Below are 72089 nucleotides of genomic sequence, written 5' to 3' on the forward strand. Positions count from 1 at the left end.
CTGCTAGTGCAACAGGAATGGGTAATTGCAGGTGCATCAACAGCAGACAGACAGCCACAAGACTCTGCAAAGCAGGAAGAGTCCTGCTGGCTTGTGCATTCCCAAACTGTTATTAGCCAAAGAGGAAAGCCGTGAAGAGATCTACAGGAACTATAATGCTAAAAAGGAAGAGGGTTAGCAAACTGCATCAACACCTAAAGGGTATTTGTGGAAGTCAGATAAAATAGCCTAATATTTTAACATTTCAGGGAGAAAAAGTAATAATGAGGAACATATCTCTTCACAATGATTCACATCATAAAGACAATTCATAGATTAACAAAAAATCTGAGCAGACAGAAGATTGTCATTTCCTTTGACGTTAGCACTACCCAGCAAATTTGAAGATCCAGAGATATCTGTGTGCCCCACTCCTACTGATATCCATGTGCTTGTCTCTTTAAACAAGAAAGTTAGATATCGAATTCTCTCTGTAGATCTGAGCCTCGTGTTCTCCCACAGTAGGTGCTGTGTAAAAAGAAGATTGAAGAACTTAACTGAGCTGGCTAATCAAAGCTGCCTTTAGTCCCCGGGGATAGAGGCACCTCCAGCAGCAAACAACTCAAGCGTGTACTCTTGAGGCACTCAAGGTGCCTCAATCTGAAAGGGAAAATGCAATTTCATCAGATGACCAAAGTGCCTGAATTCCTTCCTCCTCCTTTAAAGAGATTTCATTGTTGTTGCTGTTGTTGTCTTTCATATGAAGATAGGGAGGGCATGTCCAGTCACTGCCATAAGGTTGCAGGGGTCCTGCAGTTTTCTCTCCTCCATTGAGTATCTCTTTCTTCAGAGAGTGAGAACATTCATGGTAGAATTGGTCTGGAATAAACAAAAGTGTAAAATATGTGGCACAGTGGCTTAGTAGGAAATAAAACCTGATGCTGCTACGAAGCTGGTGAGGAAAACTCTAGCGTTTTTACTGAGCTGTATTTCTTTTCAAAATACTCTTCCCATCCTGGAGCTGAGATAAACCTTTCCAGATAAAAGTTCTCAAAACATATCTAGATTCCTTAATGGCTTTAATTAATCAACATTTTCTTACCATATTTTTTTCTGAAAATCTCTTGTCCAGCTCTGAGCCCCACTAGTGTAGTATGCAGCACTGCGTTTTCTGTGGATCAGTTACCCACTTACAGTCTATTTAAAAACAGTCCTTAGGCTTTGCATATACATTGAGTAAAGGTTTTTATTTACTGTCTGTCGATACACAAGGGACAACAGCAGCATTTACAACCTGGTAACCATTAATATGTTAGGGAAATGTGACAACTGATATTTTTATTCCAGTAATTCATGAACTCTATTATGCATATCCCTAAGCAGAGAAGGAGAAGTTTTATTTGAATGGAATCTCAGAGAAAAACAGATACATACAGAAAATAGGTTTGTCTCCATATCAAGCCTGTTCTTTAGAGTCTTTGTAGAGGAAAACAGACAGTGATATGAATATCTTGTTGACTTTTTTAAATGGATGAAGCAGACAGTGAACCCCTTGGAGCAAAACTGCTGTGAAGGTACTTAGAAAACAGTTGTCTCTTATTTTGTTCTACTAAATATAGTAGCTGTTTAAATAGTCATTGCATTAAGATCAAATTAATGCCTTCTCTATTTTTACCTCAAATTGCCTGGTGCTAAAAATAATTTGGAGATGACACATTGCATGCACCTTATTTCTTTCAAAGAAAGAATTGGGAAACATGAAACTCCATAAACCAGTATCAAATACACCCAACAGTAGACAGTCAGACTCTCAGGACACTCACTGTCCTGGCTGGGAACAGACACCTTGTTTGTCCACCTGAGAGGAAAGGCTTCTTCCAGAAGAAGATTAAGCAGATTACCTAGGCAAGAAGCAGGCTAGGAGGGGGGTGCTTGAAACACAAGCTTAACTTTATAATTGTAACAATTTAAAAACAAAGTAGTACTGTTAGGAGCAATCATCTTGAAGGGGTCAGACTATGGTCACCTCAGTGCTTCACACTGATTCTCACAGTGTTTTTCTGTAAGCGTTTCCTTTGTTCTGACCGCAAAACCACCTTCCAGATAAATTTCCACTTAATATCATTCTGCTGTCACTGAAAACTAGGAATCTCCTTTTCCGTTCCTAATTAACCACTGACTCTGCTAGAAGCAATCAAGTGGCCTGAGTTTTCCAGTGGTCTATGTTCATTTTTAAGAACCTTTGTTTTGGGAGCATCTGCCTTCAATTGCCTGAATGTGTGCTTTTACATGCTGAGATCTTTTAACATGTACATAAAATATCATCTAAAAATGGAGGTAATTAGACATGCAACCAAAGCCATTGCTGAAGCATGCTCTCCACTTTCTCTCACCCTCACAATTTTTGCTTTTGCCAAGAATGGTAGCACTACAGAATTGTATTTCAACCTCAAAAGAATGCTGTGAATTAACCACATCTCCAGAGGAAGATGACTGGGGTGCACTCTGCCCATCAATGGCCGTTTGTCCCAGGTGGATCATACTAATAAATTTACCTCCTTTCACACTTTATTGTACAGTAACCCACACCTGGAGAAACCATTTTTATAGCACGCCCAGCACACATTTTATATCCCCAGATTAATAAGCTCATACAGAATGTGATATTCAAATGTCTTATAATCATTGAATCATTACTCCATGGCCAGCTCCATGATATGGATAGAGCTGAGGCAAAACTAATTCTAAAAATCCCTAAAATTTAGTAGAACTTCTCCTTCATCCCTTGGTCCCTTGGGATTCACATGAAGAGTTAAAAACCCTCAAACTTTTAGTAGCTCAGAATGATGCATTTCTCTCATTGATGCTATTTGGTGTGATATCAACAACAAGAGTAAATTTGGCATAAAAAGCTTCAGTTAAAGCTTAATGAAACAATTATTCCTCTGAATTTGCTTTGATTGCAGGACGAAGGTTCATTCACTACTTCCTCAGGCTTTCATCTGTTAAAGGTCACTGACTGACCACAATGACCAGGATAGGCAAATGAGTTAGTCTTTTGGAAAACACTATTAATAGCAGTAGTGCTCGGAAACAGTGAACATGGCAGAAAATAGGTACTACCCTAGAGGCAGGAGGAAGAATAGATGCAAAAACTGAGGTGTACCTGCTGGTGTATTCTTAAAATTGTCCTTTCCTGAGATCCAAGAAGCTCTCAGTTTGTACATCCTAGAAAAGCGTACTCAAGAGCGCACAGAGAATTTGTGATATACATGAATTTGAGAAGGATCCAGGAATGTGAAAAGGCTTTTGTTTGAAACAGCTGAACTTGGAACTTCTATCCACAGGAAAATCAGTTATTAGTTTTATAGTTCAAGACTAGATTAAATGAACTCCTGTAGTGTGGGATGAGGGGGAAATAGGAGAAAAGACCAAGCTTCCTGCTCTGAACAGCACCAGGTCTTTCATTTGGGTGCCACCATCTTGCAAAAAGATCCAAAACTTGTTTACTGAGTGCAGCATGCATGTCACTATTACAAATGGGTTTATTATGGAGGTTTCATTTTGCCTTTGAATATTTTACTTATGCACTGAATTAATTTTACACAAGATAATTATGAATTGATACAAATTACTCCTCATAAATATGAATTATGTTCTATTTTCTGAACTGGAGAACTCAGAGATACAAATGAATTCAATAGATTTTACTTTATTTTTTTTTTTTTAATTCCAAAGTCTTGCATTTTGTGCCTGCTGCTTGTTCCTGGTGAAACCTATGTGGCATATGAAATTATTTGTCACAGCTTTGCTTCTGAGACTGATTTTTCCAGTGGAAGAACCTTGTATGTTTGTATTCATATAATAGTTATGGTTGGAAAGGACCTTAAGATCATCCAGTTCCAACCCCCCTGCCATAGGCAGGGACACCTCACACTAGACTATGTCACGCAAGGCTCTGTCCAACCTGACCTTGAACACCACCAGGGATGGAGCATTCACAGCCTCCCTGGGCAACCCATTCCAGTGCCTCACCACCCTAACAGGAAAGAATTTCCTCCTTATATCCAATCTAAACTTCCCCTGTTTAAGTTTTAACCCGTTACCCCTTGTCCTATCACTACAGTCCCTAACGAAGAGTCCCTCTCCAGCATCCCTATAGGCCCCCTTCAGATACCGGAAGGCTGCTATGAGGTCTCCACACAGCCTTCACTTCTCCAGGCTGAACAACCCCAACTTCCTCAGCCTGTCTTCATACGGGAGGTGCTCCAGTCCCCTGATCATCCTCGTGGCCCTCCTCTAGACTTGTTCCAACAGTTCCATGTCCTTTTTATGTTGAGGACACCAGAACTGCACACAATACTCCAGGTGAGGTCTCATGAGAGCAGAGTGAAGGGGCAGGATCACCTCCTTTGACCTGCTGGTCACGCTCTTTGATGCAGCCCGGGATATGGTTGGCTTTCTGGGCTGCAGGAGAAAGGCTATTCCTAAGCCTTGTTTCAGCTGAGTGACAAGGACTCTTACCCACATGGTGAATTTGCCTAACCATAGCTATGCAACCTCCAAAAGGAAATATACCATAATACAGGCAAATCTTTAATTCCCTTACAGGCAAATCATCCATGAACAAGGGCATACCATGTTTTGTTTTCATCTATGGTGCAGATGGGTCTCTGGTCCTACCCAGCATAGGAAAGCAGAAAATGTCTGATCTTCTGGGAACTTGGCAGCGATCTGATATAGCCCTCAAGAATTGATTCACACATTTTCTGTGACTTTTTTCCATCTCCCAATTTCTTTAAAATGGGATGAAAATCATCTCCAGACTAAATGTCCTGAAATAACCTTCAGTTCCAGTGAAGTGCCATGAGAATTGCAAAGGGCCAAACATGTATAAAACTGATAAAGCTGAACAATCTAACTTGGAAATCAACAGTGATATTTGCTGAGAGCCAGAAAACAGACTGGAAAAGCAAAGAAAGAGAAGCAGGATGATTTTTCTTTAGGTAGGAAAACAAAGATCAGTTTCAAATACAACTTAAACTTTAAGCATGTAAAATGAAAAGTCTACCTTTGATACTAGTTGATCATTTTATTTTCACTGGCAGACATTCAAAACAGATGGCTGCCCCAGCCTTTTGTTCCTAAGCACCAGCCTGAAGATTTGAAATAAGCAGTGGTAGAAGTGAATTGAATAATTGAATGCAACCTGGTTCTGCCTATCCCCTCTCTCTATCAAAGCTGACTTCCAACAGGGGTCTTAAAGCTCATGTCTGCTTTGGCCTTCAGTCCACAATTTCCTTCTACATAATTATTTCACACCTCTCTGTCTCCAGAATTTGATCAGGTGGCATTTCTCAGTCACACCTGTCTACTGACAGAAATAATGGCTTTTGAGAAAAGAATATTTCAGTGGGAGTGCCCAGGTTTTATGGGAAATTTCACTATTTAAAAAGAAAGCACGCACAATCACTTCTGCATACGTAAAAAATGAGATTTCTCCACTTTTCCCTGAAAATAAGTGACATACTTCCTTTTGGGTATTGTGCTGCAATGAATCGTGGGAGTTTTGGTTCAATTCTATAGATCTCTGTCCTGCTTTATAGGTCACCTTCTAAAGACAGACCTACTTTTAGAAATCCTTCTTTTAACCTAAACAGAGATAAAGACAAAAAAAAAAAGCCAAAAACCTAAACATCTACAAAGAAAATAAAGGATATTAAAGCCTTAAAGGGGCTTAATATATATAAAAAAAAAGTTCTCTAGCATAAGGCTTTATCTTAAATAAACAGAAACATAAAATGTATGGATCAGTAGCTAATCCTTCTCAACAGCTTCTATCCAGCGCCTTAATTATGGCATAAGGTTGCATTATACATGGGCATACCAAATGACCCCAATTCTCCTCCATGCAGAATCTGCCACATTACATTATCTCGCTTCCTGTCATACAGCCTGCAAAAGGCCTTGGCCTCCATTTATGAAATCGCCCCCGAGTTGAACACTGGCTGATCAAGCATCTGAGTGGATTTGTTATTTCTCACAATAAGAGTGCAGTTCATTGAGCCACACTACTCATCATTGCCTGGATTAGACCCCACAAAGCCAGCTGAAGTTTTCCTATGGCCTCATAAGGCAAGATCCACTATGCTAAAATGGGACCACTGCAGGCACTTTCAGTGCATATAGAATTTGATCCATAAAAAAGGAGAAGGAATGCTTCTTGTAGAAAGCAAGTCTGCAGACTTTTGAACACTGTGCTTACCTCTAAAATCACCTTCTTGGAAATTAGACACTTAGCAAAGGCAGTTGACAGTTAATTCCTTATCATTTATTTATTCTCGGAATAACTAATCATATTGATTAAAATATCCCTAGATCTGTTACTTGGTTCACCAGATTAAAGCTCCTCTGATTATATCTGTGAGTTTTCAGAGAGGTTGCAAGATTCATCTTTAAACAAAATAAAGGCTGAATTCCAGAATGGCTGTTATTGCTACAGCATGATACAATACCCTTAAAAGAGATAAATAATAAAGTGACTGAAAGAAATAATTCAATAAGATACAAACAATGCTCCATATATCTATTGGCTTTATTGTTATTCTTAAATTTCTCCAAATAAACTTAGGAATTATATTTATGTAACAGATTTTCCTGATTCGAAACACACAGATAATGCAGGCATACTTCTAAAAATGCTCTAAAAGCCACAAAGGAGATTTGAAAGCCATACAAAGGCTAAGAAAGAAGTCCAAAATTAAACACTGGCAGTGAAAAATGATGAATCTGTTAGAATGAACGTGTTTGTATGCCAGTCTGGAGTTCCAAGGTGAAAAAAAACACCACTACTTCAAAAAATTTCACATAAAGTAATATTTTCTTTCTGCACTGTTTGATGTTACATACACAAGCAAACACACATTTGGGTTATGCATACACAAATCCTTTGACTTCAACAGCTAGATTTCAACTCTTGACTTTATGGGATTTCCAGCTCAGAATTTTTATTTACAGATGTGAATACTTGGGGTAAGCATAGACTTTCAGTACTTTATTAGTATTTGGGGAAAAAGAAAAAAAAAAAATCCATCAAAAGTCTTCATGTCTTTGCATTTTGACGACTGCTGAAGTTGCTAGAAAAAACAAGGTACAAAGGTGTTGTATGAAAACAGAGGTAGCCATCTGAGAATCTGTAAACCCAGTCTAAAAGAAGTAAGCCCCTGAATATATGTCTCCTTTTTCCAAATCAGAACCACAGCATTCTTTTTACCACTTTTATTCAACCTAACATTCATATTCCCCATGTAATTATTTATTTACTTTTACAAACTGCATGTTTCCCCCTTACACAATCAAAATCTCTTCAGAGCTGACCCCACTTGCAGTGCTGCAGCAACAAAGGCTTCAGGGAACGAAAGAATCAGAGAGTAAAGACGGGCAATACTGTAATTCCTTGCCAGCCCTTGGCATTCAAACTTCATCACATCTCCAAAAGCTCATTAAAACAGAAATTGGACTTGATTGGTCGAGTGGGCAGCCAGACAGAGTCAACATGCGTGAGGGAAAGTGAAGAATTTTTGAAACTGATCATCAAGCAGCCCCAGCAATCAGATTTATAAACCAGGGACTTACCGCATAAGGCACAGATGAGATTGATGCTGTTGAAGAGGACCTGCAATTATCTAAATTAATGAAATCAGGAAGCCACACCTGCTCCACATCACTGACTCATTTCCCTGGCTCTGGCCCAAGCTTGGAAAAGTGGATTTAGCACTTGATGGGTTTAACATGGGATGAGCATGGTAAGTTATATGCATCCCACAAGCTCTTTCAAAGTGTTGTGAGAAGCACAGCATGGGTGAGAGATCATGGCAGTTAATTACTTCCCTGCCTTGGCAGAAAAGCACCACACATCCCTGGAGGGAGTCCTTACATTTCAAACAAAAAGGCCTTTTCTACAGGGAGAGAAGTTTTGCGAGCATAAGTTAGTTAATGTAGCTGGATGATCAGAGCCACTTCTACCTTTGAAGGCACTGTCAGTCTTTGCAAGGCATTATGGGATAACTCCTCATTCTTCCACCTAGTAAATGTTTTTTGAGAAAGATCCAAACTCAAAGCTATAGTGGCTGTAACATACACTCTTCAATAGAAGATAAGTCATATGCAAAGTCACCTCTAGCCATAGGAATACACCAAGGCTGATAGAAACAACCTTTGTTTTGTTGCCTCCCATTCAGCTCTGGAAAGGTAGTGCCTCTAAGGGGAAGATTCATGGAATGTAGGAGACAGTAGAATAGCAAGCATGTGTCCTTTAGTGGGTTTACTGTCACTGTCTCATATCTGCACATTCCCCTCTCTTTTATTGAGCAGGGCCTCATCCTGTGCCTGCGGTGCACACTTCTGTGATTCCCACTGCCCTGGTAAGAGAAAGTTCTTGGGGTTTCACCTCACCTCAAGAGATAGCAAGAGTTTTGGCAGCAAGACATATATGCATGGAGACGTGTAAGGCTAGTGGCAGGGAGACAGCTTCTCCAGTTCCATTCACATGGAGATACTGCCCAGTGCCAACAATGGCAATTCTCACTATTAGAAGAATGCAGCAAACACTCAAATTTGAGGCTGAATAGTGACAGAAAGGCTAAAACACAAAGTAAAAGGCACTGAAACCCAAGCAGGTTGACTTCAGAAAGAGGTTTTACGTTTGCATGTTTCATAAGGCATGTCTACAAGCTTCGCAAGTCTAATTGCAATTCATTTACAAGAACCGCAAAACCACTAAAGCTCATGGAGGGGTGAGATTCTATGTAAACTGGCCATAATTTTATGTTTTAGATCTCTGATGTCTGATTTGGCAGACCCAAACAGGATAATTCTCTCTCTAACAAAGGCCACAGCAGAATTATGCTGATAAAGAAATACTTATTTAAAAAAAAAACAAACCACAACAATATCTCTTTCTACCCTCAGTGCTTTAGAATGTTACCAATATTCTGAAATTCAAGTTGCCTTAAGAAAATATAACAAAGATGAAGACAAATACAAATACATAGAAATATACTGACAGCAAAGAAGAATGCTTATTAGCATTACGGTAATCCCCAACCAAGCCGGGGTCCTGCACCACTATATCAAAAAAAAAAAAAAAAAAAAGAAATGATTGCTTGTTTGTTTCTTTTTTTTCCAGTAGAAGCTTAGAAATAACTGAGCAGAAAGGGAAAGGGAAAACAAAAAAGTCACAAAAACAATGCAAGATCCTAAAAAAGAAAAAGGATCAAATTTCCAGAGTGAAGTCTCCTCTTTCTTTCCTTAATTAGCTTGAGATGATGCAGATGGGTGGGTGAAAATTACTCCTCTAAGGGTTAGGAGTCACTCAACTGACTAGGTTTGCTAATGTACAGTGTCTAAACTTTTTTTCCCCCTACCATCATTGTCCTTCAGTTTATATAGTTCTTCTTCCTCCCTCATGTTTAATCCTCTCTTATGCACTTATTTAGAATAATCCTATCTCCTCTCAGACTTCAATTTGCAGGCTAAGCCATCTAAGCTCTTTTCATCTTCTGAAAACATACACTCCGTTCTTTGGTAGTCTTTCTTTGCCCTTCTCCCCATTTCAGCTTCTTGAACTTCAGTGACAGAATTATAGAGTACATTCACGTAGCCTTGGACAACAGCTAATTACCTTATATGTGCTGGTAACCTCTCCCCAGTACATCGCTGGAGTTACATTTCTCTTGTTTCATTCAGCTGCCCAGCAGTGGCTTCAAGTTCATCTAGAGACTTTCTCCTTTGCTTCCAGAGGATGTGTACTCTGATTAAAGTAACAACTCCTGCATTAATCTGTAATGAATGACTTCACATTATTGAGATTAAACTGCTGGTGGGCCATGTTCTCATCTCAAATGCAGAGCAAATCTTGACTCATTTCATTAACCAAAATGAAGTGACCTCAGATTTCCAGCCATGTAAGATTCATCTTTAAACAGACTTTTGGATGAGCTATCTACAGCTACTCTGGATGCCATTAAAAAGTAGTGTTTATAACATATTGTGTTGTGCATAATGTTCTACAAAGAGAGGTTGCTTTTGCCATGACATATGGTGTACAATGTAAATGAACTCCAGTGTAACAAATTAAAAAGCTTTTACAGCAACCTCTAAATACTATTTATGACTCCCAAGTGCTACCTAGGCTGGCCACCAGTCAAATAATTATAGCCTCTACACCAAGTGCCAGAGTGCATTTTGTTGACTAACTGCTTCTACAGAGAGCTATGCAATCTATTTCCATAAGATATACTATCCATAAGCTTCCATCCATTTTGACAGCAAAATTGCAAAAGCACAATGTGTTACCAGGTGTCATTCAAAGAATGGATGCTGTAATGAAGTAGCCATTTAAAAAAAAAAAAAGTCTCTGATGATCTTTCCTAACTATCAGCTTTCGTTACAGCAAAAGAAACTCGCCATGACATAAGGCCTATCCAAAGCTTGCCAAAGTCTCCCACTGGCCCAGGAGCACTCTCCTGCTTATGCATGATGGAAAAACTGGTGAGTAGGGCTGGTTGAAATACAACAACTGAAAACACTTCTAATGAAAAAAGGGGTCCAGTTCTATAGGGAGGTAGAATCTGGCAGAAAATACCCAATTCCCTGAAACCTGATTTTTGTTTCAGAGAAAATTCTATTTATTTGCATAAAAAAAAAAATAATCTTTTCAGAAACAAAACAAAACCAACACAAATCAGCAGCAGCTTCCACTTCTGTTTCTGGGAGCTTATGAAAAATATAAGATAGCCTATTCTTATCAGTTAATGAGATTTATCTGTTAAATCATCTAAGGGCTGGGTTTTTTTCTGTGTTGTTCAGGTTTGTCTGTTTATCAAATTAATGCAATAGGGTACCTAGTAAAATCTTTTTTTGTTCCACCTGAGTGCAGCAAAAGGTAAGACGAGCAATAAGCATTCCACAACTCTGAAAGGACTTCATTTATGTCAGGAAAATTGCTTCTTGTTTTTCTGCTGTATGTATATTTAAATACAGCTAAACTAGTATTGCTACATATCTCCATGCTGATTCCAAAGTGGAAAGCAAGCAACAAGCATAGCCTGTTATTTGAGATATTGTCCTGTTTTGGGGCACATCTCCTAGAATGATGACTACATTGCTTTATTACTGGACTATCCCCTTTAAGCTGTGTACAAGCCTGGTTTAAACCTGCACAGCAGCTTTCCACAGTCAAAGGTTTTCTTACAACTGAGCCACACTGGTTTGTGACAAAATTGCCATGACATTATGACTTGACTTTAAGAGGCACCGGCAATGCATTCATCAATCATGGATACTATATTTAAGCTGGAAAGCACTTGTCCCATTGTCTGACTTAGAAGAGAGTAACAGCATTAAATACCTACATAGCAAGTGAGAGTATATGTTTGTAGTCTTTTGTTTACAGAAGTTTTGAAAGCAGTCATTTTTAGATACAGACTAGTGAGAGAATGCATAAAGAACTTAAAGCAAGGAAGAAGATGAACAGCAAAGAACAAGGGGTTCTGGACATTTTCTGCATTCTGTATTTATTAACCATTTTATGACTTTGTGAAAGAGATAGATTTAGAAACATCTGTTCCCAGGACACCCAGGACACAAAGCATTCTGCAATAATTTAGGAAATGCTCTTCACTCACATATTCACATCCTTTTCTTGCAGATGTCCTAAAAAAAAAAAAAAACAAACTGAAATGGTAGTATCAGAAATGTTTTATAAAGAACAAAGGAGATAGCAGATTTCCAAAACCTCATTCCAGAACTCTAGCTCGAAGGGAATTAAAAAGGCAGTAGTTTTACCCTGTTGTTTGCGATTAGCAGGTTTCTGTCAAAACCAATTGATGCTCTAGGCCAATTTCGCCTGTAGTTAGGGCCATGTCTATCACTTAGAGCAAAATACTGTTTACAAAGGGGAAAGGTTCCCACAAATCACAGTCCAGACACACTAGATTTTGCAAATGTCTAGACAAATAGGACCATCCCTGTGCCAATGTTAATAAACCTTCACACATTCCAGTAAACACATGGTAGTTCCCTATCTCAAGTCAATCATTTTCAGTACCTAATGAGAATGCTCTTAACTGTTAATATTTGACTGTTAACACCAATTGCCTTAACTCAATGTCCCTTTGTCAAGCAAAAGCTTCAGTCTGGCTTTTATGCATGGTAGAAATCAGCATTTTCCATTATCAGTGACTGCACATATATATTTGAAGTACTAAAGGATTAAAAAACTTAAGGAGAAAATATTCTTGGTAGCTGACTTAACAAAGAAAAGTATTAACCCTGGCTATCAGAGACTGAGTTGCAACTAAGGTAATGAAACTAAAATTTCTAAGAACACAAGTGTAACAGAGTTAAGTCCACACCACTTCAGATATTAACATGTTGGCACATACAAAGTAACTATATAAAAGAGGAGACTCACACCAGGGGTTTTAATTCTTCTAATATGTTGCTAATGACAGTGATTGTGTCTCTAAATATCAGTGATGTTGTTATCTGAGAAATTACAGTTGTGCATTCAGATAGTTTCATAAAGTAATACTGGTACAATGAATCTGTTATATGCCTTCTCTCTAAAAATGAGGTTATGCTTTTAGATAAAATTAGATAATACAATATTTAATAATTCCCCAATTGTTTATTTGGTTTTAAATATGATGACTTTTACTCTGATTAAGCAACTATGAACAATTTTTCTGTTATTTTCACCAGTCTGTTAGCAATCTAATTGGGATACTGAGGGTAGTACATAAAATAACAACTAAAGCTATTTCAGCTCAATAGCTGGTATACAGCAGCAGATTACCAATTACATTCAGAAGACAAATTACCAGTAGATTTCATCTCCCTTAAATAAATACCAATTTAAGTCAATAAGGTCTGAAAAATCACTGCATGCTGAGAGGTAGTTATACGGCTACCTTTAATGAAAAATTAGCTGTGGGCTAAAAGATCCATAAAGCAGCTGAGGACATTCTGTTTTCACTGGATTAGGGCACAGTTTCTTCAAGTTTAGCACAAGTATTCTGAAAGGAGCAGAGACAATCTGTAGCAGGAGTCCAAAATCTTCTGTACTGCCACTGAAAACAGGACTTTAGTTAACATTCACATCCATTGTCAAAGTCCCTAAAAATTAAGGGCATAACAATGAAACGGTAATGCATTAAAATTACATTTTATCGGTATACAGAATCATAGAATAGTTAGGGTTGGAAAAGACCTTAAGATCATCTACTTCCAGCCCCCCTGCCATGGGCAGGGATTCTTCACACTAGACCATGTCACCCTAGGCTGTGCCCAGCCCAGTCTTTAAATATATTAAAGTCTTCATAAAAAGTTACATATAAAACTGTTCATACAGAGAATAACTGTTGCCTGTTTAATAGCAGGAATATTTATTTTAAGTTGCACCTTGTTATAGGTTAAATAGCTGGTTTGTATTTAACTTCATGATTTAAGTGCAATTATGTAATAGACTCAGTTATAAGAAACATATAATTACTGTATGGGCTGGGAAGCTGGATTAACATTGCCATCTAAATGAAAGAGCCTTTACTACTCCCGATATTAACACTGAGAAAATATTTAAATTGCTGACAAATATTTACTTTTTCTTTGGTTATGATCTCAGTGGCTTGTGGACTTTAGTATGGAAATGAAGATTTCATGTCACCGAAGTGTAAATAGCCAAGTAGTGGAAATGCATTGGCACCAGGCTCATCACATAAATTCAGCTTGTAGAATGAACCCATACCTGCTCTCCAGCTTCCAGATCACTGCTCATACCTTTCTCTTCACAAAACTATGGGTACCTCCCCATTCTCTCTCCTAGTAATCTAAGCCTGGTAAGATTTGGTGGTTACTGGCATCTAGGTGGACTAGAATTTGCTGCTGGTCCCTGCTGGCACTAAGGTTAATACTGCATCAAGGTAGAGCAGCCACTTCCTCAAAACACCTTCCTGCTCCAACTTAAAATACTCGTGAAGACAAAGACTGAAGATTCTGAGCTGAATACCCACATCCCTGTTCCTCCTCTGGAATGCCAGCTCCTACACCCGTGAACCTTGTTCTCCAGTGTAACAGCCCATTAAGCCTCAATCACTAGTTATTTAAGTGAACACAACTGGGCTGTGAATAGTACTAACTAAAATAACATAATCACCTGTAAGGGATTAATTAAATTAATCTCCCATTTATTTCATGATTGCCCATTGACATTGACAAAATAAAACTGGATGTAGCAAGCTCACTTCAGCTCCCCTGTAGCAAAGTCTGGTTGCCTTGATTAAATTAGCAATCTTGTTTATCACAAAAATAAAGATGATATCCCTTGAACATAACTGAAATTGCTGGGTTCAGATAGAAGAAAACATCAACCATATCTAGTCCACTGGCAAAACCAAAAATCCAGGAGCAGAACATTAGGTTTTATTCTTGGAACAAGTGTAAGAAATGTAAATTGTGATAAAAATGTATATGTGAGAACAAATAAAGTATCATTAGTTTTGAAAAAAAGTGTTTTGTCTTCTCCTAGCTACTGTAAGCTAATTTATAACTGAGTTTCTGCAACCACATCCCTTGGGTTTTCTGATCTCAATAGCTTAGGACATCAGAGCATAAAAGTTTTGTGGGGGGAGAAAAACAGAAAAGCAGCCCAACAACAACAAAAAAAAAACACCAAAAAAAAAAAAAATCAAACATTTTTTGCATTGTTTAGACTTTGGAAGGGAAGGAGTAGGCTTACATATCATACCTGGAAATAAATAGCAGTCAAAATCTGAAAACACCTTAACATATATTTAGGGTAAACAATGACTGTAGCAAATATTTGCAATTCAAATCTCTGCAATTTTCTTCTCTTCTTATGAAAAGTCCTTCCAGCACTTTAGAAAGGATTAGTTATATATTAAGAAAAGAGACTTTCTCTACTGGGGTAAACTGTCTTTCAAATATTTCTGACTCAAACATAAATCCATTTACCTTTCACAGGTTGTTTTATAGTTCTTTTTGTGGTGCTCATTAATTAATAAACAAAATCTACTGCATTTAATACAGCCTGTTTTTCATTCAGCCTTATATTTCATTTGTTGCACTGACACTTCCCCAAGAGTAGTTTACGCAAAATGGTACAAAAAGAGTTCCGAAAGAAGAGTCATCAGTAAAGCCAAGATGTTGAGAAGTTCATGAAAAACTCCAGGTAGCCCAAATGATGTCAGTTTAGAAACATCAGTTTGGTCTTGTCCCATGCTGGGGCAGTCGTCTTTCAAATTCTTTGAAATGTTTCCATGAGAGTTTATTATGTCGCAAATACCCATTTTCTTGCTGAAAAGCACAAAAATTTTTTGCAATTGGAAAAATCTTGATAGACAAAAGTCAGCACCAATCTCTTGGACTCCTTAATCCTTTTGACAAAAACCTCAGTCATGAACCCACAGCAACAGGGCTATAAGATTCAGCTTAAGCAGCGTGTTCTTGAAATTTCAAGATTCAGGATTCAAAATCAAATCACATTAGCTTTCATATTTCTGGCTGCTTTTGGTAACAACCTCAAAAAAAGAGGATGTCAAATTTTAAAACAAATACCTGTTCCAATTACTTTGATCTCATTCACTTGCATAAACAACATTATATGTGGAAATGATGAATTTCTAGCATTTTAAGTGTTAAAAAAATCCAAAGAGACAAAAATTAAAAAAAAAAAAAATTATGAGCAAAGCTCAGGAAAAGCCTTTGCTTTTTAATTCTAATTTCTGTCTGTGTCTCCCATGAACAGCATTTCCAAAAAAGGAATACAGCTTACTGGCTAAATTAGACCAGGTAGTGATATGTCAGACCTATAGCCTTGCCAAAATCCTATCTGTTGATTTAAGCATGCTGACTGATACCAGATTATTAATTGTTCCCTGCTATAAGCACTGTGGATCTGTGAGTGACACAGAAAGGTTAATCCAGTTTCTCAAATGTTATCTTGCATTTGGCCAGGAAAGTCAGAATTAGTACTGCTTTATGAACTATCCATGCATTCAAATCTTCATTCCAGCATGGAAAATTTTGCTGTTATAGGGAAAATAAAAAGCTGTTAATGAGAACCAGTATGGCTGCCAGGATTGCTTTTGTACCTATGCTTCAGGAAAAAAAATGAAGTAGGTGTAGTGAGTACTATAGAGAATTACAGGTACCTCAAGCAGTGGTGAGAAGACGTAGTAGAAACAGTAATTCCCCTTAATAAAGCTCAAAGAAAGCTGGAACTATTTGGTGAATAAGACTGTTGTTAATACCTGCTGCCTTTTTCTGAGCAGAGCTGTGGATATCCTCTGAGCTGATAATGACTTCGGTACTCTCATAGCTTCTTCCTTCTCAGTTATTCAAGTTCCATTTTCATCAATTTCAGAAGTGATCTGGAAGTTCATCGGTGAGGAATGACTTGATTAGTCAGACCTGTTGGTGACACATGCTAAATAAATGTATCTTATTAAAAAAAACAAACACCTGAAAGTCCAATAAAAAATATATTACTTTCATTGGGAATTAGCTCTATCAAATATAAGTATATATCAATTACTGGATAATAGGAATTATGCATACACAAAGTGCAAGAAAAAACTAAGCATTTTGCCAATTAATTGTACTTTTTACAGAACATACCATAATATAAATACATATACACTTTGCAATTATTTTTCTGTGACAAGAAAAGCTACCTATTGTTTTCTTCTTGACTAAAATTGCAGTCTTGAGTTTAAAAAGAATAATTGGTCTGCTATCTAGAATATCAGTAAAGGGCTGTTTATTCCTAATACATTCCATGGTTAAAACAGAGCTCTGTTCACTACAGTAGCTTTGGTAAGAACATGGTGGCTCTTGAAACATCATAAACCCAGGAAACACCAAAATGAAAAAATGGAATCCTTCCACCTGATAATCGGTTTATCAAAGTCATACAGATTTTAAAAGTTTCCTATTCTCTGTGAAATGACAGCAACAGTTCTGAGGAAGGAAAATCAGCCTTTGACACAAGAGATTTCTTGCAGGCACAATCCGACTAAAATCATAGGATAATTAGGGTTGGAAAGGACCTCAAGATCATGCAGGTCCAACCCCCCTGCCATGGGCAGGGACACCTCACACTAAACCATGTCACCCAAGGCTCTGTCCAACCTGGCCTTGAGCACTGCCAGGGATGGAGCATTCACAACTTCTGTGGGCAACCCATTCCAGTGCCTCACCACCCTCACAGTAAAGAACTTCAATCCTTATATCTAACCTGAACTTCTCCTATCTAAGTTCAAATCTATTACCCCTTGTCCTATCACTACAGTCCTTATTGAAGAGTCCTTCTCCAGCATCCTTGTAGGCTCCCTTCCCTTACTGGAAAGCTGCTATGGGGTCTCCACGCAGCCTACCCTTCTCCAGGCTGAACAGCCTCAACTTTCTCAGCCTGTCTTCATACTCAAGCCCCTGATCGTCCTCGTGGTCTCCTCTGGGTTTGCTCCACAGTTCCATGTCTTTTTTTATGCTGAGGACACCAGAACTGCACACAATACTCCAAGTGAGGTCTCACGAGAGCAGAGCAGAGAGTCCGGATCACCTCCTTCGACCTGCTGGTCACACTTCTTTTGATGCAGTATATGGTTGGCTTTCTGGCCTGGGAGTGCACACTCATAAATGTCTATGGAGAATTGGGTGAAGGATCAAACAGCATTCTGAAAAAAATTCCCAGCACATTATTCTCCTCAAAATACCTGTTTTCCTTGAGGAGACATCAACAGAGTTTACTTTCAAAAAAAGTGATTTGGATGCTAAAGATTTCTGCATATCATCACTTTTTTTATCATTCCATGTGGTGATGAACTGAGCTGAAAGCCACTATGAATAAGGAGAATGCAAGTCTCTGCATTACCCCAGAAAAAGAGCAAGGAAGGAATTGTCAAACTGATTCCACAGATGCATCCAGTCATGTAATATTGACATTATTACCTGGTCCTGAAGCAGACTTTCTACCTCTTGCACACCTCACCAGCTCCTGGGACTGCAGGAAGGGGTTACAGATTTTGCTCTTTCTCCACCTTGTCTCAAGGGGGAGCAAGTAGAAGTTAATTACCTTCTTGATTCCCCAAAATCACAGTTGAGGTGGAAAGACTAAACCCCCTTTATTCCACCACTCAACATTACATCAGCTATGATGATGTCTCCATCTTTTTTAGATTGCCTATGCCATGCATACAACCCAAATAAGAACCAGAGGGTGAAGTCTACTAGGAACAGATCAGAGTGGAGCTGTCAGCTAAAAATGCATCTGCATGGGGAGAAGTACTGTGTGTCAAAGTCCTCCATACAGAAGAGGAAAAAAAAAAGATATTTTGCCAAAATAAAAATGGATTTGCCTTGTTTATACAGCACTTCTCAATAACCAAGATTGAATACTGTGCAGTGGTTTAGACTAATTCATTTTATAGCTGAATCCTGGTGTTCATAACTCAGTTCTATTTTCTCCTCAGCCACCACACAACATTGATCCTGTGAGGATTTTGCACCTGCAAAGTAATTTCTAAGTGACATACTGAGTCATTTCTGGATGGACTGCAGCCTTTGGCCTATTTGGTTTCCAGAATCATTTAAAAGAGCTCTTATCAAGTATTAACTACTGAGTAGAAACATTTAATTCTTGGACCTTAGGCAAAAAGTCCTGGTGTGCAAAAAAAACAACACAAGAGCAATAGGTTTCACAAATCCATAGTAAATTTTGTTCATTGTCTGATAGGGGTACCAAAGGAGCCATAGCTCAGAACATATCCCCCCCTCCACCCAAAGACAGTAAGGTGCTGTTTCCTAAAGACAGCAGCTCTGCATCGCTCCACTGCAGCTGGAGTCAAACAATTATGTCCACCTAGAGTCTGTCTCTGTTGTACATAAGGGTATTCCCAGAGTGATAAATAACATATGCAAGCCTGCAAAGACAACATATGCCAAAGGCATGAAGGATGGCTCAAAGGCAAAATGAAGATCACTGCAAAGATTTTTGGGAGCTCTACAAACTGAATTTTACAATCTCTAGTGAATATCTTAAAAGCAAGGGAAACAGTGACAGGAGAGGGTCCTGGCTTTTAGTTCGATGGTAAGAGCAGGAAGGTCACATTCTGTAGGACGAAAAGGCAGAAAAACAATCAAGAAATCTTTCCCACCAGCAGAAGCTGTTTTTGCTTGCATCAACTCCCTGTTCAGAAAAAATAAATAAAAAAAAAGAAAGACTTTTCTTTAGAAAAGCAAAGCAACTAAGTCCTGCTGTGGTTCCCCGCACTGCTCTGTGTCAGAGCATTTCAAGGAAAACACTTTTCTTTGCTCTTCTAATCAATGCAGCGAAACACAAAAAAACAAAACAACCCAGAAACAATATTCTCAGTGTTGGTCAAACATTCTGGGAGGTAGGAAACACCTCTAAACCATGTGCAATTCTCAGCCTTTGGAAAGTAAATATTATTTTGAAATAAAAAAGCAGTGTTTCCCTAGGAAAATCCTCCCTTTCTCTTTAGCTTCCTTATAATTTTTCTTTTTAAGCAGGACAAAGGGAAAAATTAGAAACATTTTGAAAAATTGTTTCCACCCCAACCTATCCCACCCTAGTCTGAAAAACAGAGTACTTTACAGTCATTTTCTCCAGCCAATCTTCCCCCACCATAATATGCCATTTTATACTTTGTTGCGGTTTAAACCCAGTCAGGTAATTCGTTCGCTCACTTCCCCCCCTTTCTTGACCTCCCCCTGCTCCCGGAGGGACAGAGAGGAGAATCGAAAAGAATGCAACTCCCACAGGTTGAGATAAGAACAGTTTAGTAACTAAGGTATAATACAAATCACTACTGCTACCACCAATAATAACAACGATAAAGGGAATAACAAGGGAAGAGAATACAATACCTCAGCACCAGCCGACCGATAACTCGCCCCCCAAGCCCGACCAAGCACCAACCGATACCTCCTCCAGCCCTGCAGTCTCCCAGCCCTTCCAGCTAACTCCCAGTTACATCCTGGGCATGACATGCTGTGTGGTATGGAATACCTCTTTAGTCAGTTTGGGTCAGGTGTCCTGTCTCTGCTTCCTCCTGGCTTCCCCTCCTCCCTGGCAGAGCATGAGGCTCACAAAGTCCTTGGCCAAACCAAAACATTGCTATCAGCGCTGTTCCCAGGCCGAAAGTCAAAACACTGCACTGCACCAGCTACCAAGAAGGAGAAAAATGACTGCTACTGCTGAACCCAGGACATTATCCACCCCTTATTCCATACCATTCACGTCATGCTCAGATCCCACATTTTCAATATACTCTTATCTTAGTGCATGGACCAGTCCCTATAAAGCTGCTGCGTCCATCTGGTCCATGATGCCAGGCTCCATCTCTTGTAACAGTCAGAGCAGGAGAGGCTGTGTGCAGTGTTCACACTCGTGAATAACCTGGGCAATAGTGTCCATTGCTAAGTCCACCCCTCGATCATGAGTCCATCTCTATGTTGCATCTCTGCTCTGATGGCCTGAAGTGCCATGGGCCCACCAGGCTTAAAATAATTCACTGTCCCCTTCAGCAGTTTCTGCAGCTTGTTGCTGGGGACTCCATACAGCTGCCTTCCATCTCCGATGCTTCCAAAGCACTGGAGGGGCCCAGTGGACTAGATACTTGCCCATACTGTCCCACACACCCTGCCACTCATGACTGTCCAGCTTTGGGGAAAACCTCTTGGTCCCCCTATATTGTCGTCTAACCCCAGACAAGACCCAAACCTGACTCTGCTTAACTTTTGAGATCAGACAAAATGGTTGTGGGTAGAACACACTCTGTATGTGTGCCAACATGCTGATCCCCATCACAATCAGCACGCAGGTCCCAAGGGTACCCAAAGGCCATTCAAAACCTTCAGAACTCTCAAACGATGCTGCTGTACTTGTCACTGGGGCTTGTGTAGCTGCTGTGCTTGCCGGCTCTCCCACCGCCAGCTTCTCTTTTCCTGAGCCCAGCTCTTCCTTCTCTGCCTTGCTGGGAAATGCTGCGTGGTCTCCTGCGTCCTCCTGGGGCTCGGCGGGCGGCTTCCGGGAAATGCTCTCGGCCGTCGCAGGTCTGGGCTCGGCCGCGGGACTCGGCTCCCGCTGCTCAGCAGCCGCCTCCTTCCGCTCCTCGACCGCCCCGACCTCCCCCACCGGCAGCCGTCCCCTCGCGGCCTCCGGCCCCGCTCCCGCGGCCGCTTGGTCCCCGGGGCCGCTCTCCCGGGCCGGTTCGGCTGCCGCCGGCTCCCGGGGCCGCTCCCCCTCGGCTCCCCGCAGCCTCACGAAGATGGAGAGTAGGGTGAGGGCCAGGACGGTGAAGAGCAGCCGGACGGCCAGGTACAAGTCCACGGCCACGTCCGTCCCGCCCTGCTGCTGGAGCCCGCCCGTATTACAAGCCATTGCCATAAAGCACAGTGAGACAAGAACCTTAGCCCAAGCCCCACACTTGATAAACACTAACACAGCAAATACCGGCTCTAAGTAATGTACTGCATTCTGAAGCTGTGAGATCAAGAGAAACAACTCTGAGAGCCAATAAATCACCATTGTGACGAGTGACTATTAATCCGGTCAGATCTGTCGTTATCTCAACCCTTCGTGCCCCACGTTGGGCGCCAAAAAGAACTGTCGTGGTTTAAACCCAGTCAGGTAATTCGTTCGCTCACTTCCCCCCCTTTCTTGCCCTCATGACGTGCTGTGGTATGGAATACCTCTTTGGTCAGTTTGGGACAGGTGTCCTGTCTCTGCTTCCTCCTGGCTTCCCCTCCTCCCTGGCAGAGCATGAGGCTCACAAAGTCCTTGGCCAAACCAAAACATCCTTGTTATCAGCTCTGTTCCCAGGCCGAAAGTCAAAACACTGCACTGCACCAGCTACCAAGAAGGAGAAAAATGACTGCTACTGCTGAACCCAGGACATACTTACATAGGCCAACTACCACAAATGCCGAAATTGATTTTGATCTCTGCAGTCAGCTTTTGAAGTCAGAATTAAATGTTTTTGCAATGAAGGAGATAAGTCACTGACAACTCAGTGGAAAAAATACACAGTGGATTTTGATAAGCATAGAAATGACCTTTGGTAAAGGCTCCCAGCACAAGTAACAGACCAAACCCAAACTGAGCAAATCACCCAACAAAAAGTTATTTTACCAGTTAAATATGACTGGAAATAACTGCTATAAGAAGATCCAAAATAGATAAATTTAACAACTAGTTGTTAGGAAAAAAATATATATATTAAATCCATTGAAAGGTTCCAGACATTTCAAGGGGACAATACTAGAATAGATTCAGATACCTTCTCTTTACCATGCAGAAAACATGCAATCTGTCTGTAACAACTGACATGGTATCATTGAAGAATACATAAACTCACAGGTAGTGGCAAGTCCTACCTTTTTTATTTTGTCTGCTGAAGATCTAAACAGAAAATTTTGCATGTTTGTGGGCGGCAGGGAGCACAACAGATTTGAAAGAATGTTATTGCACAAAAAAATCTATTCATTATAAAGACAAGCCTAATGAAATGAGAACATTTAGTTGCTGTGCATGGGGGTGGAAGGGGGATGACAACACAAAAAAACAAAACTGTAAAGCACATCATTACGTTGCAAAAGACTAAGATTCCTACACTTTTTGACACAAACCTGTTCACATCTGTGAGCTTGAGGTGACCAGAGAAATCCCCACTAAGGACTAATGCACAAGGGCAGGAATGCACAATTGTCCTTCAATATTTAAATAATTCAAAGCATTAGGAAAAAGAGTTTATTCAGAAGACAGGTTTAGTGTTGCAGCTTGTTAAGTAGAGCAAACCCTTTAAGAGACTTCTATGGTAGGAAGGGTGAAGCCATGGCTAACTCCTGACCTCTCTGGGTCAGCCCCATGCCTGTATCAGACAGCTCTACCACCAGCTAACACAAGCACTTGCTTTCTTTCCTCCACATCCTCAGTCGCCAGAACTCATGAAAGGTCTGATGTTCAGCCCCATCCTGTCATGCTGTCTGACATGGGGAGCTGAAACATGGCCACAATCATGTCACTAGACATCATGCACAGGAAGACAGCACCAAAGGCAGCTAAACTGGTACTTCAGGCATGATCAGAGACATGTACTTGTCAGTAGGATAAAAATACTGCTGAAAGATAATGGACTCCTGCTGTTACTTAACATTCTGGAGCCTTTATATTCAAAGCAAAAAGCGCAGATCCCATGACAGAGCTTTTGTTCCCAGAATTTGGTAGGAGTTTATACTTAATAAACAGTATGAAATTAACTATGTAACAAGTTGTCCATCTATACAAACTTGCCCAAACCAGGCTGAAGGAGTCCTCCTTTCAAGTCTAAAGCTTTACCTCAAGTAAATGAAACCTTAGTCACTTTTCAAGAACTTATTCGTGACTTGACTAAAATCTGTCACCTCTGAAGAGTGACCTAAACATCAAACTTTCATGTTGAGGCAGAGCTTTTTTTTTTCATTTTTAAGGACACTGTTGTTCATTTTCATTCTGCATCTAACAGGAATATCTGAAACCTCTGTGTTTTCCATGGAGTTCAGTCGGCATTTTTGATCCACTTCTAATCCAGTCCCGATTTTCATTCCTTTCCAACATAACAATGATTTCTTTTCTTTACTCTTACTTAACCAGAGGAGTGGAACTTATTTAGAAATAGTAGAAAACATACTTCTCTGTCAGCTAAAATATGGAGCACATTTATGCTTCCAGTAAATAGACACAATCCATTTTGCTTCAATATTAAAAGGAATGTTCTTTTCACTGGAAGGAAGGTTCTGATAATTGGCCTAGTATATTTCCTTCAGGCATCTGTTAAGCTAATTACTCCTTAAACTTACAGTCCTGCATAATTTTTAGCTTCCCTACTTTGTGAGGGGTGCAGGAGAAAAAGGCAGCTAAAGAGAACTTCTTTGTTTGTTTTAACACAATGTTGGTCATGACACACTCTTAATTGTTTGATTATTTTCTGATCAGACTATCCACAGAATTAGGATTGTTGAATTTTAGTTTTTCAGCAGCTTATAAGCGAATGAAAATTTTAATTGGCTGCTTGGTGGTTTAAAGCAATAGATTAATCTTTGTGAATCATCCTAACTGGCAGGTTTTAGTGATCCAAGTAATTTACTTACATAATTTAGTTCTTTGTCTTTGAAGGAAAAGTCCATAAAAATGCCATTATGTGAAATTTCCATGTAGCACAATAATTGCAGGCAAAGTTATGCTTTCAGAAATTGATCTCTAGGAGATTTGGGATCAGCAACAGAATACTTCTTAAAAGTCTTTATTTCTTTCCTCTTCAATAAAATTGACTAACTTAGAGCACAGTATTTAAAACCGTACAAGCTGACTATTGAACACAACAGGAATTTTTATCTGAAGAAAAAAATATTAGATCTGAGGCCAGAGTTTAGTCAGCTCTGAAGTCAGAGAATCAGGGAACTGTTAGGGCTAGAAGGGTTCTCTGGAGAACCTAACCCTAACCCTCAACGTAAATAATTTCTTCCTCAGGTTGAGGTGGAACCTCTTGTGTTTTAGTTTATGACCATTGCTCCTTGTCCTGTTGTTGGGCACCACTTAAAAGAGTCCAGCACCATCCTCTTTGCACCTGCCTTTGAGATACTTATATGCATTCATGAGATCCCCTCTCAGTCTCCTCTTCTCTAGACTAAACAGACCCAGCTCCCACCATTTCTCTTCATAAAACAGATGCTCCAGATCCCTAGTCCTCTTTCTTCAGCCTGTTTTACAAGACACCATACTTTTGCAGGGTGCAGCCATTGCACTTTGATTGCACAGCACAGACCCTCCAGCCCCCAGACTTAACCTGGTTGAAAGACTAGGCTAAGATCAGCAAAGCATTTCCAACCCTGTAGTACAGGCACACCAAGCACATAATCAAAGATTGCCATAACTATGAATAGCCACTGTGGGAACAGTACTCTGCCTCTGTTTTTTACCACCCCTCCCAGTCTCAAAGGCAATGAAAAGCTCATGAACTCAAATGTCAGAAATGCTTAGCTGATTATTTTATCGGCAGTGTAGTGCAATTACCTCTCCTCTCTCTCCTTAGGTCTTCAGTGTAAGAGCTTTCAAAGTGCATTGCAAACCCTTGTTAAAAGGGGAGTCAGGATAGATGGCTTTTCTACTGACTCAAGCGACTGAGAAGGAAACCACATATGACAAATGCTGATCTGGCTACGATGAATCCTTTACTACATAAATCAACTTCATGTTGTTTATGCAGTGTCCTGGGTTCAGCAGTCAGTATAAAAATTCACTTACAGATTTTATTTATTTAACTGCACATTTTATTCTGCTTAGTGAATAGCAGTCTGCCTGACCTTACATGTACTCTGCAAATGCAAGCCAGGGAGTAGTCTTGTTAACAGGACAGAAAAGAACATCTTTCTTCCTTCAGTCCTTGAAAACATTCACTAGAGCATCCCCATCACTCATGGATTTCATTATTGCTGGGGAGGGTATATTAACTGCTGTTACACCTCTGCACCTCACTTTAGGAATCAGTTTTCCAGATCTTAGATCCAGAAACCCAGAATTTGAAAAACTGACATAGTCAAAACAGATTTTCAAAGCTGAAAAATTTAGTCAAACTATTCCAAATACTAAAGCATAATTTTTTTAATTGTATCCCAGTCCTGGAGATGAATTATACAGGAAGTAGCTGATTTCAGTTATTTTCTCAGTACTGCTTAGCCTTCTTTTTATGCGAGTATTTAAAAATGTTTCATCTTTCAAAACAAGGTGCTCAGGAATATTTTTTGTTACACGGAAAAAGCAACATTCATGCTGTGACTTTATTTCTGAGCTTTCTGCACTAGTTTAAGCCTCACTATCACTGACATAAGTAACAAACAGAGAGTATGGAGAGTAAAAAAGAAATCCCACAGCCCTTGGGAGGTAGAAGTGAAGAAACAGTTCTCAGATTACATCAGAGCAGATTTTGAAATGTCCAGCAGCCACCAGCTCTCAGCATTTGTAAAGGCAACATCCGGTCACCTATTTCCAGAGCTAATTGGGGGTTACTTGAGGTACTGAGGTCGATATTTGGTCTGTATTTCTGCTTGGAAATAGCTATGTTGGCTTGCAAAGTTAGTATTTGCATATTTAGTATATGCAAATATATTTCCAAATATGAAAAAAAGCGGAATATTACTCTTTTCAGTTCATCTTGCAGAGTCCTAGAGACAAATTCTATGTGAATCCTAAAAACTGTGTTTTCTGCCAGTGGTTACAAGGCAGGAGGCTGTCACAGCAGTTTATACCACATCTAATCAATGCTCAGGGAAGAATTAAAGTGGTTATAGTTAGCTATTAAAAAGACATGGTTAGCTAGATAACTTTGATCTGGGAGTCTGCTTAGTCCTGGCAAGGAATGTCATTAAAACCACCCCGCTTTGTAATTTCAAACCATATTTTTTAAAAAATAAAACTGCAATCACCTCCCCCCCAATGAGAAAAGCAAGAACCAAAAGCACTGTCAAGCACTGGAGATAAAAGATCATTGTTTCCTAGCAAAGCTTGCAGCTGCGAAAGGAAAATTTTGTGGGATAGCTTCATTTAAACAAGTTTCAAACCAATTGCATAACTCAAAGCAACAGCACCACAGCAGGTAATATTAGACACAGATTGACACTCCTTCCTAAACAATAGCAAAACCAAACTGCTGCATGTTTCCCTACAGACAGGTATGAGGAAGCAGCTGGAGTAAGCACAGCCCATCGCAGTCTTGCAGACTTCACTTGTGCTATGGCTTTCGAGTCAGAGCAGCCAGGTCTGGCCTTAGAACAGCACTCAGCCACATCAGGGAATTACGTATACAAGGGGTGAGGCACAGGCAGACCAAAACAAGCATGTTTTCAGAGCTTCACAGCACCTGTGCACGCTGTCAGGCCTATTAAGCAAGAACTCGTCTGATCTACCCATACTTAAGCAAAATCTGCCTTTTGATCACATACAACTGACCCAGTTTTCCAGGTTGGCTCAATGAAACATAGGAGATATCAGGGAAAGGGAGGGATGGAAGGACCAGAAAGGGAAGAAGTTGCTAAAGCCAGAAGGCAATTCTTCATAACATGATTTATATTTGGCTTTTTCCATGCTTCCTGCTACCTTCAGCTTCTACAACCAGAATTCAGGTAAGCATTGTGGAGTAGCTCTTCTCATTAACATTATAGATTAATATTTTCAAATGCCAAGCACAGGATATGAAAGCACTTTGTGCTTATAAAGGGACAGGGTCAAAAACTTGTAATGGTAAAATAAACTGCATTTTAAAGATATATCAGCTCTTTTTCTGGAGGACAAGCTACACAGAATAGGTGTACAAGACAAACCATTCTTTTTAATCCCCAACCTCTGAACTTGCAATTGCATTTTCATGTTATATACATACTCAAGGGGCATCCTGTTTCGTGTGAAATCCATAAATTGAGGTATGGATAATTTCCTTTAGTCTGTTTGTGCTGCAGTCAGCCCAATAAAGTACAGGTTCAGAGCTATAAATCTCAAAAAGGCCATGACAAAATAACAGACCACCCAATGTCCTGTTTGAAGGTGTGTTAATACGTCCACTCAGGAAGGAATCAGACCAAGTACGCAATTAAGAAAAGTTTGTCAGGGCAGCTAAAAGCAAGATGTGGGTTTCATCCAGCAGCTCAAACTGGGTGATACATGGGCTCATCAGCACAGCACTACCCATCTGGCCACCCAGTGACCAGCCAGACATCACCACTGCCCAACAGTTTTTGACATGCAGCTCTGCACATCCCACATCACCCTACCCCTGCTCTGGCAGTAACAGGCAACCCATCCCTGCATAAGCAGCAGCTTGTAAATCTACAAATTAAAAAGCAGTTGTGAATATTTCCTTTGACTGAACCTGTGATATGATAGCAGCATTTGCTGATCTGAGTGCAACGTGGCAGTACAGATCTGCACCCATAAGCAGAACAGGAGGCTGACATGTCAGTTACCCAGCAAACATCCAAGTATCTAGAGACACAGCTCATCACTGCATAGATAATTGGTTGGAAACAAAACAAAAAACAAACAAAAAAAATATCAGTCTTCTGTTTAGTCCATACGTTTTTCTAATCTAAGTGACAATGACAAGTTAATTAAATTAATTATTTGCTAAATAAAGTCCAGGTTCATCAAGGTGCTATAGCCAACCGCATCACTACTGGGTAGGGTTTTACCCTTTCACGCTCATGGAAGGGAGGAACAGGCTTTCCTGGGCCTGAAAATACCTGAGTGGGAGAACCGGTAGCATAAAAGAAGCTGACACAGCTCCAGAGGATCTGTCAAAGCAGCAAGCGTACTGCATGCAGTAAGCAACATTTAAAAGGCTTTTGAGAAAATAGCTGCAGTTTCAGCTACCACATCAACTGAATGGCCTCCCACATGGCCCCAAAACCCATGAAATAAAATACTTTTCTTACAGCATACCAGGAAATAACCAAAACATTAGAATGAGGGTACATCTTCCTTAGCAATTTATTGTGTAGTGTCAGTGCTTTTCTGATGCAAAGCTCCTTGGTATCTACTGTTGAAGTACTTTAGATTATACTTTGCAGTTCCCCCAGCTGGACCTACCACAGAGAATCCTATGTGGAAGCTACACACCAGCAAACATGCCAGTCAGGCAAAGATCATGAATGCAATATTCCAAACCCTAGTTTGTAAAAATCAGACATTGAAGTAAGATTACCAGCCTAGCCCTAGGTGACACAAATAATCACTAGGGATGACAGGCCCTTGAACTGTACTGCTTTGCTCTACAACACCTCTTGTGCTAAATTGTTTGCTATTAGAGTTACACCCTGGGGATCCTACAGGAAAATATTTCACAGCAATCATTTGATGCTGCAGAAATTACTCCTGATGGCTGGTCTCAGAGCTGTACCTCCTGTGCATCTCTCCAGCAATGGCCCTGCTATTCCGATCCCCTACATTAACATTTCTGTTAATGTTTCACTTACGTTTCTGGGAAAGAGCTTCTAACTTTGACAAGTCAGACAGTAAAGATTCACATTCCAGAATGTTAAAAATCCAGTTTATCGGTAGTTATGGAGATCTACAATATATACCAGAGCCTCGTTCTTCCACTGAGTGACCCCAACAATCTTTGCATTCTGTCACTGCTGTTCAGAAAAATGGATCTCGGGGACATATGCCTGAATCCAAGAGCTTCTCAGGGAAATCGCAATTTTGCTTCAGATTAGGGCAGATGGAGTGCTAAAACACATCGCTTCAGTCACTCTCTCGATAACCTTGGTTTTTATTATCAGAATAAAGTCAAATTCTCATGAGGTTTTGTTTTTGCCCCCAACACCATAAAAAAAAAATTGCAAAAATGAACTGATTCTTTTCTGTAGCATAGAAAGACTAAATTTTCATTTACCACAAACAATAGACTGCACATCATATCTCAATACCTGCAGCTAGATTTTCAAAGAAAGTGGAATATATAGCATGTTAAAGAAACAGCTCAGGTTTAGAGCTTATATAATAATGGATTTATTCTAAAAACAGATATTGAAAACAACATTCAAATTGTATATCCTTATTTTAGCAGAAGAAAGTGGATGAGAAAGGAGTATCAAGATCCATCACAAAGAGAGCAAAGAAAAAGCTGATTTGAGAAAGCTCTGGGGGTCCTGCTTCGTTGCTTACTGAGAGAGGGAGTTTGGAACACATCAATCTTTCCCTTTTGTTGTGCTTCCAGGAAGAGTAACTTAACCCCTCCATTTACACTAAAGCTCATTCACCTTTGCTCCTGTCTGAAAATTAATCTATTCACACATAATTATTATTCTGTCAAAGTCATCAGGTACTAGCTCTGAATTCAGTCACATATCTAAAAAAGAAACAGGCCAGGTATTTATATACCTATGTTTCTGCATCACATCTGACTCTCAATGAAAGACTAGACTCCCTTGAACTAGCTGGTGCAAACTCAACAAACCATGGTATATTCTTAACCCCAAGGGTTTGCAATCCAAAGGTCAAAGAGACAGCAAGTAGGAAATACAGCAGAAAATATCTAAGTGTCGCAAAAAGGCCTGTCTTAAGCCATAGAAAGCATGTTTGAATGCACATTTTCTAAGCAGCATGTAGTTTCTGGTAACAAGGTTAGATTGTTCCTTCCCAGGGCACTAGCAGGTGGCTCTTTCCTGCAAAAAAACACTGTTCACCTATACAGAGGGTAACCACCTAGAAGTGTGACAATAGAAAGGTTGTATAGATACAGGTAGTAATAAACTACTGCAGAAATATATTGCTTCAAAGCTAAAAATCACCACCAGCGCTTATAAATTGACAGGTTCTTGCCATCACAGGAGGTTTCTTTTCTCACCTGGCACTTCATCACCCTGCTGCTTCCTTCATGCTCTCTTTCTGTCACAAGGCTAAGCAGGTAGTTAACAAGGGTGATGCAGGGTGGCTTGTTAAGTGAAGGCAGAAGTTACAGTACCTTGCATGACAGCATAACGGAGCATTTACAGTTTGTTGATTCTTGAATTGTAAAAAGTATTGATTATAGGTTGTGGAACAGGATAACATGCTTCAAGTGCAATGGGTGTAACAAGTGAAATTATCCTGGAGAAAATATGGGGGACTCTGTATTGAAGCTGTTTTCTTGGAGCCTTTTCACTCTTCTGCAGCACCACTCGCTATGCTAGGAACACAGTAAATGTTGTTTCTCTGAGCCCTGAATTGAGGATTTTACCTTTTTCCTTTCAATTCTTCCCAAATTTTTGCATGTTTGCCTACTGAATAGGTTATTAAAGGTACATTTAGAGGGATCCTGATCAAACCAACCATTCAAACGATACATCTCAGCTGACAAGCAGTTTTGTATTATGATAACATTAAGCACTAATTTCCACACAGGAAAGAAAGCATACCGGCTCAAGCTGAGTTGTGGCAAGCATATACACACTTTATGAAGTTTATCTGTATGTACAATGTCTGTGCACAACTAGCTATTCTAAAGAAAGAAAACAGTCCAGTCAATACACTGCTGTAAATGAGCTTTCTTCTTGATTAAAATGCAGTAACACAAAACATATGCTTTGGGTGCAGCAGTCATCAGGCACCTGAGAGCTGGTCCTCAGAGATAAACATACTGTTTCCTACATTGTATAAACAGAAAAGTTAAGGTAAAAAATGCATAGTTGAGAAAGTGAAGAACTAAGCCCCACATCTAACTAGAGCTCAGAGCAAGACACATAGAAGTAAACTCCTTAAGATAGCTTCCTCAACATTCATTATAAGAAAACCTCTTTTGAGAAGGAAAGCATTCTAGCTTCTGTGAGCTACAGCTGAGGTTGTATAAGTGACATCTCTACGCATTTCTTTTATGGCCCCGATACTTAAGTTAATCCGTCTATTTTCAAAGATTTGCAGTACTGAAGAGTATTGGTAAGACTATTCCTAAATCTCTACAGTAAATTGAAACATGAGCTTGCAAACAAAAATAAGAGATCAAATAGTCCCCTGATATTGCACGCAAACCCCTGTTGTCCTTTTACATGAATATTTGTTATTTATCAAATGTACTTCCTTACCCATCTCACTTAGTTTAGAACCTCAGTTCTCAAAGAGAGATATACCTCTCTGTCAAGGTAGATTTATGAACAGTTATCTTGTACCTACCATGCTTACCTTCTTGGTCCTTCCTTTCCTCCTTTGTAGTCAAACACAAAAGACCTTAGCTAGCAATACCTGAAACTTATAGGCTCCCAGAATGCACTGGTACACAAGGTAAGGAACCTATATAAGCCTAATTTCTGAAGCACTTCTCTGTTTTTATTCAGAAAGACACGTTTAAATGAAGGGTATGTGTTGTTTTGGCATTAAGCCTGCAGCAAGTTTTGTAGCATCCTTTAATTTTCAGTACTTCAGACAAGTGAGACATTACAAAAAATGCTGAAGGGAGAAAACTAAGGGATGGTGGAAAGAAAAAGAGCTAGTAGCTATTTAGTCCAGCTGTAAGATGTTAAGAGATGAGTAACTCAGAAGAGCTTATTTTTTTGTTTTTAGGGTATCAAGTCTTTTCATAAATGGTAACTTATTTTTAAAATTTTATGATTCAGACTAGAGTTTACCTGTATAATTGTTAGTATTTGAAAAGTGTTTCACTTAGCAGCAGGGTAGTCCATAACCTTATCTTTAGAGACTACTGATGTTGCCTATTTTCCTCAGAGGAAGTCTACTGCAGGAAAGGTTATGATTCAGGTTTCTCCCAACTTCCTATAAAGAGATGGTTGATACTTGTAGTGAGGCTACAGCTGTGATTGGTCAAGAATTGGTATTCATAGCTTAGGCAAAGATCTCTATGATTAGAGAGTTTAAATATTCATCACTGATTCTTTCTACTGGTACATAGTTTTTCCTCTTCTTGCAGCCTCTTTTTCAAAAGAGGACCGTCAGGGATCTTTGCTAGGAATATTTCTCCCTAAGGAGGGGTTAAGGACTGGTTCTCAAGCCCTAGCAAGTATATTTCTAGTACATGAGGCACGATTCTTTGAAGAGCCTTTTTATTCTTGCTAGTATCTGGTTGTATCTGGCAGAACCTTGGGAATCTTCATTCTATTTCCTTTATTACTGAGGGGATATGTAGAAATAGAGAGACTGTGTAATACCCATTTTGTAAGTACATAATCATACTAATTTCCTCTGTGTTTAAACTCAAGAGTTTCTGGGGTTTATTTTGTGTGTTTAGGTTTGGCAGATGTCCATGTAATAATTTTCTCCATTTTCATTAGTTTTTCATAGCTAAAATTTCACATGGGAGGGAAACGAAGTGACTGCAGTCTCTATCACGCATATGCCACTTGGCACTGCTGCATTGCTTATGACCAAATTATTTGGAGGAATAGGAGGGAAGACTGAAAAACACAAATCCACATCCTAATGTAACTGAGGTAACTTTGTATAGACAGCAGGATAAACTGCACTTATATCTTGCTTAGCAATAATAGTCTAAGCATCTTCAGCAAGCACTCACTGGGGACAGGAATACTCTGTAGTCTGTAGTGGATTACCCTAAAGGAATACAAAATACTGTGCCTGACTCCCACATGTGGTGTTAAGCTTAATAAATATTTGCAACACAGTTGAAGATTCTGGCAGGAAAGGGGTTATTACAAATATGAAATATTATTACCAATCTAATGTGCTAAAAAAATTCATTTCTTTGCCTCTGACAAAGTGTCTTGTTAATGAGCTATTTCACAAGTGTCTAAATGAATTCAGTGTAAAATGATTTATTGCCACACTTGCAACAAAGAAAATATACACATGTCCCCAAAGAAACAAACTCTCACTCAAGGAGCAATCTTTGGCAAGGTTCATAAGTTCTGCTATTACTTTAACAGTTCTTTTTTTTTCTTCTGCCAAAGCAACTTGTCAAAATAAAATATGGCCTGTATTTTTTTGAAGCACTTTACCTTGCCTCAAACTGTCAATACACACAGAAATAACTTCAATTGTCCTGCTGCCTTAATGCAAGTAACATTAATAGAATCATAGAATCATAGAATGGTTAAGGTTGGAAAGGACCTTAAGATCATCTAGTTCCAACCTTCCTGCCATGGGCAGGGACACCTCACACTAAACCATGTCACCCAAGGATTCATCCAACTTGGTCTTGAACAGTGCCAGGGATGGAGCATTCACAACCTCCCTGGGCAACCCATTCCAGTGCCTCAGCACCCTAGCAGGAAAGAATTTCCTCCTTATATCCAATCAAAACTTCCCCTGTTTAAGTTTTAACCCGTTACCCCTTGTCCTATCACTACAGTCCCTAATGAAGAGTCCCTCCCCAGCATCCCTATAGGACCCCTTCACATATTGGAAGGCTGCTATGACGTCTCCACGCAGCCTTCTCTTCTCCAGGCTGAACAGCCCCAACTTTCTCAACCTGTCTTCATACAGGAGGTGATCCAGTCCGCTGATCATCCTCATGTCCTCCTCTGGACTTGTTCCAACAGTTCCATGTCCTTTTTATGTTGAGGACACCAGAACTGCACACAATACTCCAAGTGAGGTCTCACAAGAGCAGAGCAGAGGGGCAGGATCACCTCCTTCGACCTGCTGGTCAGGCTCCTTTTGATGCAGCCCAGGATACAGTTGGCTTTCTGGGCAGCAAGTGCACACTGAAGCTGGCTCATGTTCATTTTCTCATCAACCAACAGCCCCAAGTCCTTCTCCACAGGGCTGCTCTGAATCTCTTCTCTGCCCAACCTGTAGCTGTGCCTGGGATTGCTCCGACCCAGGTGTAGGACCTTGCACTTGTCATGGTTAAACTTCATGAGGTTGGCATCAGCCCACCTCACAAGTGTGTCAAGGTCCCTCTGGATGGCATTCCTTCCCTCCAGGGTATCAACCGAACCACACAGCTTGGTGTCATCGGCAAACTTGCTGCGGGCACACTCAATCCCACTGTCCATGTCAGTGACAAAGATGTGGAACAAGACCGGTCCCAACACCGAATCCCTGAGGGACACCACTCGTTACTGGTCTCCAGCCGGACATTGAGCCATTGACCAGAACTCTTTGTGTGTGGCCATCCAGCCAGTTCTTTATCCACCGAGTGGTCCATCCATCAAATTGATGTCTCTCCACTTTAGAGACAGGGATGTTGTGTGGGACAGTGTCAGATGCTTTGCACAAGTCCAGGTAGAATGAATATGAATAATAATATGGAGGTCAGACATGCAGGAACTTATGTTGAAAGTCTGACATTCTGAGTTGACTATATAAAATACAGGCTATATTGACCTTGGTTTTTTTTTTTACTTTGTATACTTAAATCTGGAACAAAACCCATTAAACTGGAAAGAAGCAGGTAAAACCTGAGCCTCGGAGGCCACATTGCCACCTCTGGAAACACAAGGCAAACACATCATAGATGTAGTCTTCAGAGGGCCTTGCGCAAGTGTTTATCAGTTACTAAATCTATTTAGACCAAATTGGTTTTGCTCGTATGTATAACTTAGAGACATTGTATTTTCCACTACTTTTTGCTTACAGATATAGAAAGTTAAGAAAGCAGGGACCCATAAAACTGTGGAAAGACCAAGTTGGTAAGTAAAGTACAGAGTGTAAAATCTAGTTTCTTTAATTATATTACATTAAGCCCTTTGGAATACATTTTTGCTCTGAAATTGTCTGAAAAAATCATTAGATACTGCCTTTATTTTGAGGGACTCTAGTAAAAAAAAAAAAATCCTACATAATTGAGGGTTATAATTGTGTTTAAAATAAGAATTACCTAGATTTTTTTTGGTTGCTGTTTTTAACAAGGAAAGGAACTTGTAACACTGAAACTCCAATCATCCTATTTTGCGGCATGCAGGTTGAATACTTTCTCAGCTCTGGTTGCTATATAGGTGCAAGGTTGATACTGAGGTGTGGAATCTCTGCAGAGCTTATGAGGATGAAAAAGTTGAAGATAAGGCAACTGTAAAGTGTAGCTACTCCACAGCTGCTTCTGAGAATCTTCTTTGTTAGTCTCGTCTAACATGAATGAGGAGCTTACCAATTTACAACTTTAAGTGGCTGAATTTCTTTTTTTACTAGTGCTATGAGAGTAAATGTCAGTTATCACAGCTGGCATTTCTCCAAATACTTCAATATTAGTGTCAATTTCGTTGACCATTTACTCTGAAAACCACATTGGAAATATTTGCATTAGTCTGAGTCTCAGCTGGTAAAAATGGCAGCAGTTCCACTGATTTTAATAGAGATATGATGAGCAAAACCACCTAGGGACCAAGTTTCTTAATACTATATCCCACTGCAAGCCTGTAGTTTGCTAAACCATGTTTAATGTCCTGCCACAGCCTATTGCAGTAAGTGTGAATACTGGCTAGTTTCAGAATACTGCAAATGTATTATTTATATCATCAAATGTCTTTTATAAAATATAAAGGAAATTGTATAGACAACCTCCATTATTTCCTTGTGGCTGGAAGGCAAATCTCTTTCTTTTAACAAAATATAGCTTCCATTGATTTATAGCTTTGCAGATCTTTCCTTGTGTGATTGTTGAATTCACTGTCCAACAGGGACTAGAGAAGCTGTGTGGTTTGGCAAGTGCTATTCATCTTCTATGCTTCAGTCTCATCATTGTTATTCTGTTGTCCATGTACCACAGTAGCAATGATCACTGTAGCTGAACAGGAGGCTGAGATTAGCGGTTCTTCCTCACACATGATACAACACTGGTTTTCAGAGCCTCTGGGAATCTGTAAACCCGATGAACAAAATGCTCAGCCCTCCTGCCTGAGATATGAGATAGTGTCATTGCTACAAGACTTTGAGGATGGAGGTGGACTTTCAGTTTATCTTCCCTGGGTTCCATAACCAGATAGCAGCTTTTCCTCCTTGCAAGCAGTTCATGTCTCTTTGGACTAAGCTAGGGATAGAAAATCTGACAGCAGCAGTGGTGGACATTCAAATTGCTTGTCAGGGCTATTTTCAGCACCTTGAAGTACAGCAAGTTTCACTTACTTAGCCTTTTTCACATTTTGCACTTGGAAAATACCAAGAAACAGTTGGCCCCTCTGGGGGTGGTAGTAGAAAGGGAAATGTAAAGATATGTCATTAGTGAACAAATACATGAATTTTAGGGAATGATATTCTCCTTGAATGCACACTGAAATAAGGTTTGAGAAGTTTGGTGAACATATTCAAGGAATGCTGAAAGGCCCTACAGACTTTGATTTATACCTCTAAAAATTCATTTTGCTGCAATTTTACATCTGAAAAACTGCTAAAAGCAACCCTTGGGGTGGGCAATCACTGCTTACAGCAGAAAGCACAAAAAAATAACAATGCAAATCAGGGTGTTGGGGGGAAGCACCGCACAGAGGAAAATAGCAGAATGTTTTTAAATAGATTTCTGTGTCTTGGTTGGTTGTTCACTAAGTGCTTTGGATGCTTTCACTGATACAGTGATTCTTCAAAAAGATTTGCTCCAAATGGTTGCCTTTCTAACATAACCAAAGATAATACTGGAGTAGTTTAGATCCCATGACATTTGAACTGAAACACGGCTTGGAAAATAAGGAGGCTGTGTTCTGAGATCTGGTATAAGAATGCAAGGAATAAACCAGTGCATTTCATGCTGGCATAACTTTGCCACAAATAGGTGGTTGCTACTACTCCTTCTAATTGCTGTTAGTGCATGGTTCACTGAAATTAAAGAATACCTTGTAAATATGCACCATTCTGCATATTTTGTTCAGTAGTTAAACCACTGTCAATTCATAAAAAGGTTAATTTTGTTAATTTTATGGCAAATAAATACTTGCATTTCACACTGGGGAGGAATTAGATGTTAATGTCTTCCTAAGATTAGAGTTATTTTAGAGAAAATTGTGGAAATTCTGCTAGAATAGTAATAGTTTAAGATTGAAATCCTGTTGCTTTGCATTATGGTATGATTATGAAATATGATTTGAACAATTTAACTCATTTATATGGGTTAATGCATTTACTTGCCCTTCTCCATTGTGACAATTTCAGCCAAAGACTTTGAACTTCAGATCTGGAAAAGAGTGGCACTAAAATTCAGCGTTAACCACCCGCAAACAGAAGAGAATTGCTACTCTGGTTTTAGTGCATATTTGTTTTCAGTGTTTCTGTTTTCAATGGGCGAGAGTTGCTCCTGTTCTTTTCTTGTTTACTGTAAAGCTTTATCTTGGACACTTTGAAACAGGAGGGCTTGTGTACCTGAGCTGACTTGCCTGGACATAGTCTGTTCACAGTATCTCCTTTTCACAATGTACCATTTCAGTGTCACAATGGAAATACTGGTCACAGTATCTCCATTTGACAAGGCAAAAATCAGTAAACCTGCTCAACAGATTTCTTTTGTTTGGGGGAGAGTTGTTGCTTCTATTTTGCACAGGACTATCTTTATGGCTTGTAAAAAGAATGTGGGTATACACACACTTGAGAGGGGTATCCATCTTGCAAGGGAAAGACTGTGTGTTCCTGTAGCCATCACTTGATATGAGAACCATGTGTCAGGGCTGCTCTTTTCTACATGCTGGATTACTAGGGACCTTGCAGACAAATGGAGGGCAGTCCAGAGGGGACTGACAGAAAAATGATAAAATACTTGGAAAATGGAAATTGCAGTGGTGATAAAGATTGACCATCTAGCACTTAGAGGAGACATAACTGTCTACACATACATATAGGGATATTACAGAAAGAACAGGGACCAATTATTCTCTCAAGTCATCAAGGGCAGAACAAGACTAATGGATTTAGGATGTTGCAGGGAAAATGTCAGTTTAACGTTAGGAAATACTTTGAGTAGAAAATAATCAGGACAACGTACGATGCTCTCAAGGGAAGTTGGGCAGGATTTGCATCACTGAACTCTGAACTTGTTCAAGTCTAAGGCTAGACATCAGTCTGAGGTAGTATACCTTATTGTACCCTGAAGTCTACCAGAACTAAAAAGCCTTGGTCCTTCACACCTTATGTAAGAAGGCAATCCTGCTAAAGCTAGAAGTCTTTGCTTGGTTAAGAGCTGCCAGTACAGTGCCATATACTTTAATAAATCTTTAAAGGATTGTGAGATATGCTAGCCCCTTCCCAAAGAAGCAAATTCACATGTAGGAGTTATTTACACAAATTTCAAGACATGGTAGATCTTGTGGGGTTTTCCCTACCAAATTCAAGAAATGTTTGTCTCTTGCTCATGAAAAAGCTATTTCAAGAAAGTATCTTCCATTTTGAGTTTATGAATTGGTTTAAACCTCACAGAAGTCAAACTTTCTGGAATTTATTTTCAAATGGAATATCTACTTACTGATTGATTGAATTTAGTATTCTTGTGATTTTCTTATTTTTATTTTTTTATTCAAATATAGAGATATTTTAACCTAGGTATATGGTTTTTAAGACAATCTCCAAAAATGTCTCACACAAGACTGTTTCCAAAACAATAACTATGGGAAGTATTTTAATAAGTGAGCAGAATAGACTATTTGTATGTAATGCCATTATAGAATCCATGCGATTCATTTTTTCGCTTCATCAGTATTTCAAGACAATTTTGGTCAAGGAGAGTTATTCTGCTTTTATTAGTAATTGCTCAGGCTCAACAGAACGTCCCCAAAATGCTAATGAGTTTAATGAATCAAAACTCTCATTGCCTGCCTGCTGCTACTTGTGTCAAACTCTAGGGAAATTAAGGTCCTGACAGTGTTTGATGAACAGGATAAAATCACAATCCTCTCAAGAAACCAGACTTATATCTGCAAATGGATCAAATGACATAGCTTTCTTTTCTTAAGGGAAAGAGCAGTGGCTAGCCACCATGATGAAATAGCACCGTACAACTTGCCAAAAACGATTGTCCTCAGGGTATTACATAGTTCTATGAAATACATAGGGTTGATTGGCATAACTAACACAATTATGGGAGACCTAGAAATTTTCCATTTTCCTAATTAGCATTGTGTGATCTAACTTATGAACTGGTTATGGTTTTACATAGGAGACAGGACAGCCGTGGATATCTTCAAATATCCTTAAGCTTGATGATAATAACTTTCTTATCCTGAAATCAGATATTTCCTTTTGGAAATCCTATAATTTCCTAGAGTGACAGAGTCAGATGGCCTCCTGGCTTCATTTATGTAAATTGTTATTCACATCTTGTTCTTCTTGCTACTTGGATGCAGGGTGTACTACTAACCTTAAATTAACAGTCTATTGTAATGTTTATTACAATAACAAAAAAATGCTTATGTGTTCCTCTTTAAATTGTAGCAGAGGGCAACTTTAAGCAGTAGTTTTACTAGAAATACTTTTCTTTTTAGAATTCTAAGTAGCTTATTTGGTCTTCTGATCTAAACATAGAGTGTATGCTTTTGTGATAATGAAGAATGTTAATGAGATAGCAGGAAAACCTTCTGATGGTGTTATACATAGGTAAAGACATGCAAGTATTAAGATACAAAGTGAGAGCCTATTTCATACATAGGCAGGTTGCCACTTCTAGGATTTCTGTATGGGTTTCTAGCTGTGATGCGAGAACTGGTATTGTGGGTTTTCTAGAGAAAGTGCGCTACCATGTTGAATTTCAGTTCCAAAGTTGGTCTCTAGAGCTTCAAATATCAATGTCTACATTTCACCTAGGTATGTAAACATGAGTTTGTCTTCTCTTTTCGATTGCCCTCTTTGTCATAGAGTTAAAAAATTTGTTGTCTCTGTTCCACTGCTTCATCTGCCAGTCTCTGACCTTTGTAAGCTGCTTGGAGTACAAGTTCTCTTTAAACGTGAATGAAACAACATGTAGAATAAGAAGTAAGTGTGCCTACCTTCTCAGCATGTGACAGTAGGTTGAAATTTGGATTGTGTTTTTTTGTTGGTTTTTTTTTTTCTTCATTTATTTAACATTCAGATGCAGTGTTTTCTTGCATCCAGCCGTGACTTTTCAGCTTTATGCAGAGTGCAGGAAGAAAATTTACCTACAAGATCTATCACCCAAGTATTGCAGAGGTCTGGGACTATATTGCATTTAGGAGACAAATCAGGCACATTAGTCTAGAATGTCCATAAAGCTGACCCAACAATAACAATACTAAATAAAAAAAGAAATTACTTTTCTTCTATTGCTGCTCCTTAGGAAGTCCTCTGACCAAACTTTCTTTCTACATGTAGGAAGGCATTGCCACCTAGGGACTTGTCAATGAGTCTCTTACTATATTTCTTTTTATATATTATTCCTACATAACCATATAAGACATGCTTATTCTCATGACATTATTTACAATGAATCTAAATGTTTCTCTATACTGCCTACTTTCATGTTTCACTTATTTTCTCTCCCCAGACAGCTCAACAAAGTTTCTATAATCTGTGACAAGAGAGGTGGTGAATTTTTGCAATGCGAGTAGAAGTTTTGTGAGACACCACTGTAGTCGGCCATGGTTATGCATCCTTCTGAAAACAGGTAATGAGAATCAAGATCAGTGGCTTTAGATGTAGGTGAAAGCAGTCTATGGGAGATACCTGCCACAAGAACTCTGGTTTATAAAAGCTATTTATGCATTTTGGGAGTTTATTAAAATAATATTAGCCACCTCCAGGCTTTTTCTTACTTAAGCATTTCCTCTTCATAGGTCGAAACAGAAAAGAAACCTGCTCATGGGTGGCTCTAAAGTGTCCTGCTTTTGGTCTGAGTAAAATAATTTGGATGTTGAAAGTTAACAATTCCTACAAACATTATACTTTTTTTTTTAATCATCTATTCTTCAAAATAATTGTAGAATGAAAGGCATTATTTCTTTGGATGTGATGAGGATTTGGAATATTTTGGGTAGACAACGGAAGAAGGAACTAGTAACACATCCAAGAGCTGCACTGAAATATGTAGCATTCCAGGAACAATTTTCCATCTGAAGTGTCTTTACTGCCCTCTTTAACAATTTTTTAGAAAACAGAATAAAAATTGAGATGTCAGGCATAGTGATAGTTATAAATGTCCCAGTAGGGAGAATCATACCTAACCCTAGCTTGAAGGTTAAGTAAGGTGAGAATTATAAGTTAAACAAGGAATATTTTCAAAGGTATTCCTGAGGAAAACAACAGAAACAGCTTTTCTGAAAATTTTTAGATCCATCTCAGCTGAAGGTTTAAGTTTCAGAGTGTGGGTGAAAAACAGAAGAGTACTCCAAAGGCTTCTTACTGGCAAGTAAATCTCCAAAGGGGAAAAATAGTTATTTGCTGATTTCATAAATTCTTCTCCTTAACTTTCCTGGAGGACTACACCTTTGCTCTGGGTTAAGCATCTATTTCTGATTTGTTTGTCTGTTACCTGTAGGATTTGGAGATAAGAACTTGCTCTCTTTTGCTACCTTCAGTTCAGGTTTTGGATAGGACAATGAATAAGAGCGACTTCTGAGCTTCTATTGGAAATATGTTCATCAAACACATATGTGGGTAAAGCTTTTTCTTGGCTTATCAGAACTTCCCCACTGTGCTTAAAGTACTCCTTGAAAACCTAGTTCACTAAAATATCTGAAACATAAACACTTTGAAATCCCAGCTTCTTGGCCTGGTCTTTGAAGGGAGCTATGAATTATTGAACTAGAAAACAGGTATTTTGAGAGGAAGCTTGATTTCTAAAATAACACCTGTGACACAAAGGTGGTGTGTTCAAAACAAGAAGAGGGGCAAACAGCTGCTCCCTTCACCATTCTCACACGGAAAGAAAGCTATTGGCAACATAGCTAATTGTCTTTTCAGCCACTGAGTTTGCTGTACCTGGAGAGGAGCAGGAACACTTGACCAATGCTTGATACAAACCTGACTAATTCTAGAAATATTTTCTGTGTAGAAGAAGACAGCATAATCTAATTCTTTTTCTGGCAGTTATAAATGGGCACGTACGTATACCTGGATAAAGTATTGATGAGATATGCTAATCTCAATAGAGATAAGAAAGAATTTGCAGGCTGGATTCATTTGTAAGTATCAGCAGTGCACATTTGTCATTGATACATATCTAATAAACTATGTATGGAAGACATCTTGATAACTCACTTCCAATAAAGTTTTTGCAGCGCTGGCAAAATACTTTAAGTCATTCCCATTGTACCTTTCATAATTCACAGCTAAGCGGATCTAACCTGGGAAGTTCTCAGTGTTCAGCCTAAGTAATAAATAGAACATGGCTCTTTTTTTTTTTTTGGTATAAATACAATGGTGCAGACTTTGTAATATAGCATATTATGCATAGACAGCACATTCACAAATCAATGCGTGCCAAATATATCCAATTCTTATTATGCATTGTATCCTGCTGTACAGTGTAAATACTTCTTAGCAAGCATACTTCTCATAAGAGATGAAACACAAACATGGTTGAAAATCTGATCAAAGTACAAGTTAGTCATGTTAGATGCGTACTATCAAACATCAGCTCAGACTTTGCAGTCCAGAGTAGGTATTATGTACCCCTTCAGGAAGGTTTCCCTGACTTCTATAGTGAACACATACACAATTTGTAATATTATCCACCTACAGTGTAGAAACCTTTTTTGTTAAAGCTCCTATGAAGAGATCCAGTTACTGAGAGTTGATTCTAAGTGTATATTTCTGCATAGCTTGTATGAAGACATGATTTGTGACTTATTTATAGATGCCATTTACTTTTCTCACAAGCTTTATTTTATAAAGGTAAATTCTTGATCAGAAAACTCAGGTCACAGTTAGAAGACATAAGAAAATCTGATTTTTTTTTTCACTTTAAAGAGTTTGTTTATTTTGTTTGCGCAATCTATTTTTTGTGCTTCACTGACGGCCTGTCTTCTTCACAATTGACTACCCGTGGCCAAAACCAATGCATCAAATTTCCATAACACACAACTAGGAGTAAAGATTGTTCCAAGTATAAAAGAATTGATGCTTCCTGATTTAGTCCAAAGGAATGCCCAGGTTAACTCAGAATGAATCTAGGCAAGCTTACTAGGCTGCCTTGCATACGAGACGTATGCTTAGGGCAACTTCCAAACTTCAGTGGAAGACAATAAGAAGATTCATACTGATACTATGGAACTTTGATCAGGCTCCTGGTCTTCAGATTTGGCAAATATGAATTTGCTCTTGCAAAGTCTTCAGAATAAATCTTGAAGGACCACCAGTTACTTTGAAAAGGTAAAAGTAGTCTTTATAAGCAGATGTCTTTGGCCACCAAAAAAACATTTTCACATTACACAACAGTGATTTTACTCTTACCAACCATCAGAAAGACAAGTATTTCACTTTCTCATACTATTTAGCATACAGGAGTATGAACAAAGGGAAGAGTGAGTGTTTGGATAATCTTCTCATTCTACTTCTCAAACAGTTTTAGTGTATCACCTCCACCTTTGATCAAGAGGGATTATCAGGATTTCTTTTCAGTGGATGTGCAGTTCTAAAACAATACTTATAAGCAGGTGAACACAGAAGAAAATTCCCCTTCAAAGCCCTAAAGAAGATGCTAGAGAAGGCACATTTACATTTTAAATTCTTATTCTAAATCCAGCAGAGGGTACCTGGAGGAGTGAGGGCTATTTAAAAATTCATATGAAGTTTTAGATCTGGAGTCCTAGCATATTTCAGTTGGGGGACTGCATACATCACAAAATGCCATCATCACTGGCCACATTTACTATGCAGATCATTCTTTCGAAATACGACAATAGATGATTCCTGCCTCCTGAGATGTTCAGGACTTGGACCGTGTTGAATGATAATGGTTTGCACAAAACTTTGCACTGCTAGTCTTCTTACAGCATTGATTTGATGATAAAGACAGGAGCATTCCTCCCCCCCCCCCATAAAAGCTGACAGTCAACACTTCCAGAACACTTAAATTAATACAGAAAGAGAAAAAATGTTCACATGAGTTTGCAATGCATTTATACATCAAAGTTCTACCAATGCATTATGCATCTCCTTTCTCTTTTGAATCTTCGTTCCATGTCTTCCCCCATACTCCTGAACAGAAATAGCTCCTTTCATCATGTTATTAGCATAAATAGCAGCAGGACTAATTTGGTGAAACTGTTAATTTACGTATAAAAGCCATTTTACTTTGTGGAAAAGGAAAAGGTCACAACAAGTAGACAGCTCTGATAGCTGGATTCTGTACTGCAAGACATTAATTTGTAGATCATATTCAAAATCAGCATGAATCTGCAATATCAGTAGCATGATATTCACCTTTCTCAGTTGCCAATTCATTTTGTTAAACTACTGATTTGATATTAAATTTGTGCTGAGACCTCAAAGCCTTTCCAACAATTATGTTACAGCCAGCCATAATTATTAAATATTAGCCTAGCTATAATTCTAATTTGGATCTTAAAAAAAAACAAAACACTCAAATTTGCCTTAATCAGATAGTGAGTCTGTAAAGAAAGCTTTTAAACTAGAGCCTTTAAATTCTAAATAGGTATCTAGAGCATGTAGTGACACGTGAACACTCTCAACTCTGCTCTCAGAGTGCTGTTATTACTCTTACTTGAAAAAGGCATCAATTGATCCATTACTGTACCTTGTCCAAGCATGTTATCATGTCTTAAGCCAGGTGCAGAGTACATTTAAAGACATTTAAGAAGTTACATGATTCTTGATTATGGTGTAAAAGCATTTCGAAGAAAGCTCTGATGCTAAAACTCTGAATTTGGATCCTTCAGGTGTATTGTGGATTTCCTGTGTAGCCTTGGCCAAGGACCTTCACCATGAAAGTGACTGATTTCATATTGAAAAATCACAAAGTCTTTATTGTAGCTGCCTCTGTTTTGTGAGGAAAGAGCACAAAATATCCCGACAGATAGTAATACATCCTCTTTAAATCTCAGCACATTGGTTTCAATAGCTCGCTATTTCCAAAGGACTCAGCAGCTGTCCTTGAATCTTTTTTCCCCTTTCCTTTCCTACACTTCTTTTTCTCCTCCCGATATGTGTATTTACATTGTAATGCAACAAGGGTATTGAAAGTAACAGCCAGTTTAAGATGAAATCCCTGGCTGCTAGATCAGCAATTACCTTGTTTTCAGAAGTTCCACATTAGTTTGAAATGTTATTTGAGGTTCAGTGTCTTTCAGATTAAACTGACATTTAAAAAAAAGGAGAAATATTCATTTTCTCTTAACCTTTGGAAATAACATTGGGTTCAGACAGTACTATCTGACTTCCTACTACTTGTTTCTTATCATTTTCTACAGTGCCCAGGCTATTATTTTCTTTAACCTCCAATACATGTTGATGAGCAGGTGTAGGTGCCAAATACCAGAAGGACTTTGGCAAAAGAGCAGTAGTGACCCACAATACATTTGATCTTGTTTCTTGGCATTTCTGTCATCATTATTTGACTGCACAAAAATAAAAAAAAAAAAAAAAAAAGAAAAAGAAAAGGAATTCTCAGCCCCTGTGAACATGAAACCATTCGAACAGAAATAGCCTGTATAGTACTGGCAGAGACCATTCATCCCAGGATCCTACATAAATGCCACTCAGTTAATTGCATGTTCCCTGCTGACTTCCCTGCAGTTTGTTTTTTTTTTTCCCTCAAGTAAGGGTAGGGGGAGAGAGAGCTTTACCCCTCTTTCAACTGGGGCTTTTTGTCAGGCTGATTTTGATTCATTCAATTTCCTATTAGAGAAGCCTTTTACCAATTCATACAGATTGTTCACTATTAAGATTTGGGCTGCTTCAGAAGACAGCAGCCCAAAGAGAGTTCTTCAGCAAAGAGCACCTTGATCCTCAACCCAGGCAAGATGAATGTTTGAGGGGAAATGTTTCGCTTTGCATTAAGGATGTTCAACCCACTCTGTGCGGAAGAGGAGGAAAAGCCTTCAAAACTTGTCAGATCCCTTACTTGTATGTCCCCTAAATACCTTTGTTTCCCCACTATCTGTTAAATTTCCCTCATAGTGAATGTCTTCCCTTGGGGGGAATGATAAAGTGATCCACTCTATCTGAAAATACCTGTGAAGACAATGACCAGCCGAGTAGGAAAGTAAGTTCCTGATTCCTTATTACAACCCTTTCTTACTGCACTGGAACCCCAGAAAGTTACCAAGTGCAACCTCTTCTTCTCATTTTTGATGTCTGAGTGATCAACCTTTAGTGACTTTTTTTTTATGAACCCTTACAACCACTGCTGTCGTGCAGGACACGACATTCAGAAGTCCAAGCACAGAGCTCTGTAGGGATGTGGGTAAACCTTACATGTAATTCTAAAGCGTCTTGTTGCCAGCCCTCTACTATTATTATTTAATTTTTTTTTCCAAAGGTATTCTAGCTCAGTTCAAGAATTGACCCTGTAAATGGAGAGTGGTTAAAGTATCTTTTAAAATCCATTAGGACTCTACAATAGTCTTATGACCTAATTGTCTTCAAAATAAGATCAGTGACAGGTTTCATTTTAAAACCACAGATATGGATTATAAGTACCTTGGAACAGGGTGTCGAAAAGCAGTAAGAACTGCAATGTGTCAGATGCCCTGTTTTCTGACAGGATACAGTGTTGGCAGTGCTTTTGGCTAAATACTTGAATTCATGCTACCTTTTCCACCAAGCTGCTACTGTAAATTGTGAACTTTTTATGCTGTAGTAACTTCTGCAGGAAGGATCTAATTTCTCTAATAACTGCATTTTGACCAGATATTAATGTACTATTCATTGCTGAATGGTACTGTTCCTTTGCTTAATGATAGAACTGCTACTGCCCTGTAAAGCCATGGAAATGTAAAACCTGAATGTGAAAAGCAAGAAATATAAAGAACATGCCTGAGAAGCAACAAAAAACTACCAGATTCCTGTGGAATTAGGCAGTAAGCAAAATATCTCTGCACAGGGATGGTAGTAGCCTGACAAACTTTTGTTATTTATCTCTCCATCATGTTGTCACCTGGAAAGCGTTTTTCAAATGCAAATATTCCCTATTTAGTACGTTCTTTTTGGATCAGTTTATTGAAATCAGTGAATAAGTCCAGGTCACCATATGGCTGTGGATGAAAGGTTTTTCTTCTCTGCATACAATTTGTTATCTTGCTGCTCTGCAGCAAGCGACAACTTGATATAGAAATTTTAGTTGCTTTGTTTTGGGGGTTTTTACCTTAATTAGTCTACTTTATTTTTCACTTACCTTGGAATAAAATACACAAATATGAAAAAAAAATCCGCAGATAGATCTGTATGCGTATTAAAGTGGCTGCCTTGTAGTCGGATCTGCCTGCTGGTAGTGTTGAACCTCAGGTAGAGGTCCCGTGAGCAGTGACAAATATAGGAGATAGGTCAGTATAAAAAAGGAGTGGTTTTCACTATTTTGCTGAGGCTAACTGAAAATATTTGAGGTTTGTTCTTACTGCTTTACAAGTTTGCAATAATTAAATAACACTACATTTGTAGCTTTTCCCATATCTATTCACTGGAATAACACAGCTTTGTAATAGCAAAAACAAAAGCAACAAAACCAGCACTGCTATTGGAGTTAAGTATATTTTTTTACTTTTTTGGTCTTTAAGATCTTGAGTTTCCCCAGAAAAAATTATTAGGTTAAATATTTACTTTCACAGACTCTTTTTCTAATGAGCTGTTTTCATTCTCCATGTCATTTTTCTATGAAAATTAAATTATTAATCAGTGTTTGAATACTTTTTTCAACACAGTTGCGTTACTAATAGAGACATAGATATATTTAGTTAATGTCCTATTATTTTTTAAAACGATTGATCTATAAGAAGAGAACAGTTTAATTCACCAAGAAGCTCTTCCTAAGAAAGGCTGGGGAATTTCAGACAAAAAGATTCAAATTAAGACACCACAGTATAGAATATAATGGGACCAAAAAATTAAAAGGGTATGAGCTAGAGTAAAACATGGCCAAGGGAAGTAAAGCATGTTACATCATCTAATGTCAATTACTGCACTTCACACTGACTTTTACCCAATTATTTTTATCTTCAGTTTAGCTTGCACGGACACGTGTGGAATGGCACATGGCCTGGATCAGAGAAAATTTTAAGGGTCACTATCCATCACAATACGTTCATTTCTGTCTTTGAAATGGCCCACAAGGTGAAGTACATTAAGGTATCCCTAATATTATAGACTAACCTGTAGGAGGACCCGCTGGTTAGCTTTACACATTAGCACTGGAGCATGAAGACCCTGCTCCAATTTTTGCTGGGTAACATGTAGGCAAATATTCCTGGTGTTGTTCACACCAGGAGCCAAGACCTTGTCAATATTTTTTACACACAAATATTTTCAAATGCAGCCCAACCCCCAGATGAGAAGGTTTTTCACACACTCAAAACATTTATGTCAGTTCAAGCTCTTGTCCATGACAAATGGCATTGCTGGGGCAGAGAGCTGAGGCTTCCCGCTCCAGCCTCCACATCGCCACAATCCTTATTCAAGGTCCTTATTTCTGTTCCTTAATAATGTGAAACCATGGCAAGGTAGGCAGGTATGCATCTCTTCACTCCTATGCTGAGTTTATGGAAAAGCACACTTTTATGTCTCCCAGTAATCCAGGGCTCCTAGGGATGACATTAAATTGCTAGCAATCAAACCTGAGCTACCAACACTGAGCTGCAATAGACTCCACTCTCATATCTCAGGCAGGCTTGTTGACTGTCCCAGTGTGAGTCTCCTGTAAGAACATGACAGAGCATCTGACTTCCCAGAGATACCTTTATCTACTGATCATACCCTGTCCATGCCATCACTGCCACGATGTGATTTGGACTCCATGAAATCAAGGAGGGAACTACAGAACACATCAGCATGGCTCGGGCAACAGAGCCTTTTGTGTCCATTTCTTTTTTAAAATACAGCCCTTGGATAGTTAGTCCTTCTCTCTCCTTTTCTTCAGGTGCTGCTGCACCTCTGAGACTGTCAAGGCTTTTTCATGAAGCCTACCAGGGTCTGAGATGCCTATAACAGTAAAAAAATCACACCACCTGTGTAAAACAGCAACTAGTCAACACTGACTCCCTATCAGAGTGAGGAGGCCCTGCTTTCAAGTGTAAGATGTGGCGTTAGTGGTAGGAGGCCAAAGAACAGTTAGAATTTTTAGTCTTAAAAATCTGGGAACAACTGACAATTCTGAACTACTTTTGAGAGCTGTATGAGCAACCATTTAGTTTATTTTTGTTTTGTCCCATTGTAAATGGGTGAACTTTTCCATAAGCATCTCTTCATAATAGCTCTTTTTTTATTCAGTTTCCCCTATTTGAAAAGCAAATCAAAACTATGCTTCACTGCACTGAGAGTTTCTCTTTTTAATATGTCTTTTTTTTTAACACAGAAGCAGTATCAGACAGGGCAGGCTCAGCCCAGAGCACAAAAGATCTGTGACCTTGGTGTCCTGGTTTCATCTGCAAACATGAGGCCTGGAAGAGTTTTTGTAGTGTTCCTACTACAAAGAGAAGTCACGAAAAGAACAGAGAAAGAGACAGCTGATGTAGATCAGGATAGCTAGTAACAAATTGCATCATTCTATTTCCCTGAGGTAACCTGTCTGACTTAAATGAAGCATCCTTTGCATTACAAAGTGAAGCATAGTTCAGTAGAAGTTTGAGATCAGACTTCCTAGATACTGTCAATAACTTCGCTAATCTATTAATTGAGCCCTGAATATAATCCCAAGAGGAAAATTATTTTGACAGATTGCTATTCTACTCCAGCTCCAAACAGAACCGATTTACACAGAAATGAATGGTATAAGATATTCTCAGTCTCGTATTGTTCCCATAGTCGTAATAACGTCCCATTTCAGAGTGCATTAGGATGTTCCTAGCATTGCTTATGAGCTAATAATTTCTTAACAATATTTCAGACCATGTCCTTCATTATTCAGAGGTGTTCTGACAACAATAAGATGCTCAGTTTTTAAAGCAAACCAAGGCAGGAGTGCTTTCAACATTTTAAAGAGCATACCCATTTACTGTCGCAGAGTGAAGAAGTCTCGTGGAAGGAAATTAGCCAAGTGAATTGAGATGTCCCTGCCTCTGGAATTTGCTAGGAAGGTGGTGAGATACAGTAATTATTATGGCAATATTATATTGTGCAAGAGATAAGGAAACAAGGGAAGTGTTAGAGATGGTGTTTATTTTTTGATCCTGTCATAAAAGCAATTGACTTTAATTATCATAATAAATGTTCTAGCTGCTTCAGATAATTACATGCAGCATCTTCCATACAGTCTAAATTTATGAGGGTGTTTGGGTCAGCACATCAGCACAGCTTACAGCTATACATGAAAGGTGGATTCTACTGAGAGTTGTTGTTTTCTCAAAATGCTCTCTATTTTTAAGCAAAAAAAGGTGCTATTGCACCACAGGAAGCAAAGATATTTCCTCTCTCCGTATATCCTATACAGGACTACGTGCTCTGCAGATCTAACTCAATTAGGCCCAGAATACACACTGGATGAGAATTTAGTGTATTTCTTTGTTGTTCCAAAGGCTGCCCCAAAGTTTTTCTTTGTCCTGCTTTATGTTCAAGTAGCCAGATGAAAAGGATTCAAACAGGACAGGCATGATCAGAATATGACATTCCTGGGACATGAAAGCCAGAATTTCATAAATTTTGCTTTTACGTTCATTTTACTAGCTGGCATGTATGAAAGCTGAAGAGTTTTCACAGGTCTTTTAAAGCTACTTACAGCCTCTTCACAGAGTTGATATTATCAACACTATGCCAAATGCTCTGCTCCTCCAACTTCACTGACTTCTGTTTCCCCTATTACATTCTCTCTCTCATAGTACAAAGAGAGACTCCCCTGTGGACATCACCTGGAAAACTGCCTTCTGCACCAGGCCCCATGGTATGCTAGGTGGAAGAACCGCCCTGCTCTGTTCTCCCCCACTTGCATACCAGCACTGTATATAGCACAGCTCAGTAACCATGTCTTACAAGCTTTTCCTAGCTCTGATCCCCTTCAGAGCTGGGCTAATGATAGCTTGGTTCAGTGTAATCACAAGCTGTTGGTTTATAGGCTGAGCCCAGCATCACAACCTTCTATGCACCACTGGTGCCTTGATTCCTGCGAATTAAGTCAGTTCTGACCAGCTTGACAAAACCTTTTCCCACCTGCTCAGCTCTACTGACTTGCCAGTCACTGATCTTTTGCCTTGCCAGATGATACTGAAAATCAAATGTGCACCTGAATTCCCAAGCAACATGGGTGTGCCATATGCAGATTCGTTAACCCAACATTTCTCCATCATAAAATATATGTAGGCAGGAAGGTGCTCAAGTATTACAAGATTTTTTGTTTGCTTGGTTGGTTTTTGCCTTTCTTGTGCTAACAATTTGTCTTCTGTATTTTTCTTAACATAATCTTCTCTTACTTTTTGGGTTCAGCTTCAAGATGAGGATAAAACAATAATTTTCATACAAAAGGGAAGAAAACTTGTGCAGACCTGTTTTCTTCTGCTGCTTAGGCAGAGGGCTCAGAATGTTTCTTCAGGAAGATTTGAGCCAGAAGAACTTCAGAAGCAGAAGCAGTAACCTCTATAATCATTTGGGGGTGCATTTAATTTCATACAGTTCAACATGTTTTCTTCCATTCTACAGTCAACCTAGCAGTTAGATCATAGCTTCCCTGACATTCCCTGCATCTCCCCAGCAGAGATTGCCTTGGACAGTTTGATTTCCTGCTGCTTTCTTTCTCTGCCTCATACTCATGTGCAGCTGTCTGATAGTTACACCCCTGCAAGGGATCAGCTTTAATCCACCCAGATAAATCATTCCTTAAGTAGGCATGTTCTTTTTTGTTCCTTTGGGTTTTTTTTTTTCTTTTTGCTAGTGGTGTGAATTTTAATCTCTTAATTTTGTGCTGTTATGACAAAAAGCCCTGTTACCTGCAAAGCTTATAGAATGACAAAAATTTAACAATGTACTGAATATGTAGCAGAAGGCCTGCCATAGGAAATGACTTACACAACCCAATACATATATATATTTTTATATGACACTTCCTATCATGGATTCCATAGAATCATTAAAATAAAATAATATTCCAGTGTAAGTGCCTTGGTTTTAAATAAAAATGTTTGGTTTTAATAAAAATATCTTTCATTGATGTATAATAAATTCCAGTAACCACATTCTTTTCACCACCCAGTTCTCAACACATTAGTCAAAGAGACTTTTGCAAGTGAAGGTTTGATTTAAGTACTCTGCACCATGAGAACACAGAAATTGGACGCTTTCTATTCACTGTGCTGTCTTGTGACACAAGTAAGGTGTCACATATTGCAGTAATAGCAGTTGATCTACTCCAAAAAAAAACAAACTGGCTAAGAACAAGTAGAAGATTTATATATTACTTGAAACAGTATAGAGGCGTCTGTAGCTCTCAGGATGTTAGATTACCATCTAATCAAAAATGTATGGTTAGATTTATTGAAGTACTGAACAATTTCATTAAATCATTGTGCTTTCTCAGTACCTTGGATCAAATAACCTGATATCAGCCTTCAGGACATTACATCAGCGTTAGCAGTGAGGAAAGAGTATCTTCTAAGACTGCAGATAAAAACCCCTTTTTTGCTCTTTGCTACCCTGGCACATCCTACGTAACAGGGGAGGATGATCAGGTTGGGCTGTGTCAAATGGGTCAAACTCAGCAATTCAATATCAACTTACTTAAAAACAGTTAAAAATAGTATAAACCATTGAAAGCAAAATGAAGTATGTGTTTATGATTTACATCTTCTCCACAGATCTAGGCAATAGCACACAATTTAAAAGAACATATTTAGTTAATTTCTAAATCTAGGTTGTGGAAAATGTATTTCTCTGAAATACCATCCATCATCTTTGTTTCTTTTCAGAATTCTATAGTCAATAAAGAGGCATTTCAAGACAACTAAAGCTACTCATTAATTTGTGCAGAATTTAGAGCAGTTTCAGCCTGCGTCAATATATTTGTCATTCGAATTTTCCTTGCAAAAAAAAAAACAACTTTGAAATTTATCTTTGTTTAGAAATCACTCCACATTTTTGAAAGCAACGTTCTTCCCTATTAAAATAAGAATGTGGTCGCTGGAGTTCATTACACATAAATAAAGAACATACTTATAAGAAAAACCCAAAACCAATGTTTTTATTTTGTTTTTAAATTGGTACAAAACTAAGACAGCTACATAGAGCAAGAGAGTAAATAAGACATGAATTGATCAAAAACCTCTACACTAAATTTTCATTCTTGTATTTGTGAGCAGTTCAAATGACCTTATCATCACCATGGTAGGAGATGGAGATACATTTTTTTAAACCTGAACACAGAGCCTTCCTATACATACTCCAGTGCTGTAGCTTAAATGCCAAGTTTTCCCACTCAGGTAGAATTTGAATTTTGGAGGTACTCAAGTTTCAAACTAAAACTGTTGAATGTTTTTGGAAAGATAGGAATCACTGAAAACAGATCTGTGGAAATTGGCTCCACACAAAAGAAAACAACTAGGGAGCTTCTGGTCAATATCCCATCTGAAACACGATGAGAGACCAATATCAATCCCTTTATCCACATGCTCCCTCGTGACCTTTCATTTTCCCTGACTTGTACTGCTTCCCAAAGCTATATACAGAAGTCACTTTTTGCTAAAATTGTGCTGTGCTCTGTAACATGACCAAATCAGAGTTGACAGGAAGTGGTAGGATCTTTTTTCTGAAAGGTGAGAGAAAAAGGAACGCCTCATGTATCGTCTATATCCATCAGGCAGCAGCAGAAAGGAACTCAATGGAAATACACTTTTCAAAGTGTAGTGAGATTCTTCCAGCCTTGCATAGGCTCCACTGGGAAGATTGATTGAGTGATTAGTATAATTAAGTCAATTTGCCCTAGAGCTTTCTTTTGCAAAGTAGTAAACTTGGTTGGTCCCTTTGGAGAATGAATATAGGTCAACCATAGTCAGCCATAGTATATCTCTCTGTGGTAGTAGGAACAAGCTTGATCATGTCAAATCATATTCCCATTCCTCTTTCTGCACCAGGTGGGAATAGCAGCACTTAACTCCTCCGCGCTCGCAGGTATTTCTCTCATTTCTTACCTTACAGGAGGTCTGAGATATATGCCTCTTCAGAAAAATCCACCTCCATTGTTAATAACAATTCTTTGTGATGTGAGCAAAAGCACCATTTCCCAAGAGGTTCAAGATTCATATTCATTCCATGGTCAGAATTGCATTGCTACCTGAAAATGCATGAAAGTTGGAGGTAGGAGGAATACAACAAAAAGACAGAAAGTGACAAAAAAAAATTAAAAAAAAAGAAAACAAAGGGAAGAGAGGGATTTCACAGCCTTTTTAAAGTTTAACAAAAGTTTGACTCTGGCTCTCCTCTCCTCCGAGAGACTTTTGCATAACAAGCTTTAGGAGCAGTCTCATTATCCCATGTGGCAGTCAGTATAAGCCATCTCTCCTGACACCTACCTGACCATTTGAATGGATCTGAATTAGTTAAGGTTTATCTCTGAGCAAGGTGATACCTTTATAATGATGCCACGTGATCAGTGGCCTTAGCAAATATAAGAAAACCAAGAATTTTCCTGGCGCCTTACTAACTGTATTTTTAGGATTACAGTCTCTCTTCCATTAAGATTGATATGGTGATTAGCATAATTAAGTCAGTTGGCCCTAGAGCTTTCCTTTGCAAAGCAGCAATTACTGATGTTTTTTTCATCCTTTCCTATGTCTTTTCAGAGACATCTATTTTGTGTCAGAGAAAAGAGATTTTTTACCCCAGAGCAATTTGGCTTTAGATCAAAATTTTCACAGCTTTGTCTCAGGGCTCTGCATAAGCATCACAATAAACCAGTGATGAAAAAGAACAAATACATAATCTGCTCCCAAGGAACAGCTAGAGATAGTGCAGAACTGTTTTAGACAACAGATTTGCTTATAGCTCCTACCCAAGTTGGTTTGAATTGACCTTTTATTTAAAGAATAATCCCACAGTCCTCTGACATGATGAAAACTGAGTTTGGACCTTCTGTCACTTTTTTACCCCTATATTTCTGTCATTTTTTTAACAAAGATAAAAGAAGAAATGTAAGGTTGGTTTCAATGTGCATGCTGATTTTTAATTGAAATAAGAACAGCAGTATAGTTTCCCCCTGAAATAAAGTAGGCTGTGGGTTTGGTTTTTTCTCTGAGGTTCTCTCTTCAACAGATACTCAAGAGTGTTGCATCTAAGCAAGGTCCTTGCTTTGTTCCCCACTTCAAAATCTTCACCTTGGAGAAATGGTATCTCAGATGTTACAGAAAGACTGTGACCTTCTCAAGAACTTAGAAGTGGTCTACAGGGGAGCAGGAAACTTGTGTTTCCAATGAGCTGAAAGAGCATGTTTGACTGCTGGGCCACACTTTGCCCCTGAAATGATAACTATCGGAAAAGGAAAGTGTCTCAAGGTGCAGAAAAAGCTGGTAAAGTTTTTATCCTTTACAGTACAGGACAGACAGAGGAATTTCTTCAACCTTCCTCTTACCTTACTGTATTTCTGATAGGGTAAAACAATACCATCATTGAAGAAGTGAGGAGCAACATGTAGTTTTACCAGGTGTTACCTAATGCTGAATCTCTCTAAGTCTGTCCCATTTATAATAGATATCGTTATGAGCATGTTGGAGGTTCAATTAATATTTGTTACTCATGTTTCCATGTCATGATGGCTCAATCTTATTACGGAAATACAATCACTTATTAAAACCTTTCTCAGTCATTTGTCAGCTCTTTATGAACCATTTGTAAATGGAACCTGACTGTAAACTGACCGTCTCTCACATCCGATAATGCTGCTTCTCTGATTTCTAGATGGACACCTCTGCCTCGAAGACTGACAGTGAATGGTTTGCTCACTAAAAATAGCCCCACTCCCCTATTTTCTTTCTGCAGGGCTAGCCCTGTATGATCACAGTTCAGCACTGGAGAATTCTCGTGGACAGCAAGAGGAAAAGAAGCCCACAGCTATTCAGCAGGTCAAGCATAAGGCACAGCTGGGCTTTTCCAGCTTTTCTTTCTCTTTCTCAGATTAATGGGGATCAAGTTCAGTATTTCTGTGTGCACAAATTGAAACTAATTCTGTCTATCTTTCTCTCCTCATCTCCATACAACTGGAATAAAATTGCATTTTTGTAAGGCTTGGTGTATGTATTTTCTGTCTCCTCAAAATTGTCTTCCTGCTGTTTGAGCCAAAAGGATCTGGGCACCGATATACTTTTTCTAGTCAAGTTCTTAGAGACTGCCTGTATCCAGCTTTCCCTTCTTATGAAATCATTTTCAGCACAGTTCTGAACAGATCAAAACTCTTAATCATAGAATCATAGAATCACCTAGGTTTGGAAAGACCTTTAAGATCATCAAGTCCAAGCCAGGACTGCCAAGACCACCACTAAACCATGTCACTGAGGGCCTCATCTACACTGTTTGTGAACACTTCCAGGGGTGGTGATTCCACCACTTCCCTTGGGCAGCCTGTTCCAATGCCTGAGCACCCCCTCGGTGGAGAAATTTTTCCTGTTAACCAGTCTAAACCTCCCCTGGCACAGCCTGAGGCTGCTGCCTCTTGTCTTATCAGTTGTTACCTGGGAGAAAAGACTGACCCTCCACCTCAGTACACCCTTCTCTCAGGTAGTTGTAAGGAGCGATAAGGTCCCCCCTGAACCTTCTCTTCTCCAGACTGAGCACCCCCAGTTCCCTCAGCTATTCCTCATAAGCCTTATTCTCCAGACCACCAGCTTTGTTGTCCTCCCCTGACCTGCTCCAGTACTCCAATGTCTTTCTTGTACTGAGTGACCCAGAACTGAACACAGCACTCAAGGTGTGTCCTCATCAGTACTGAGTATTCTTTCTTACTTAGCAGAGCTCATAGATGAAGCTATTTTTCCCTCAGTGCGGGCAAGATCAGGGTACCACCAACAGCCATGATGATGGCCATTGACAAAGGTTTTGAAGGTCATGAGCAAATAAGGGTTTCTATTTAGTTTTTTCTCAGGGAAATCAGTTTGCATGCATAAAGCCAGTGTAGAGGTGAAAACCAACATCAAATGGAGACCTGTGGAGATCTATTACATGTAATATCAGTTTATATATACAGTGGATGTATAAATACAAATATAAATGTAAATGCAAATATGAATGTATATATAAATTTAAGTCTATATATAAACGTGCTTCTTTTTTTTTTTTTGTAGCCAAATTGCTAATAAAAAAATAGCTTCTGCATTAAAGGTCTAAAATAATCTCCTTAATTATTTTGGATGTCAAATATATTTAATTAAACTCTCGCTTAGAGCCAGAAATGCACATGGATCAGAACAGAGAGGGATAGAATGGTAGATGCTGAAAATTACTTGGCTTCTCCAAGAAGCCATTACTTGGCTTAAGAGAACTGAGAGATTATAGGATTTAATCAAGTCCTAATTGTCTTGAATTTAAGGGTTATAAAGGATGGTAAAGGCCTCCATATAGATTGGAAAAGTGAAGTCAAATGGTTTATCCATTTATCATTAAGAGAGAAGAGACTAGAGTTGATTGCTAGGAATTACAGAAGTGCTGGCAGTCAATATTGCTTTCATTCCAAACTTATATTGATGGCTTGACTTCTGGGATGTTAGGGTCATTGCAATTTTTTTTTTTTTTTGGCTAAGCAAAAGCAAAACCATATAATGATCAGCATGGGAATGAAAAATAGAGCAAAAGATGGCCATCGGGAGAAGACAGAAAGGGAGAGTGCGGCAGATGGAATCCAGTAAGGAGATCGTGAGATGAAATAATAGAGAGACCCCAGTGAGCTAAATTATCTCTGATATGCCAGCATCTTTATGAGACCTCAGTTTAAAATAAAATAAAAAAAAAAAAAAAAAAATCCTGAGTTCACCCAGGAGCTGTCAGCAAAGGTTTTTCTTAAAACACAAGACTTTTTAAAGCTAGAGTAAGAATCAGATTAGCATTCTGCTTTTTGCTACATAAGAAGTACCAAGTTTCTATGGCAGAATATTGGACAGCAGGGTGCACCAAGGGATTTTTCCTTATTGAATGAATATCTGACCGAGAAAAGCAGGTCTTCTTGGTTCTCTTAACTCTTCTTGATTTTGATAATTACTCACTCGGATTATAAAATATCTAAATCTAATACTTAACATACAACCTCTAATTTATCTTTCCCTCCCTCCTTTTAAATAGAAATAAATATTAAAGGGGAACATGATGTTTCTTTCCCTAACTGTACACTGCACCTCCACACTCTTCCTTGGGAAGCAGAGGTCATGGCAAATCCTACCCTTGCCATCACCTCGAAAATATCCACTGTACCTCTCCATGAGTGTCCACAGCTCTCAGACAGTGTCTGCCTGCTTCTCTTCCTTATTTTTTTCTTTCTCTGCCTGGAACAAGCTTCTAACCCTGGAATATATGCTGGCAATTGTTCCTAAAAGTAAGCTTTTCCACCTGATTTAAAAAAAAAAAAAAAAAAAAAAAAAACCACGTTTACCTAGTTTGATAATACAAACTAGTTAAGAAGCAGTTTTCAAATTGAATGTTGCCCTGAATCTGTGGTTGTTCTCAGGTCACTGACAGGAATGAAAAAAGGCTGTTTATTCCACCTTAGTGTCCAGATTATGAAAAAGCTAAAATTTGTATATTCTCCATGATAATTTGCATATATGCAGCCCCTAGCACGAAGGATTCCTCTTGGCAGTTTAATATGAGCCCTCTGGAAATTGATCTGATAAGAAACAAAGCAGGGAACAGTGTTTTCTGAATCTCAAAAGAGGACTGTGATGGTTGCAAATGCCCAGATAATGTAGCCTTGTTAGCTGATAAAAATTTTCAGGAGGATCTTACTTTTTTCTCCTAGTTGAATGAATATGGAGCACAGCTCAGATGCCCCTGTACAAATGCCCATACCATGGGGAACAAACAAGAGGAATTAGAGATGTGTGCACGTCTACGGGGGTATGATATAATAGGCATTGCAGAAACATGGTGGGATGGCTCCTATGACTGGAGTGTTGGAATGGAAGGTTACAGGCTCTTTAGAAAAGACAGGCCTGGCAGGCGGGGAGCAGGAGTTGCCCTTTATGTTAGGGATAGGCTGGAGAGTATGGAACTCTGTCTGGGGAGAGGTGAGCAGTCAACAGAGAGTTTGTGGGTCAGGGTTAAAGGGAAAATAGCTATGGGAGACATTACTGTGGGGATCTGTTACAGACTGCCTGATCAAGAGGGACCTGCAGATGAAGCACTCTACAGACAGATAGGAAAAGCCTCACGCTCTCAGGCCCTTGTTCTCATGGGTGACTTCAACCACCCTAACATCTGTTGGAAGGATGGTACAGCCCTGCACAAGCAATCCAGGAGGTTCCTCGATTGTGTAGAAGACAACTTCCTTCTGCAAGTAATAGAGGAGACGACAAGGAGAGGTGTCATGCTTGACCTAGTCCTCACCAGCAGGGAAGGGCTCGTTGGAAATGTGACTCTCCAGGGCAGCCTTGGATGCACCGATCATGAGATGCTCGAATTTGAGATCCTCAGGACAGTGAGAAGAGCGTGCAGCAAGCTCAGTGCCCTGGACTTCAACAGAGCAGACTTTGGCTTATTCAGGAACCGGCTTAGTAAGATTCCATGGGATACAGCCCTAGAGGGCAGGGGGGCCCAAGACTGTTGGTTGATATTCAAGGATCACCTGCTACAAGCTCAGGGGCTCTGCATCCCAATTAGAAGGAAGTGCAGCAGGAGGGCCAGGAGACCTCCTTGGATGGATAAGGAGCTGCTGAGGAAAATTCAAATGAAAAATGGGGCTTATAATAAGTGGAAGCAAGGAAAGGCGGCCTGGGAAGATTACAGGGATGTTGTCCAGGAAGCTAGGGACCAGGTTAGGAAAGTTAGGGTGCAGTTCTAATTAAACTTGGCTAGGGGTATTAAGGATAACAGGGAGGGATTCTACAAGTACATAGTAAATAAAAAACAGACTAGGGAGAACATAGGCACCTCAGGAAGCTCTCGGGAGAACTGGCTACAAAGGATTTGGAGAAGGCTGAGGTTCTGAATGACTTCTTTGCCTTGGTCTTCACTGGCAAAGGCTCTGACCACACCACCCAAGTCTTGGAAGGCAGAAGCAGGGACTGTGAGAATGAAGACCTTGGGCCCACTGTAGGAGAGGAACTGGTTCGAGACCATCTTAAAAATCTGAATGTGCACAAGTCTATGGGACCTGATGAAATCCATCCGTGGGTCCTGAAGGAGCTGGTGAATGAATTTGTGAAGCCGCTGGCCATCATATTTGAAAAATCATGGCAGTCAGGTGAAGCTCCTGATGACTGGAAAAAGGGAAATGAAACCCCCATTTTCAAGAAGGGGAAAATGGATGACCCGGGGAATTACAGACCAGTCAGTCTCACCTCTGTGCCTGGCAAAATCTTGGAGCAGATTCTCCTGGATTGCATGCTAAGGCACATGAAAAACAACAAGGTGCTTGGTGACAGCCAGCATGGCTTCACTAAGGGCAAATCCTGCCTGACCAATTTGGTGGCCTTCTATGATGGGGCTACAGAACTGATGGACAGGGGTAGAGCAGTTGATGTCATCTACCTGGACTTGTGTAAAGTGCTCGACACTGTCCCACACAACATCCTTGTCTCTAAATTGGAGAGACATCAATTTGAGGGATGGACCACTTGGTGGATAAAGAACTGGCTGGATGGCTGCACCCAAAGAGTTGTGGTCAATGGCTCAATGTCCGGCTGGAGACCAGTAACGAGTGGTGTCCCTCAGGGATCGGTGTTGGGACCGGTCTTGTTTAACATCTCTGTCGCTGACATGGACAGTGGGATTGAGTGCGCCCTCAGCAAGTTTGCCGATGACACCAAGCTGTGTGGTTCAGTTGATACCCTGGAGGGAAGGAATGCCATCCAGAGGGACCTCGACACACTTCTGAGGTGGGCTGATGCCAACCTCATGAAGTTTAACCATGACAAATGCAAGGTCCTACACCTGGGTCGGAGCAATCCCAGGCACAGCTACAGGTTGGGCAGAGCAGAGATTCAGAGCAGCCCTGCGGAGAAGGACTCAGGGGCATTGGTCGATGAGAAAATGAACAAGAGCCGGCTTCAGTGTGCGCTTGCTGCCCAGAAAGCCAACTGTATCTTGGGCTGCATCAAAAGGAGCGTGACCAGCAGGTCGAAGGAGGTGATCCTGCCCCTCTGCTCTGCTCTCATGAGACCTCACCTGGAGTATTGTGTGCAGTTTTGGTGTCCTCAACATAAAAAGGACATGGAACTGTTGGAGCAAGCTCAGAGGAGGACATGAGGATGATCAGGGGACTGGAGCACCTCCTGTATGAAGACAGGTTGAGAAAGTTGGGGCTGTTCAGCCTGGAGAAGAGAAGGCTGCGTGGAGACCTCATAGCAGCCTTCCAATATGTGAAGGGGTCCTATAGGGATGCTGGGGAGGGACTCTTCATTAGGGACTGTAGTGATAGGACAAGGGGTAACAGGTTAAAACTCAAACAGGGGTAGTTTAGATTTGATATAAGAAGGAAATTCTTTCCTGTTAGGGTGGTGAGGCACTGGAATGGGTTGCCCAGGGAGGTTGTGAATGCTCCATCCCTGGCAGTGTTCAAGACAGGTTGGATGAATCCTTGGGTGATATGGTTTAGTGTGAGGTGTCCCTGCCCATGGCAGGGGGTTTGGAACTGGATGATCTTAAGGTCCTTTCCAACCCTAACTATTCTATAATTCTATGATTCTATAATATTGGTGGATTTTTGGAATTATAAGGAATAAATTTAAACATGAAGCGATGGAGCCAGGTTTAGAATCTCAGCCAGACTTACCAGCCTGGGGGTCCTAGATTATCTGGAAATGCAAAAGTTGAAGCATCCTGAAAGGCAAAATTGAAGCCTCTCAAACACCAACCATGGTATCCCACTAATATAGGGATCCCTACTTCATAAAACTGCATCATGCACAGAGCAAAGAGATTGTATTCCCATACTGTTCCTCCATACAATAAATCTAATACTTGGATAATGCGTGCCCTGACTGCTTTAAACTAAACAGTTGGGGTGATGAGACCTCAGAAAGTTGAGAGAAGAGTTAGCTAGAGACTTAGACTTGGCACCTTTTATAGCAGTTTCAAATTGTAGACTATACTGCATGAAGGGCAATGAAGTCCTCTTAGAGGCAAAAAGGCTTTCTTAGGATTTTTGTGCTAGGTTTAGCAATTAGGATATAGAGGGAGGTACAGAGTGGGGGCTAGAGAATATTTCTTAACAAGTGTTATATGACTGCTTCCTCTCTAGAGCACAGCCATTTGCCTTAATGCTTATTTAACTGATGCAGTAACAGAATAGCAAGAGCAGTCTGACTGAAGCCCAACAAATCTCTAACCCATCTGTTTGCACAGAATAAATCCTGTGCTCTAACCAGCAGGACTTAAAGAGCAGTGCAGTGCTGTCTGCAGCAGCATCACAAATGTGAAGTGTTAAATGAAACCTCTAGCCCATGGCTGACCTAGAGCCAAGAGAACTGGAAATGCTATGATGGATCAGCAATTGGTCAGTTAGCAGCTTCAAAATACGTCATGTTTACATTTTCCCCTTTCCAAGTGAATATTGCTTTTCACAAACGGTCTTAGTCCCTTTCTTTCTTAGGGCATGAACCTGTGATTTTAGCCAAACTGATCCGACTCCCTTCTGTGTTCAAACTATCTGAACCAAAGGCACCTCCAGCTCAATATTCTATTTCAGTTAGTGGTCAAAAGTGAAATCTGAAGATTTACTGTGATCAAGTTTAGTTATTGTCATTTGCCCTTATTATAGTATAGTTAAATTCTTTAAAGTATAATCAACCTCCATGAAACTACTGCATTTTATGAGACCCCAGGGGTAAGTTAAAGTACCTGTAGTCAGCTGATGGGTAGTAACCTGCTGTGCTGTCATAAAATGAACATCAGGGCTGCAGCTAGGTGCTACGTTAAATAGTGACACTCAAGACTGGAGATGGAATACAGTATTATGGAATAAAAATCTTCCCACAATCTATTCACTTTTTATTACAGCAGATGCAATAGCACAGCTGGGACCAGAACAGCAGCCAAGCAAATATGAAAAATGTTTTACTGGAACAGTCTCATTGCCTGCAGTTGTCAGGAAGAGGTGACTGCATTCATGGATCCCCTTCTACCACAAAAAGGCTTTCTTAGTCTACCACCCCAAGGAGTTCTAGACCATCTGAAATACATGTCCTGTTTTAGGGGAGACCCTGAGTTCAGGATAGTTGAGATTCAAAATTTTGCTTTGGTGCAAGACAGAGACATTAATCAGAAGTAATTTTCATTTCAGGACCTGACCATCATGAAGCTTTTAAACTATTACATAGCCTGGCTTTGTTTTCTATCTTCAGTTTTATTTATATTGCTAGTTACTGGTAGCTGGTAAATCTTATTTTTTCATTCCTGTGCACAAAATCCTCACAGGTGAACAGAAACACCCTTGCTCCTTCCAAATATTCTTCTGCATGACAGGCTTTGGACAGAGATTACAATCTGAATGAAAACTTATAGGGACCTGGCTGTAAGTTTGTGCACCAACAGATTTCTAAACCAGGGAGTGAAACACTGACCTCCCACTGCCTTTTTCAGTGCTTAGTACCTTTTAGAATATGCTGCAGTTTCTTTAAACATGTTTGCCAACACACATTCATCTACAAAACTTGGCTTGCTGAAGCAACTTGTAACAATTCATAACAATTAAACAGGTATGGGGTGAGTGAGAAAGATCAAGCTGCCTTTAAACTACACTGACAGAGATAAGAAATTATAATGTCAAGCAGAGATGTCCTTTCTTCTTTCAGAAACTGTCTGCTACAGGGTTTGCTGCTGCAGACCTATTGGCCCAGATTCTGATGTTTCTCTGAATGGCAAAGGAAAAACGTCACTGTGAAAGAGATCAGAAGCTAATGATGTGTGCAGTTTATTTGGAAGTATTTATTCCTTTATTTCCTCCACTGTAGGCAGCAAGTTAATTCAGCCTGCAACTTTTCAATAGGCTTTAGGAAACTGGACACTTAAACCCAACTGAACATTAGGGAAGCTGGTTTTCTAAAAGCCTTGTAGTCTGTCTGGACCAGAGCCAGCAGAATTGCTGCTTTGGGTCAAGCAACAACAGCACACCAGTTAAGTCAAAAGAGGGCTCTATAGGGGCCATCACAATGTTGAAATATGTAGTTTAAGAGCAGTTTAAATATTCCCTCTGGTGAATCAGGGCCTACAATAAGATTCCTCTTAAACATGTATACATTTCAAAACCATAAAGGACTACTATAGTTACTATATGAAAACACAGGCATTTCAATTTAATTTGGAAAACTCTCTGTTGATTCTAGTTCTTACAACTGTAGCATTTTGCAAGCACTTATGTTTTATTTAAAAGCTCCTAACACTGGAAAAGTTGGTTTATTTCCTCTGTCAATGGATCTTTGGTTAACCATCCTCACTGTAAAAATCAGTAATTTAGTCCTCATCTAAACCTCAGTTAGCTGGACCTACTAGCAGGATCTCACTGTGCTTTTCTGCCATAGGTCATTCTAGTTCTGATCTAGTTCCTTCAGATACTAGAAATCCTCCTCCGTGTGTATGTGAAAGAGTATATGTCATACCCCAGTCATGCTGTTCATAATTTTAAGGGCTTATCTGAGGCAGGCTGGTGTTGTATAAGGTGAATGACAACTCAGACGTCCTTATAGCATTAACCCTAGCAAAAACTGATTCCCTTTTTTTATTAGCAAACAAACAAAACCCCCAACACAGTTTCCTGTCTGGTGCAGCTGTAAGACATTCACACTAGAGCCCAACCTTTGCAAAGTTATTTTTGCTGCACCTTGCACATTCATTGCAAAAAACAAAGCAAATGTATAAAGTGTTATTGGTATTATGATGTCTGCCCTCAGGAAATGATTCTTGCTATGATTTGGCCTCACAGTGCTTGTTGGTTTGTGTAAGCAAAGCTCCCCTTCCTAACTGACGTATTTAAAGGTCTACAGTACTAAAGGAGGCCTTTTAAGTTAATGCAGAAATGTTTTGTTGGCTTTAGTTTCACCCAAGAATTTAGAGTGAGGCAGGCACTTATTTCAAAGATTTATTCAGATAAAAGAGAAAGAAAGGGCATGTGGCCAGGATTTTCTGTTGCTGGACAGTGCAGCAGTAGAGAAGCAGATGTCTTAAATATACACAGGTCCTAGAAACAAGGACACCTTCATTATACTGATGCTGTATCCAAGTTCCAAGTTTGCTAGGTGGCAGTTTGCACATGCTAGACCAGCAGAGGGATTGCACAGTTATAACTGCAATGGATGCATTTGCTTTTGCGTCTTAACTCTTTCTGAAGAACTGCTCTGAGGGAAAAGAAAAAATAACCAACACAAAAACAACTGCCAAGAAAGCCATTATTGTAATGCATTAAATGTACTTTTCTGAGTCAACTGCTGAAGTTGTAGATATTACCATGCCTGTACCAGCAAAAGGTCTGAACGCCAAATCTGGCAAATCAAAGCACTGAGAGAGCTCACTTGTTCCAAGGAATCAAAGTTTCTGACAAAGGCATAAGATGCAGTGTTTGGTATGGACAGTTATCTGGGGTATTCCTCATTGTTAAGTCTTGAAAGATCTATGAAGCATTCTACCCCAACTTTGTAAAAAATATATTTTAAAAATAGCATGAGTTCCTCCTAATTTCTGAAAGTATCTTTTATTTAAGCAAATGTTTTCCATGCTTGGCTCAGACACCTCCTAGCTTTCACAGAAGTTTCACAGCTCTGGACAGGAGACCACTGTGCTGGCTTTTCCATGAAAATGCCATGGCTTCCAAGTTTAATGCATGGAGACATGAAAATCTCACGGGAATTACAGGGCAAGACTTCAGCCCTGGGTAGTTTTAAGGAATATTCTTAAAAACAAACCCAGATTTATTTCAGTGAAAATATTCAAGCTTATTCAACTTAAATTTCAATATGTAAAACTGTGACACAGTGTTTAGGAAAGTAGATTTCAGAGCTGTTAGGGTTTTAATATTTTAATATACCTGCCTTTATTCTGAGCTTGAAATAAACCTGGTCCTCTTCCAGCAGAAGGATTCATGCACCTGCAGACCTCTGTAAAACTTCAGGTACTGACTTTAATTTCACAGGTTTCCTCTATATTTAAAAAAATGCCAAAATTCAGATTTGTCCTTCAAGCCAAATTCCTGCCTGAGCTGACAAACTGAATGTGTAGGTCTAGATCTGCACTTCTTGACCCCATCATCTATATCTATTTCCTAATTTAAAACAAGAACTTTATTATGTCACAATCTACACGATAGAAAATGAGTGGTTTTGTAGTTAATTACCTGTCAAGCCTTTTAAAAGGGAAACAGAAGATCCATGCTTAAAGTATGTTAAATGATTCAGTCACCCCTGTTAATTGGGTGTCTCAACTAGAAAATCTTTCACCTTATGGTACAGATTCCCTTTTAAACCAAGACACCGACATTATTCTTTTGTTGACAACAGGAAAGGGCTCATCTTTCATCATGACTTGCTGCTGTAGTAGCCATTTTCAGCAGGGCTCTCCCATTTTTCTTGAGACATTTCTCTTCTATCTTTAACAGCAAAGCCAAGGCCCAAGAACATTTACCTTGTCGAGCTGTTTGCCTTCTTGGTAGGAGGACATCAGTAATGCATCAACACTGCAATTACCTATCTCCAAACTTGCTGAGCCCTTGGTTACTAAATGGAGAGTTATGAAAAATTTCTGCCTAGCGGCACCATGTAATTCACCATGTTGTTCCTGTCAGACACTTTCCATAAGGGAGAGGGAGAAGCTGCCTCTAGAGTATATGCCAAAGCAATTGGAGAAGAGGAAACACTGGGATGTTGTGCAACACATTAAGGCTATCAGGACTGCTGTAGCTCTTCCCATTAGAATATATTCCCTGCTGCTCAATAAGACAAGACTATGTAAGCAAAAATCCATTGTTTTCCCATATAATGATAAAAGAGTATTATCAGGGGACTGAACTTGTCACTTTAAGATAAGACAGACGCACTTTCTGTGAGTTGAGGTAGTATACAAGTGTTCGCAAGCTGTTCTTTATGGCTGTTTATAACTCATTTCTAAGTCACTAGAAAGGGAAAGAGATGTAGAGCATGTTGGTGTGGATCACACATGAGTTTGACCCATCTACCTATCCTTTTCACTCCCAATCTCCACCCTATGACTGAATTCATCCTCCCTTTACCTATGCACCCTCTTTGATACATTCTTTGAAACCCTTACGTTCACTCAGACCCTTTCCCTACCTGTAGTTCAGTCTCTAATGTAATACATTTGGTTTTTTGTTCTGTAAGAGATTCAGGTTGCAGTCTGCTCAGGATGGTTCAAGTTTAGTGGCTGCAATTCCAGCTGTTCTCCCACCCCCTTCATGATCCTGGAAATGAAATACCTTTTTGATTTGATGCACATCAGGATTAGGTTAGTCCAGAGTACTGAAGTCAACCTGGTCTCTGTGGGAATCCTTTAATATCAATGTGTCAAGGAAAGAATATTTAACTGCCAGAACAGGTACTTAACTAGACAGGTAAGTAAAATGCTAGGGGATCTACATTGCAAAATGAGTTGTCAAAACTTTCTGAAAGACAAAGCTGACTGGGGGAAATAAAGAAAACAAGAAGGGACTAGTTTGACATACCAAACTAGTGCAAATGTCTGCAAAGGATGGGGGAACAATGTTAGAGGCCTAGCCTCTCATCCAGCAGACTGACTTTCGTGCTGTTTCACTTCTTCCTTCCATCACGTCAATATGTTCAGTACCTGCATGCATGTGTCTATCTGACCTGGAAAAAAACAGCTCTGGAACCAGCAAAATGTCTGCAAAGAAGATATTGCATTCCAGGCTTGCTGCTGTGGCTCTAGGCAAGGAACATTCAGGTGAATCACGTCCATTTCTGCCAGACCCAGCCCTGCTTAATTTACACAGCTACAAAGATCTAATAAGACATTTCAGAAAGTCACTGATACTATGGGAATTCATGTTGTCACAAGGCATTTTGATTTGCCAACATGATATAGGAGCGCAAATTAGCATCCTGTGCATCCCATTAACATCTGAATGAGATAAGAGAGACAGGTTCAGGTGGTCACCAGGGACTTCCTGTCCTGGCCCTGACTCTGCTGTCCTACTTAATTGCTACAGACAGGCTTGAAACCCAAGAATACATTTTGAATACTCTAATAAACTACTTTGGGTTTGAACTAATGGTTAAAAAAAAACCTAAGTTAACAAAACCCACAATCAGGGACACTGGATAAGTGTTGATTTTCAGTGCTTAGACTGTGATGGTTTCTCGTCTCCATCAAGGACTTCCTTTCTATTTTTCTTCTACTTTTTGCATTCATGGGTAATCTCTAACACATCCTATCCCATCATATCTGCCCTTTTTTCATCTCCCATGAATTACACAAGCATCCCCACTTTTTTTCTCTGATCCTAGCTCAGATTGTTGTGGTCTTGGGAGGAAATTACTCAGAGAAATTACTAAAACTAGGAAAGCAGAGGACAAAATTACTTGAGTAACACAGGCATGCATCGGGGAAGCAGAATCCATCCAGAATTAGATCCAGATCCTTTAGCTCCTTTTCTCTATATGCTGCCCCTTTGGGGAACATTCTCATTCCATCAGATACTTAGAAATTTGACACATGAAACTCAATTATCAGCCACAGAAATATGTATTATAAGGAAATAGTCATTAATGTAAATGGAACATATAACTTTAATGTACAGTTGTATGATGGCTACACTGCTATTTGGGGATGTTATGACAGCCAGGCCAAGTACTCAGGTGCCAAAGATTTCTTGCAGAGGGATTCAGAGACAGCTATGTCTGAGAAAGGTGCCCTCTAATAGAATATTCCACCCTCAATAACAAGGTATCATAGTCTTTTTTCCAGAAGCCCTCCAAAAAGGTTGGGCATCTGGCAGCTGAAAGCCCAGAAGAGACAACAAATAGTGTCAGAGCTCTGCAGAGGTGTGATAATAGAAAACAGAAACAAGAGGCTCTATTCAAAGATGTGGCTCTTGGGCCAGGTCTGATGTGTGGAGCAAGAGCCTGATCTGAGCAAAGCACCACTTGGCAAGCTTCCCTTCTTGAAGTGCAAAGTGCTGCCTTCTTGCATGGTGCATTTTATGTCTTACTTTCTTCCCTTGAGACTTGTTGGGAATGAGGCAACTTTCAGATCTGATGCCAAGAGTAGGACTGCTTCATGACAGCTGCTGAGCATACCAAGGCAGAGCTCAAGCTCCCATGCTAGCTACCGCTGTCATTGTTACACAAAAAACTTTGCAACTCTTGTGTGTTACACACACAGAAGTGTACAGTGAGTGATATAAATAACAGAAAACTGTTGATTTTGGTTGTTGGGGTTTTTTTTTGCTAGTATAGAGAAGTGTTAGGAGAAAGGAAGTAAGAGCCATAAAATGAAAATTCTGAATATACCTGTTCTTGTAAAAAAATCCCAGTTGAACTATTTGCCTTCCTTCCCTACTCTTACCCAAATCTGAGCACAGCATAGAGTAGATCTATCATAGAGAGGAAATCTTTGCATAAATACACAAATTGAAGTTTTTTAACAAATTTAAACTGTCTTTCTACTTTTGCAATTATCTGTTCAGTTCCAGAACATGCACTGACAAACTCAGTCATATTTTTGTGTTTGGACAGGAAGCAACAAAATAATAAAAAATAAATAAATTAGTATTCTAAAAGTAAGAATAAAATTTATTTCTGTTGTGTGAAAGTACAGGCTAAAAAAAAAAAAAGAAAAAATCTAGGTAATTATTTTGTTTTGCGTTCCTGAATAGTAACTTTGTTCTGAAACCAAGACCTCACAATGAAAATGGCCATTACCTCTCTAATGAGCAGGACCTCTACTTTAACTTTCTTCTGAGCAAGTTAGTCAGACCTGTGGGGGACCTCGGATTCTAGCTAAAGCTTGTTCTCCTATCACACACAAACAAGAGGAATACAAACTGGTATTTCTTTTATCCTACTGGGTGACTCTGATGGTCTGCTATGTCAAAATATTTCCTTGACCAGTGTCTGAGGAGATGATTTAAATGGGAAAGTGAGAAGTCATCATGTCACCAAATTTCATCTTAGTTATGCTCTGGACTTACTGTCACACTGCTGGGTTATTCAAAGAGAGATCTATCTGGAAGTGAAGATTTAAGGAGATGCATTGTGCAGATTCTGGCTTAATTAAGCCATTAAAGTTTTTTTTAGGGGTTTAAGCACAAGCAATTCGAATGCATAATTCAGCATGCACACTGGCTAGCCTTGCACTTCTCTTGTTCTGAGGTGAAACAGATTGTGAAGGGGGAGACAGCTGTGAGAACATCCTGCAGAGTCAAACTGAGCCAGTCCCTCATTTACATTGTGGCCTCAGAGATGAATTAATTAGACTTTCCTAGCTTAAAACTGGCAATAAGCTTCTAGGCCCGTGTTGCACGTACATACCCTTTTTGGCATGGAGCTGGCACTGTGGAGCAAGAGGTATTCATTTGATGGCTGAGGGAGATTATCTTAGTCTCCTGCAAATGAAGGGAACTGGGGGGAGTATTGGCTGTTATTAACTGCTCTGCTGGGAAGTGCTGAAGTGACCTCTGTGCTTTTGGGATTGTAGTACATCAGCTGCTTCCATAGCATTGGTAAAACAAGTGATAAAGTTGTAGTTCTCTACATCTTTAAAGTACAAGTCACAGTGGAAAATGTGCAAAACTGGGTCAGAGGCAGAATCTATATCCCTTTATCTGTCTAAGGAAAAAATAAAACATTCTGTGTGCACGCACATGGTACGTGTGTGTTTGGAAAGAATGAAAAATAGATAAGAGGGTGTAAAAATATGCTGTGTTTTCTCTCCTACCAAAATATAAAAGCACACAATTATTCTTCATTTTGTACAGAAGTTTTCCATTTTCATGGTAATCAAAATTTAATTTCTGACAATATGAAGAGGAGCAAAGCAAGTAAATGTCTAGCTTTCCTTTTACAATCTATGTGTATTGCTTAGAAACTATGGGGACGTTGCTCAATAAGTGAATAAGTCCTTTGTTTTTTTTTCTGTCCCATTAAAGGTTTGGTCTAGGAAGGCAACATAAAAGATAAAGCAAAAAGCATTCACTTCATCAATAGTGAGGAAAGCAAAACTAATATCTTCACTTTAGAGTTAACATTTAGTCATTATGAACTTTAAAAATTCCCTCCATGTTTTTTTTCTGTGCCAGCCCAAAAACTGAGAGTCATCTATTGAAATACCACATAGTTCCTATGTTACGTAGAATACAAAGAAACTGGATGTAACTCTATTATCTAGGAAGACTGCAGATGGTACACTGGTGACATCTTAA

General features: G+C 39.4%; 1 long non-coding RNA gene across 2 annotated transcripts; it reads right to left on the reverse strand.

The window, feature by feature from the left end:
- Window positions 1-11456: 11456 nt before the first annotated feature.
- LOC133272430 (uncharacterized) lies at window positions 11457-38205 on the reverse strand. 2 transcript variants are annotated; one of them, XR_009744417.1, is made up of 4 exons: window positions 38069-38205; window positions 16311-16470; window positions 12954-13158; window positions 11457-11694 (listed from the first exon to the last, which is right to left on the reverse strand). It is a non-coding gene; the product is annotated as an uncharacterized LOC133272430 (long non-coding RNA). The 2 variants fall into 2 exon arrangements; XR_009744416.1 differs by having other exon boundaries at window positions 11458-11694; window positions 16311-16430; window positions 38069-38199.
- Window positions 38206-72089: the final 33884 nt, after the last annotated feature.

This window comes from Pezoporus flaviventris, unplaced genomic scaffold (genome assembly GCF_033815535.1).
Source record: "Pezoporus flaviventris isolate CSIRO_AGI_PZ_B2104156 unplaced genomic scaffold, CSIRO_AGI_Pfla_v1 ptg000029l, whole genome shotgun sequence".
NCBI classification, from domain to species: Eukaryota; Metazoa; Chordata; class Aves; order Psittaciformes; family Psittacidae; genus Pezoporus; species Pezoporus flaviventris.